Source organism: Zingiber officinale, chromosome 4A (genome assembly GCF_018446385.1).
Source record: "Zingiber officinale cultivar Zhangliang chromosome 4A, Zo_v1.1, whole genome shotgun sequence".
NCBI lineage: Eukaryota > Viridiplantae > Streptophyta > Magnoliopsida > Zingiberales > Zingiberaceae > Zingiber > Zingiber officinale.
Window position 1 is genome coordinate 15,193,417 of NC_055992.1, and position 72,089 is coordinate 15,265,505.

The following is a 72,089-nucleotide window of genomic DNA, read 5'->3' on the forward strand; positions in this document are numbered from 1 at the left end:
TATTGCAGTTTCTTGTGGTACTTCATCTTGTACTGTTGGTATTAAAGTAGACGTGTCCTCTCTTATTTCTTCTAGAACAATTTCACTCATGGGCTTATGGTTCATTACATAATCTTCCTCTAAAACTCGAGTATTGGTGCTAACAATGATCTTCTGATTTTTAGAATTATAAAACAAACCACCTTTTGTTCCCTTAGGATATCCCACAAACAGACAAACTTCTGTACGTGATTCCAATTTGTCAGTATCTCCCTTCAGCACATGTGCTGGACTACCCCATATCTTGATATGATTCAGACTAGACTTACACTCATTCCATAATTCCATGGGAGTAGAAGGAATTATTTTAGAAGGTACCATATTTAGAATGTACGCTGTTGTTTCCAGAGCATATCCCTAAAACGAATTTGGTAATTCTGAATAACTCATCATCGATCTAACCATTTCTATAAGAGTCTTATTCCTTCGTTCTGCCACACCATTCTGTTAAAGTGTACCAGGTGCAGACAATTGGGATTAAATCCTGACTTCTGATAAGTAATTCCTAAACTCTCCAAAGAGGTATTCACCACCACGGTTAGACCGTAGTGTCTTGATACTTTTACCAAGACGTTTCTCCACATCAGCCCTATATTCTTTGAACTTATCAAAGCATTCAGACTTGCAGCGCATCAAGTAAATGTATTCATATCTTGAATAATCGTCTATAAAGGAGACGAAATATTCATAACCACCTCTTGCCTAGATAGACATAGGACCACACAAATCAGAATGAACCAGTTCTAACGCATCTTTGGCTCTATACCCCTTGGCCTTAAAAGGTCTCTTAGTCATTTTACCTTCCAAGCATGATTCATATGTTGGAAAGTTTTCAAACTCTAATGAACCCAAGAGTCCACCGGCTATAAGCCTTTGAGTCCTACTTAAGTTAATATGACCAAGCCTTAGATGTCAAAGATACGTTTGGTTCATTTCCGAAGGTTCTTTTCTCTTATTAGAGTTAGAAGATGTGTTATTAATTTCCATATTTTGCTTTGTGAGAGAAATTGGATTTAAAGTATATAAATTGCCAACCAATGCACCAGAACAGATAATCACTTTATTTCTCTTTATAACAACATTGTTATTAAAGGAAACAGAATATCTATCCAAATACAGTTTAAAAACTAAAATTAAATTCTTTCTAAAACTGGGTACATAAAGACAATTTCTTAAAATCAAATTTCTATTCCTATCAAAAGATAAGTAGACGTCTCCCACTGCAACAGCCGCCACCTTAGTAGCATTTCCCATGTAGACGGTTATCTCTCCTTCAAATAGTCGTCGGGTTTCCTGGAACCCCTGCAAAGAATTACAGACATGATCAGTGGCTCCCGTATCTACACACCAGGTGCTAGTAGATAACACCGCTAAACATGTTTCAACTACTAGAGATGAGATATACCTTTATTGTTCTGATTCCTACAAAGACAGTCCGCCTTCCAATGTCCTGACTGCTTGCAGATGAAGAACTTGCCCTTCGGCTTCTTCATTCCAGCTTTTTGTCCTATACCCTGAGGTTTATTCACTCTCTTTGCTAAAAAGACCTGTTTCTTCTTCTTCTTGCCTTTCAACCTAGAAGTAGAACCATTTTCAGCATAGTAAATTTGAGAACTGTGACGAAATATACCTTCTGCTGCCTGTAGTTCTGTCAAAAGTTCCGCCAACATATACTCTCTTTTGTTTATGTTATAGTTCAAGCGGAACTGCTCAAAACTTCTGGGTAGCGTTTGGAGAATTATATCGACCTGGGTTTCCTCATCGATTTCTCCTCCAAGGACTTGTATTTCGTTTAGATAGGCCATCATTTTGAGGATATGATCCCTTACGTGTGTCCCCTCAGACATGGTGACTGTCATTAACTTTCTCATTGCCTCTTACCTAGCAGTCCGACTCTGGTGCCCAAAGAGTTCTTTGAGATTGTTCATTATATCATAAGTCGTTGGAAAATCTTGATGCAGATGTTGCAATACATTTGACATTGAAGCCAAAATGTAACACTGCGTCATCTCATCTGCTTTTACCCATTTCTTATGATACTCAATCTCCTCTGGGGTAGAGTCACCATTAGGTGTATCTAGGCATACCTCTGACAGTACAAACTTATAACTTTCAGCAGTTAAGACAATATCCAGGTTTCTTTTCCAATATATATAGTTGGGACCAGTAAGTCTATTCTCTTTCAGAATAATGGCCAGTGGGTTGAAAGTCGTCCTAAGAATCACAAAATAAATTTTGGTCAAGACTCTAAATTTAGAATAATATTGATTCTTCAAATAATACTATTTAAATTTACCAACACCTCAAAATACCGTGAATATTGTATGCCACGTTAGTGTGGACGTATACAAATTCAACATTTGTAAGAGGAGGGTGTAACCCATTAATTTTATTATCTTGTCATCCTAACTTTATGACAAATAAAATTAATAGTTGGTTTTCTTTTGGTCACACAAAACAATAACAGTGACTCATTTGGGGAGGATACTATTGAATCCGTCTAAGTGTATATCATTACTTGATAGTTAGTCCATTAAATAGGATTGTGCCCCTTCAGTTGGAAAAGATCACACGCTCCTAAATAATTTCCTATAACCATCCATAAAGGAAATTTGATCTAGTGATCCGGAACAAACCCATCCGTTGTGGAGGGAGACACTCAGAGCTAACACGCAAGCTTGTTGCATCACTTACAAACCAGTAATGAAGACCGTGGAATTTATTAAAATCCCTCTCCCACTTAGTTATTTAAAATTAAGGATTTTAACCTATGCTAGCATACATCACATGCACATAAACATCACAGTAAATAAAAGCAATAAATTTGGAAATTAATTTTCTAACTATTATGACCTATTCCATCATTGTCTTCAGTATGCTCCAACCCTAGCTAATGCCATCTTTAGCCACCACCATCGGGTCGAGTTGTCGCATCTATCTTGCTTCTTATTCCGTTGCATCACTGGTCATCCAAAAGCACCACGCCTCACAAAGATACGATCTGCGACAAATATAGAATTTTACATATATCGATCCTATATTTCATAAAGGAATGTACATGTATTCTAGATCGAACAAAAATAAAATTCTAAAAATAATACATCTCCTGCTGTATTTGATACATAAAATCATGCAAACAAAATAATGCCCTTGACATGTCCAAGGGTCCAATCACACACAATATTTAAATGTCATAATTGTTGGAGCCTGCAACCATAAAATTAGCACATCCTACTATTATCCTGCCTAAATTATGTATGACATGTGCATAATTAATTTAAAAATCAAAACACACAGAGGTAAACCCTAGCTCTGATACCAATTGTTGGTTAGTCCTAGGAAGATCATACCGGTTCCACTGTACAAAAATTTTGTATAAGTGTCGAACCTTTCCTAAATAACCTATTGTGTTCTTTAGAAGTTAAATTAGGAATCACAAACAGAACTTAACATCATTGATTCCAAATTTAACTTATCTGTTCTTAATGGTTTAGATTTGAATCGCAAGCGGAACTTAACACTATTGATTCAAATCCACCTACGTTATAAATTCCATTAAATATTAATTTTCAAAAATTGGTTTCCAGGTTAAACATGGCGAGGCACAAGGCCTTCTTGGATATGGGAGCAACCACCACTTCCTAGACAAAGCCTTTTAAGGAAAGCTAATATTTAATTTCCTTATATAGCTCTAGGTTTAACCAAAAAGAACAATCGAATCACAAATTTGAAAAAAAAAAAAACAAAAACACAAATTCGAATAGTAAATCCAAAAAACTAGAATCTAATGCCTCTTGTGTTTGGAATTCTAATAAAGAAAAATAACTAGCATGATGCGGAAGAAAATTACTAGTTATACCTTTTCTTTGCAAGCTAATGACCTCAAGATCTTTTGCTGTATTCCTCGCCTCGCCTTGGACGTCGTATGGGCGACAATCCTCCAAGATGAACACCATCCAAAGACTTCTTCCTCCTCCTCTAGAATTCGGCCACCAACACCACCAAGGAGCAAAAGAGAGAAAAGGAAAAAGAGAGGGAGAGAGGGGTCGGCCACTTGAGGATCACCAAGCAAGAGATTAAGAGTTAATGTCTCATGAAGCCTCTCCATCCCTTCTTTTATATTACTTGCCCAAGGCAAATAAGGAAAGATTTTTTATAAAAATTTAAAATATTAATTTTCCTTTTCTTTCCTCTTGATTGAATCAATCATCAAATATTAATTGGATGATGATTTATTTTTATTTATTTTGGTTGGCCCCTTGCTTGGACACCAAGCAAGGGTGGCCGGCTGCATCATCAAGGGGAAGAAAAAATTTTTATAAAATTTTATAAAAAAAGAAATCCTCTTATAAAATTTTACATGCTCTCTTTCTTAAAGTGGATGTTAAAAAAGGAAAGTTTTAAAAATTAAAACCATATTTTAAAATTTAAAACTTCTCTTCTAAAAATTTTCTTTTTTAACATGGTTACAAAAATTGAAAATTTAAATTTTAAAACTTCTCTTCCTTTTTCTTAAAATCATGAGGATGGTTAAAAAGGAAAGTTTTAAAACTTTTAAACTTTCTTTTAAACCATGTGGCCTAATTCAAATAAGGAAAGTTTTATAAATTTAAAACCTCTCTTTTACAACTTGTAGATTTCTACAAAGAGAAAATTTTAAAAATTCAAAACACCCCTCCTTGTTTGAATTATTGTGGTCGGCCCCCTCTTGCTTGGGCACCAAGCAAGAGGTCGACCCCTTAAGAGGAGATGGTGGTCGGCCCTTGCTTGGTCACCAAGCATTGGGCCGGCCCCCTTCTTGGACACCAAGATAGGCTTTTATTTGGATGGACTTGAGGTTTTAATGAGGCTACGACAGGGACCTAGAGGAGAAATTGGTTTTGGCCTTCCGATGAGCTTGAGTATCCCGTGTTCGCCCCGAACACACAACTCAAGTTCATCGATAATAACTCATTCCACTAGAGAGTTATTATCGCACTACCGCATCAATCCCAAATTACATTATGGGCTCCTTCTTATCATGAGTGTGTTAGTCTCCCTGTGTTTAAGATAACGAATGTCCACTAATTAAGTAAGTTACTGACAACTCACTTAATTAATATCTAGCTCCAAGAGTAGTACCACACAACTTCATTGTCATGTCGGACTAAGTCCACCTACAGAGTTTAACATGGCAATCCTTATGAGCTTTTCTTGGGGGCATTCTCAACCTAGATAACTAGGACACAGTTTCCTTCTATAATCAACAATACACACTATAAGTAATATCATTTCCCAACTTATCGGGCCTATTGATTTATCAAGCTAAATCTCACCCTTTGATAAGTTAAAGAAATAGATACTAAATATATATGCTTGTTACTATATTAGGATTAAGAGTACATACTTCCATAATAACTAAGGTCTAGTTCTTTTATTAAGTCGGTATAAAAAGAACTTACCTAAAATGGTCATACTCAATACACTTAGAGTGTACTAGTGTAATTTATTAGTCAAGATAAACTAATACCTAATTACACTACGACTATACCAAGGGAGTGTTCCTTTCCATCTTAGTCGTGAGCAACTGTTTATAATTTATAAAGAGTTGATAACATGATCTTCTGTGTGTGACACCACACACCATGTTATCTACTTTATAAATTAATTGAACAAATATATTCAACAAATAAATATAGACATTTGACCAATGTGATTCTTTTATTTCAAAAATAAATATTTACAAAAGCTAGGCTTTTAGTATATACTCTAACAGTAGCCTCCTTCGATATACTTCAGGAAAAGGCTTGTGATACGGTGATAAAGATATCCCCCCAAAAGTGGGTCAAAGCAGTAAAGATCAGCTGAGGTGGCGGCTAAAGTCGTAGGGTCGTGTGGACTATGAGACCGTGGACTGTGGATAGCTAAGCAGGCTTCTAGAGCTGGTCGAACGTGAAAGGTCGACCAGACCATCTGAGCAGTCTCCCTCTACAACTTGTAACCAAGGCTAAGAGCCAAATACTAAGTTACTCGGTCCATCGCCCTAGCCGATTGAACCTTAGGTCCGATCGGGCATAATATGCCTCTCTGCCGACAATAAAGCTGAGTGAAGAACAGGTCGACTGCTTCACTCTGTATGGCCGAGCTGGTGACAGCTCATCCAGTGCTCTTTTGGAAGTTTGTGCCACCGACAACAGAGAATGTCGAGCAGGCAAATAGTACTTTAGAAGCTTTTAGCTTGTCACATCATAGAAATTTATGTATTTGCTTTAGGAAAGGTGTCATTTTTTGACTTATCTTTTCTTAGGAAGTTTTAGAAATTATGTATATGCTTTGAGATGCATACACATACACTATAGTGACACTATAAAAGGGCGTCTCTATTTACAGGCGAAGGTATGTGATACTTCATATATGAACACGCTCATTGATATAGTCTTTTTACTGCTCTTCTCCTCCTCATACACGGATCATTGACTTAAACATAGGAAGCCCAATGTCGAGGACCCCTTCCCTGATCTAGCACTAATGCTCTTAGTTTTACAGGACAGTGTGAGGTCTTTATCCAATCAACAACAGATCCATATTCCTAGCTAACCATCTTCTCAATTTTCGGACAGGATCATTAAAAATATTGATAATGTGATATGCATGTAAAATCATATTTCATTTGTTTACTTTTTTTTCTTTCATTTTGTTTAACACAATGTGTACCCTTTTTTCCCATCCCGTGCATATAATATTTATACATAGTACACCAATATCCTTTGTAGAGCCATGAAGGGGTTGATTGTGGTAGTTGTGCTAAAGTAAATTTTTTCCCATAATTTAGTCTTTTTTTAGAGAGCGCGGTTGTATTAAAGGGGTTGTTAAAGTGATGGTTTCATCTTTTGCTCTAATGAAAGGGTTTACTTAGGCTCCCAAAGCAATGATGCAGCGACATGACGCCTTTTAAGCTTCTCAGACATTTAAGGATTGAGTCATTGCTTTGATGAATTAATAAATAAATTTTCTTTAATGGGGAAATTGACCTAGAGCGTTGGGTTAATGGGTTGCTCGCTGCGAGCGCTTCTCGATTTACCCTAATGGCTGATGGAAATTTCCGTAGGCTGGTCATCTCCAGGATTAATCGATGTAAGTTGAATGTCTAATATCAACTAAAAAAATAAAAGGATTTACGTAGGCTCCCAAGGCAATGGTGCAGTTACAGGGTGCCTTCTCAGTTTATTAGACATCTAAGAATCGAGGCACAACTTTGACAAATGAACGGATAAATTTCTCTTAATGGATAGTTGACCTAAAGACACTGGACCGATGGGTTGTCCACTATGAAAACTTCCCGATTTACTCTAGTGGCATGTTGAAAACTTTTATGGGTCCAGGCCGGTCACCTCAAGATTAGTCAGCGTAAGTTAGATATCCAGTACCAACTAAAAATAAAAAAAATGAAGGGGTTTACTTAGCCCTGAGACAATGGTGCAACGACAAGATGTTTGACAGATTAACCAACTATTTATAGTTAGATTCCTAGCTATGGAGGACTGTAGGACATTTTCTCCTAGTGGGATGAAAATTATAGGGCGTTGACTACTAGGCGAGGAGTTGCACGTGTTTTCAAATTTATCCTTGTGGCCAATGAGAACTTTTCATGAGAATGGACCGATCACCTCAAGGACTTAGTCGGTTTGAATAACTAGATATCTAGATTCTAAAAAAACAATGAATGAGTTTACTTATACCTTCCGAGTATGGTGCGGCGACAAAGGCATTCAACATACTCCAAGCATCCACGATTCAAATCCCAACTACAATGTACTATAAGACATTTTTTTCTTTGAGATAAAAAATCTAAAAAATTGACCGCTAGGCATGGATCCATATGCTTCAAAATTTATTCAGTGGGTGAACTGGGAGGACGAACAACCGCCCACATCCTAAATTAATTGTCCAATCTCTTTGTTTTTATGTAACAAAGAATTAAAAAAATGAACAATGAGAAAAGTATAAAATTTAGCATTAATATGAGAGGTAATCAGAGAGTGTCGCGTGATTAAGGAGAAGTCAATAGTTGAACTCAGGTGGTGGTCAAAGTCAATGAAGGTCCAGGCCACCCCCAACATGCTCCACACCACTCCCAGCTTCACAACCGTCCTCGACTCCACACCACTCCTGACTTCGGGTCATTCCCGACTCCACGTCATTCCCGATTCTAGGCCACTCCCAACTCTAAATAGTCATCAACTCCGGATGATAAGTTGTGTCTTGCTGAAGATACGAACATCATAGCCGTTATCTCCCAAAAAATGTGGGAAACGTGACCGTTTAGTCCGGAAGAAGTGGGCAATGTAGCTATTTATTTCAGGAAACATAGGTAATGCTGGCGATAATCTCATAATTCATGGAGAACATGAGAACATAGCAACCACTCTATAAAAGGTCGCTCGCTCCTACGAGTGCATGTATGCGCACACACATCCAAAAAAATCCTAAACTATTGTTCATATTTTCCTTCATTCTCCCCTGTCGGAGACTTACTTGAACATCAGACTAGCTAAGTCAGGGAACTCCTCGACCGTCATCCTAACCCTCTCATCCTGGTATTCTCTCCTCAGGCCCTGGCTAGTCTTTTACAAATTTTGCTATGTCAAGGCGAACAACGGCAAACTCAACATTCACGTTAACTCACCTGTGGCTCATTCATCGGCAATATCAGGCAGGATCAAATTGCTTTCATCTATAGAAGCACTGAATTAAAACATGAATTGAGATGTTAAGATGAATGACACCAAAAGACCTAACGTCATCACTATGGCAACGGAGGATTTCAATAAGTGGGTTGCTGCAACGATACAGGTAGTGTTGCAAGGATAGCCCAATTATCAACACTACCTGTGCCCAAATGTCTAACTAAGATACCGTCCCGATCAATTGGAGTGTCACAGGTTCCTCATTAAAGGTCGATCCGGCCCGCAAGAATGGCTTAAGTTGTGTTCCCCACTCAGATCGGTACATCAACTGTGAGAGAGTCTGTTGTGCAAAAGGATGTCCACATATCTCCATAATGGCACAATATTGTCCACTTTGGGCTTAGGCCTTCATGACTTTGTTCTTGGATTCTCCCCAAAAGGTCTCATTCCAATGGAGATATCATATATCCTTTTAAATCCATGATCTTTATCAAATCTTTCCAATGTGGGGCTTTAATTGAACCCAAACAAGCCTCCCCTCAAACGAAGGACCACAATTACTCTTATGGTCTGGGCCTCCCCGCGAGCATCTTGTTACCCTGACCTGCTCTGGGCCTCCCCGCAAGCATCTGCATTGGGTTATCTTGACCTACTCTGGGCCTCCCAGCGAGCATTCGGTCATCTTGACCTGCTTCGGGCCTCCCTACGAGCATCAGGTCACCCTGACCTACTCGCCTTCCCGCGGGCATCTGGTCACCCTAACCTGCTCCAGGCCTCTCCACAAGCATCCAGTCATCCTGACCTACTCTGGGCCTCCTAGTGAGCATACAGTCATCTTGACCTACTTCAGGGCCTTTCCCACAAGCATCTGGCCATCCTGACCTGTTGGCCTCTCCGTAAGCAGCTGAATCCGGTCAATCTTGACATGCTTCAGGACTATTCCTGAGCATCTGATCACCCTGACTTGCTTCGGGCCTCCCTATGAACATCTGGTCACCCTGACTTACTTGTCTCCCTGCAAGTATCCAATCACTCTGACTTGCTCCAGGCCTCCCCGCAAGCATCTGGTCACCTTGACCTACTCCGGACTCCCTGCGAACATCCGATCACCTTGACCTACTTCGAGCATCACCGTGAGCATTAGGGGTGTAAACGAATCGAATCGAGCCGAATATGCAGAAAAATTTAAGGCTCAAATTTGGCTCGAAATAAGTACATTTGAGTTCGAGCTCAATTCCAAGCTCAAAAAATTCAAAATGTTTGGTTCGAGTTAGATTCGAATTAGGGCTCAGGTTCGAGTTCGGCTCGAAATATTCTAATATGTTCACTGTAAGATACCATAAAAATTAAATAATAAATATTATTGGACGAAAAATCTTATTGGAATTTTCCAGAATTTTTAGAAATTTTCTGGGAATTTTTCGGAGCTCATACGGAGGGTTTTGAGGGGATCGATCGGCAGGTGGGGATAAAGCCTAGTTGGGATACCCGTTTAAGTGAGAAAATGTTTTCCATTATAAATTCCTTTTCTTTTATTCCCCCCCCCCCCCCCCCCCCAAATCGCCGTTTTCCCCTTTCCTCACCCGAACCCACTTCTCGATCTCCCCGATCTCCTCCTCAAATCGCGCCCGAAACCCCCTTCCCTCTCCGGCGATTCCTCCTCCCCCGATCGTCGGCCACCGCGAGTTCACCGCCGGTGGTAGTCTTTCCCTCCGCGTATTTCACTGACGCCCTCTCCTTCCTCTCTCTCGTGTCTTTACCTAGATCGTCGACGGAGAGGTTCCTGCCATCGCGATCGCGGCCTCGCCGAGTTACTTGAAGAAGGGCCGCTGGAGCTCGAAGGGTACTGATCATCTCCTTTTGATCTGGCGTCTCGTGGGTTGTTTCTTGTGGACGGTCGATGGTGATCCGGTGGAGCTAGGGCAAGGCGGGGAGAGGTTGATTCGTGTCTTTTCCAGCCGATCGAGCTTCGTTTGCCTCTACTCTTCGATCTAGTCGTTGGGGGGTGAACTGGATTATCATCAGTAGAAGTGGATCACACGACGACAACTAGAGGCGATCGGTTAAGGTAAGGAACTGTCGGGAAATGCTTTAGATTCAAGAATTATTAAGGAATTGGTTCCTGATTATAATGTTCTTCTTGATCGGTTGAGAGGAAGCATCGGATCAATGTACTATGGACTCTTCTTGTTGCCAGTCACTGCCCTCTCCAATTCTTGAAGCTGCGGAGGTCACGGGTGAGGATGGAGGTTCTGTTGAGGTGAGTTTGTATTGTGTATTAGGTTTTCTACAACTCCTTTGCTGTATATTCCATTTTCTGGATTGATACTTAGAAGAGTTGGTGTATGGTTGACTGTTGTAGTTTCCGGACAGTGGAGTGTAGCACTGTTAGGTACTGGAATTGGCTACCCTATCTCAAGGTCAGTGTATTTCAGTGATGCACTTTTGATTCCTAGTAGCATGTTACACAATTAGGTTTTTTATGGGTTGTAGGGTTTTCTTCTTGCTTAGATATATTAGCAAGTATTGTTGAATCCATGTTGATATTAGATTAGGGGTTTGGGATTGGAAACTATGTATATGGATGAGAATTTAAAGGTGAATCATGTTGGAGTTTGTGATTGATCATGGTTGATATAGATTGTTATGTGATCATTCTTAGGATCATTGGATTGATTAATAGATTGCGGATTATGTTGGGATCTAGAAGGAGTGTGATTAAGGATTATTTAGAGGATTAATCAGAGATCATATTTGAGTGGAGTTATCCTGATTGAGTGGAGATTTTATTTAGCTATTTTAATTAATATGAATTTAGCTAAATAATATATATATATTGATTGATGCATGACCTTGATATGGGATGATTATCACGACGTGAGATTTATTTTGGACACGATCTACAAATAAAGGCGGGTATTTCTTCCTTGGCTCTATGTAGATTTTTATTGAGCTTAGTGCATGGTTTTATGTGATGGATTAGGCTGCTTTTCCTTATATCATATTTGTTGGTTGCCTTCCTGCTTGATCTTTGAGATGTCCTAATTATATCATATACAGTCTCTACTCTGCTGTGATTACGCGTGTAGAGTATGTATTGTAGGGATTGTCGAGTGGTTGGATTTACCATGCTGATTTATGCATATAATGTGGATTGTATATAGCTTGGTATGTGTTTTAGGAGTCATCATGTTGACCCTACATTTGCATGTTGTATGTACACACGTGTTTGGTTATGTACTTTTGGAGGAGTTGTGTTGATTGTATGTTTGTGGTTTATATACGTGTCTGATGTGTTTATTATTAGAGGATACATGTTGATTGTACTTATGTTCTGTGTATATATGTCCAGTGGAATTATTGGAGATTTTTTGTTGATCATACGTGTGTAGTTGTGTACATGTGTTTAGTGGGATGTGTGGATTTATCATGACGATTATATTCTTGTTGTGCAGTGCTTATGTGGTTTAGAGGTTGCATGGATGATGACGGTGTTAGTATCATGATTATATATATGATTATATATATATATATATATATCATGTTCATCATTGATTGCATCTGACGACTAGTCTTCCTTGTGGTTGAGAGGGTCGTCAGTCTTTTATAATTGTCCACTCTACCACTGATGGAGAGTGGTAGTTGGGAGTGGAGCTATGTCCTGTCACGCTTACTCAGCTGCTCAGTGTTTTTACTCTGTCAGCCTCGACCACTCTGAAGTAGTGGATCTTGAGGGTATAGTAGTCAGGGGGCTTGAGTTGTGAGTGGTCAGGGACCCTTAGCTATGTAGTTAGATAACTACATAGTATACTGTCGCCTCAGTCGCTTTATAGCGGTTACGTGCGTGAGGCTTGTATGGTTTGTCACGGACCCAAGCCTCTCGGCCATACCAGGGTCGTGGTGTCTGGAGAGGTGGCGGGGTGACCATGGAGCATGCATACACATTTACATATGATGCGCGGTGCATCGGTGGATATATATTTGCATACATGCCTAGTAGATACTAGTTGCATGTGATTGTGGTTGTTGCACTTGTTTGAGATATGCTTGTTGCATATGGTTGTCATGCTGCATATATGTCATTTATTTTACATGTATATGCAGTCGTATTTATATTGCACAGGTGTCACGGGTATGTCTGTTGCAGATCCAGTGAGTTTACTGACCTTTGTACCTTGTGTCGATTTCAGATTGGGTATGTATTTATCATTATGTCAGTAGTGGTTTGTGCAGTTTGTATGTCAGTTATGATTATGTCTGGTTATTACGTCAGGTATGTTCAGATGCATTGATTATGATAGTATGATCATATTCTTTATTTCCCTACTGAGACTGTATACTTTTGATCTCCATGTTTTATTTGTAGACCGTGCACTGTCTTTTCTATTACCCGCTGAGTTACCTATACTCACCACCACATGTATACATTTATGTTTTCAGGTAGCTTGTAGATGGTTGGTGTGTCGCTTGGAGTATCATGTCTGCCAGGTCCTACGTCACATCCGAAGACGGTTTCATCTCGTGTTTGCTTTCTTTTTGTATATTCTTTTATTATTTTTGGTATTGTATTTGTGTGTAGCCATGCGGCTATCTTATGATTTTGGGTGTTGTATTTGTGTTTAAGCCGTGCCGGCATGCATGGTATTTATTTGGTTTGTGTGGGCTTTCCTTTGTTTTTCCGTTGTGTTTTTAGTACAGCCGTGTGGGCTGTTTTATATATAACTGCATGGTTGTGATTGTTTCATTCCAGCCGAGTGGGCTGTGATTATAACTGTGTGGTTGTGTATATAAATATTCCAGCCGCATGTGGCTGATGTTTTTTGTTTGTATTGATGCTTCAAATTGTCACTGGTACAGGGGAGATGCTGCTGGATTTTTGTCTGGCAGAGACTCCTTTGGGGGCATGACAATTTAGTGGTATCAGAGCAGGTACGATGCCTGTTATTCGTGTTTTGGATTTCGTGATTCAATTTTCTTGATGTGACTTTTCAGGTTTTGGGACCAAGTAGCAACAAGACTTCTCTAGGCTATAGGAGGTATGCTTGCATATTGTTATCATACATTTCTGTTGGTGTATGTATTGTTGCCCATGATAGTTAGTTATGACATGTGTTAGTACTCTCTGGTTAGTACCTACCTATTTGTTTGTAGCATGCATTGTATGTGTTGGGTCAATCACTGATCACAGTTGACATAATGGAGATCAAAGATTACAGTCTCAAGGGATTTGTTATATCATACTACCAGTAGTTTTAGTGTATGTTACTACTAGTTGGTTGAGAGTTAGAGGCACATACTAGTCCCTGTTATTATTAGCTGGGTAGTGGACGATATCTGTATACTCATGTTGACTCAGTTAGTAGAGTACCGATTTACTCCCGTTGAGGATTGATTTTCCTGGTTGACTGGTGTAGTTATGGTTTGACTTATTACCCTTGTTGACTTGGATAGTTGAGGATTGACTTATTTTAGTTGGTTCTGTATTCCTGTTAGTTCGATCAATAGAACACTAATTTGGATTCTTTTGGTTTTGTTAGTAGAGGACCAGCTTACTCTATTTTAGAGACTCCATTTTGGGTTATACGTGCTTAGTTAGATATCCTTAGCACATTTGGGTGCATGGCTTGTACCGACTTAAAAAATACTGAATTAGTCGTATACCATTGTCATCTTGATCAGTTTATAGAGGATTGACGTATCCTAATCCATGGGGATTTTGACCATGGGTTGTCTGTACCTGGTTGGAGGACTTAGAAGGTACATTCAGATAGGATACCGCACAGTGTGGAAAAGTGTAAAGCTATTTGCTTAACACTTTGAGATACAGCCGTTACTAGGGTATATGAGTTGGAGAGTACATTTGGATATATGATTTATACTGACATGAGAGAGTTGAAGTTAGCTGCTTAACCTTTACGTGACCCGGTACCACGTGAAGGAAGAAGCAGAGAATGTTTTTGGAGATCAGGTCATCACTTAGTGATTTCCTCCTTGAGGTGTTTGGAGAGAGAGTAGTTCTTTACTCCTTCGTTAGCATGATGGATTATAAGGCGATGATCAGTCGACTCACCTAACGTTGTTCCATGGGAGATCCTGACTCATGGAACTATTGGATATGATTATATATCCATGATGTACTTAGTGATATATGCCCCGCAATGGTGCGGAGGAAGTGGTATTAATTGAGTAATACCTAGGAGGTCCGACCGTAACTAGGTATAATTTCAGATAATGATCTTCAAGGGGTAGAGCATCGATTGACAGATATTTTGATCAGCTATTTAGTAGTAGTGTTCCTCTATCTTTGTGTTCATTACTCGATACTGAAGGTTGCTGAACCTCAGGGTGGAGCAATCACAGTATGATGGGGTACAAGACAATAGTTAGACGACTACATTGTCTCTATCAAGTAACTCAAGACCTTGACCCCATGATCATGTTACCAGGTCTTGTAGTCTATATCTCATATTAGAGGGTTTGACCTTTTATCGATATTTGTCGAGGGACATATATAAGATGATTATGAGGGTGGTGGAGATACCCTCTTGATGGGCAGACTCTTAGTAAGAAGGTTGTGTGAATCTTTGGACTTGAGATTGATATTCTTTTACTGTGGATATTTGAGTATCTAAGAGGATGAGATGATGAGATTTGACAGACTTTTTGGGATACATTTAGTTTGTTGGCAGTAGGTGTTGAGGGTTGGATGCTTTCATTTTTATCTATCATTGTTTAGGAGACTATTTAGTATGATTGATTGATATTGAGGATGATTTTGATTTGTGAATATTGGGAGATCAGGTGTGGCGATATGTTGGCTTTTGATGATCTATTAGCGGATATTTGACTTGATGATCTATGATTTGGTGTTGATGTTGATAGGGACATGAGGAGTAATACTTATGTGGTATTTATGGATTTGGTGATTTGTAGTTGGTGATCCGATCATAGATTTGTTGTTGGGGATCTTATGATTAAGAATGCCTGTTGTACGGATATTATGACTCTATGGTTTTATCGTTTAGGCTTACAGTACCCTAGACGTTATGTTTTCATGGTTTCGATGTATTTGGTATTATTAGGGTGTTTAGATCAGTTTTCATTGTCTTCATTAACGATGTTGTGATCTATTCACTATCTAAAGTGGATCATGTACACTAGCTTCGCATAGTTCTAGAAATGTTTCGACGGGAACATCTATATGTGAGGTTCAGTAGTACGTATTGTAATTATCTTCTGCGAGATTTTTGGGACGCGTTGTTTTTAGTAGGGGAATATTAGTGGATCCACGGGAGATAGAGGTGGTTACCAGTTGGGAGTAGTCGTAGTCTATATCGTAGACTCGCTGTTCCTTGGTTTGGCTGGATATTATTGGAGATTGGTTGAGGATTTCTCCAGCATTATATAGTTTACTGATTGTCTAGGAAGGGTATGGAATTTTCCTGGATATGTGTTTGTGAGATCAGTTTAGATAGCTGCACCTGTCTTAGTAGTACTTTCTAGTGTAAACGGATTTGCACTCTACACAGAGGTATCATACCTGGGGTTTGGTGCAGTTCCGATATAGCATGAGCAGAGTAGGCTCGTGCTAGTTGTTAGAATTCTCGTATGATGAGAATGAGGTTTTTATTTCCATAAGGATGTGTATTCCTGAGTCACTTCATATCCGGGAGGAGTTACTGCAGGATATGAATTGCTATGGATTTATGATACATTCGGTTGACACATGATGTTTGGAGATTGGAAGCATTCTTATTGGTGGAATAATAGGAAGAAAGACATCGTGGATTTAGTAGCTTAAGGTCTAGTATGTCAGCAAGAGAAGGTTGAACATCAGATGTTAGTAGGATTGTCTCCGTTGGTTTGGATACTAGAGTAGAGTTGGGAGCATGTTTTGACGGATTTTGTCGTGGGATTATCCAGGACATTGAGATGATATGATGCTTTGGATAATCATTGTTGAGTTGATGGATTTACTCTTTAGCTATCGATTTGTAGGACAGATTCTTTAGAGTGAGTAGCAGAGTTATACGGTAGAGAGATTAACCGGTCTTCATGGTATATCTCTGAGTGTTATATTGGATGGCGATCAGTGATTTCACATCATGATTTTGTCTGTGGATACAGCAGACATTGGATTAGGAGCTTCACTTTAGTATAGATTTTTTTTTACCTCGGACTGATGGATAGTTTGAGCGCCTTATACAGATGTGGGAGGATCTGATGATAGTGGATTTTGGTTTTCAGAGGTAGTTGATTTATCCCGCAGTTGGCTAGATTGCAAAGTGGGAGTAGCGGGAGTAGGGTGAGTTCATAGCTCACAGAGTCGTCGCTATTCATTTGGAGGTGGATTGTCATGTTTGGAGATATGTTTATGATGCTACGGTGGAGTAGTAGATGAGGATGTTGTTCGGTTATTATACTTGGAGTGAGTGGTGTATGAGTATGCGGTTTGGATGTTACCCTTAGATGAAGATCCCTAAGTTGACCAGTAAATTTGGAGACCAAATTTTTATTAGTGGGGGAGAATGTAAGATACCATAAAAATTAAATAATAAATATTATTGGACAAAAAATCTTATTGGATTTTTCCAAAATTTTTAAAAAATTTCTGAGAATTTTTCGGAGCTCATACGGAGGGTTTTGAAAGGATTGATCGGCGGGTGCAGATAAAGCCTGTTTGGGATACCCGTTTAAGTGAGAAAATGTTTTCAATTATAAATTCATTTTCTTTTATTCTTTTTTTCCCCCCAAATCGTCGTTTTCCCCTTTCCTCACCCGAACCCACTTCCTTCTTCCCTCTCTCGATCTCCCCGATCTCCTCCTCAAATCGCGCTCGAAACCCCCTTCCCTCTCCGGCGATTCCTCCTCGCCCGATCCTCGGCCACCGCGAGTTCACCGCCGGTGGTAGCCTTTCCCTCTGCGTACTTCACGAACGCCCTCTCCTTCCTTCCTCTCTCTCGTGTCTTTACCTAGATCGTCGACGGAGAGGTTCCTTCCATCGCGATCGCGGCCTCGCCGAGTTACTTGAAGAAGGGTCGCTGGAGCTCGAAGGGTACTGATCATCTCCTTTTGATCTGGCGTCTCAAGGGTTGTTTCTTGCGGACGATCAATGGTGATCCGGTGGAGCTAGGGCACGGCTGGGAGAGGTTGATTCGTGTCTTTTCTAGCCGATCGAGCTTCGTTGGCCTCTACTCTTCGATCTACTCGCTGGGGGGTGAACTGGATTATCATCAGTGGAAGTGGATCACACGACGACAACTAGAGGCGATTGGTTAAGGTAAGGAAGTGTCGGGAAATGCTTTAGATTCAAGAATTATTAAGGAATTGGTTCCTGATTATAGTGTTCTTCTTGATCGGTTGAGAGGAAGCATCGGATCAATGTACTGTGGACTCTCCTTGTTGCCAGTCACTGCCCTCTCCAATTCTTGAAGTTGCGGAGGTCACGGGTGAGGATGGAGGTTCTGTTGAGGTGAGTTTGTATTGTGGATTAGGTTTTCTGCAACTCCTTTGCTGTATATTCCATTTTCTGGATTGATACTTAGAAGAGTTGGTGTATGGTTGACTGTTGTAGTTTCTGAACAGTGGAGTGTAGCACTGTTAGGTACTGGAATTGGCTACCCTATCTCAAGGTGAGTGTATTTCAGTGATGCACTTTTGATTCCTAGTAGCATGTTACACAATTAGGTTTTTATGGGTTGTAGGGTTTTCTTCTTGCTTAGATATATTAGCAAGTATTGTTGAATCCATGTTGATATTAGATTAGGGATTTGGGATTGGAAACTATGGATATGGATGAGAATTTAAAGGTGAATCATGTTGGAGTTTGTGATTGATCATGGTTGATATAGATTGTTATGTGATCATTCTTAGGATCATTGGATTGATTAATAGATTGTGGATTATATTGGGATCTAGAAGGAGTGTGATTAAGGATTATTTAGAGGATTAATCAGAGATCAGATTTGAGTGGAGTTATCCTGATTGAGTGGGGATTTTATTTAGCTATTTTAATTCATATGAATTTAGCTAAATAAAATATATATATTGATTGATGCTGGACCTTGATATGGGACGATTATCACGACGTGAGATTTATTTTGGACACGATCTACAAATAAAGGCGGGTATTTCTTCCTTGGCTCTATGTAGATTTTTATTGAGCTTAGTGCATGATTTTATGTGATGGATTAGGCTGCTTTTCCTTATATCGTATTTGTTGGTTGCCTTCCTGCTTGATACTTATGCTTGATCTTTGAGATGTCCTAGTTATATCATATACAGTCTCTACTCTTGATTTCTACTCTGGTGTAATTACGCGTGTAGCGTATGTATTATAGGGATTGTCGAGTGGTTGGATTTACCATGCTGATTTATGCATATAATGTGGATTGTATATAGCTTGGTATGTATTTTAGGAGTCATCATGTTGACCTTATATTTGCATGTTGTATATACACACGTGTTTGGTTATGTACTTTTGGAGGAGTTATGTTGATTGTATGTTTGTGGTTTATATACGTGTCTGATGTGTTTATTATTAGAGGATACATGTTGATTGTACTTATGTTCTGTGTATATATGTCCAGTGGAATTATTGGAGATTTTTTGTTGATCATACGTGTGTAGTTGTGTACATGTGTTTGGTGGGATGTGTGGATTTATCATGAAGATTATATTCTTGTTGTGCAGTGCTTATGTGGTTTAGAGGTTGCATGGATGATGACGGTGTTGGTATCATGATTATATATATATATATATATATATATATATATATATATATATATATATATATATATATATATATATATATATATATCATGTTCATCATTGATTGCATCTGACGACTAGTCTTCCTTGTGGTTGAGAGGGTCGTCAGTCTTTTATAGTTGTCCACTCTACCACTGATGGAGAGTGGTAGCTGGGAGTGGAGCTATATCCTATCGCGCTTACTCAGCTGCTCAGTGTTTTTACTCTGTCAGCCTCGACCACTCTGAAGTAGTGGATCTTGAGGGTATAGTAGTCAGGGGGCTTGAGTTGTGAGTGGTCAGGGACCCTTAGCTATGTAGTTAGATAACTACATAGTATACTGTCGCCTCAGTCGCTTTATAGCGGTTACGTGCGTGAGGCTTGTATGGTTTGTCACGGACCCAAGCCTCTCGGCCATACCAGGGTCGTGGTGTCTGGAGAGGTGGCGGGGTGACCATGGAGCATGCATACACATTTACATATGATGCGCGGTGCATCGGTGGATATATATTTGCATACATGCCTAGTAGATACTAGTTGCATGTGATTGTGGTTGTTGCACTTGTTTGAGATATGCTTGTTGCATATGGTTGTCATGCTGCATATATGTCATTTATTTTACATGTATATGCAGTCGTATTTATATTGCACAGGTGTCACGGGTATGTCTGTTGCAGATCCAGTGAGTTTACTGACCTTTGTACCTTGTGTCGATTTCAGATTGGGTATGTATTTATCATTATGTCAGTAGTGGTTTGTGCAGTTTGTATGTCAGTTATGATTATGTCTGGTTATTACGTCAGGTATGTTCAGATGCATTGATTATGATAGTATGATCATATTCTTTATTTCCCTACTGAGACTGTATACTTTTGATCTCCATGTTTTATTTGTAGACCGTGCACTGTCTTTTCTATTACCCGCTGAGTTACCTATACTCACCACCACATGTATACATTTATGTTTTCAGGTAGCTTGTAGATGGTTGGTGTGTCGCTTGGAGTATCCTGTCTGCCGGGTCCTACGTCACATCCGAAGACGGTTTCATCTCGTGTTTGCTTTCTTTTTGTATATTCTTTTATTATTTTTGGCATTGTATTTGTGTGTAGCCATGTGGCTATCTTATGGTTTTGGGTGTTGTATTTGTGTTTAAGTCGTGCCGGCATGCGTTGTATTTATTTGGTTTGTGTGGGCTTTCCTTTGTTTTTCCGCTGTGTTTTTAGTACAGCCGTGTGGGCTGTTTTATATATAACTGCATGGTTGTGATTGTTTCATTCCAGCCGAGTGAGCTGTGATTATAACTGTGTGGTTGTGTATATAAACATTCCAGCCGCATGTGGCTGATGTATTTTGTTTGTATTGATACTTCATATTGTCACCGGTACAGGGGAGATGCTGCCGGATTTTTGTCTGGCAGTGACTCCTTTGGGGGCGTGACATTCACGAACTATTCGAATTATTGCTTGAAAATAGGTTCGAAAGGCTCGAAATTTATTTATTTAATATATATTTAACTTATATTAATAAATATTAAGGCTCGCGAGTGACTCAAACAATATAATTTAGGCTCGAGTTCAGCTTGAAAAAAAGTTCGAACATGTTCGAATGCGGCTCGAATTCAATAAATTCAAATACGAATCGAATATTTTTTGAGCCAGCTCGAAAAGCTCGCGAGCCGGCTCGATTCGTTTGTAGCCCTAGCGAGCATTCAGTCACTCTGACCTGCTCTGGGCCTCCTCACAAGTATCTGATCACCTTGACCTATTCCGGGCCCAACCTCAACTTCGTTCATAGTCACCCGACATGGCATCTAGTCTAGACTATGACTGATACCATTTGTTGTGCAAAAGGATGTCTACATATCTCCACAATGACATAATACTGTCCACTTTGGGCCTAGTCCCTCATGGCTTTGCTCTTGGGCTCTCCCAAAAGGTCTCATTCCAATAGAGATATCATACATCGTTTTAATCTCATGATCTTTATCAAATTTTTCTAATGTGAGATTTTGATTGAACCCCAACAAAGTCTTCCTTGGATCTTAGAAAGATACCCCACATCAGTACCCTCTAAAGCAAAAAAAAACTCTCATTTAGGGGAGCAAAAGTCCCCCGAGGCCCTCCATTCTCAAGAAGTATCCTCCAAGATGAGCATGTCATTTTTGAGCATTGCAAATCAGGGAATATAATGGATCAATATGTTGGATCGAGACGCACATGAGAGGGGGGGGGGGGTGAATCACGTGGTTTGTAAAATTTTTCTTTTACTTTTAAAAGATAAAGTAAACGTAGCAGAAATAAGAATAGAAAACAAAAAAGTAAAAGACACAGTTCAGTTTTACTTGGTTCAAAGCCTTCGGTGACTCCTACTCCAAGACCTAGGTCCCGCGGATCTATTGACAGGTAATCTACTAAAAACCTCTTCCGGAACCGTTAGAAGAGGTGATCAAATACAAAAAGAGTTGAAATAGTGTAACAAGCTATCCTTTCTATTTGAAGTAATTAAGAATAGAAATTAACACTTCATTACCAAACGCTTTTTGTAGACAGTTGGCTCGAGCTTAATGTTTGGACCACTTCTTGGCGACAGCCGGATGTATTAGAGTCATAGTAGGGCAGCAATAGGAAGTTGGAGTAGTCAAAAAGTCAATCGAACGCGTAGAAGCTCGTATAGAAGTTGATGATGAATGCTTGGTTGAGACACCCTTATAAAGAGTATGGAAGATGCCTTCCATAGGCAAAATTCTATCCTGAAATTGCTGCTCCTTATCTGCAATGAGATTTAAATTTTATCCATTGGAATGTGTCTTCCATGAACAGTACTGAAAGCGCTTTCCAACGCTTGAAGGTGCCTCAAGTATTATTCACCCGAGGCCTTTTTTCTCCTTTCACCCTACAAGTTAGGTTAGTTTAACACGATAATATCTAACTTACAAAACAAAGTTAGTACAGTAATAATATAATTAATTTAAGACTTATACTCTGTCCTCTAGACCAGGATTTAGTCAGAGGCTCAATTTAGATTTTTGAAATAGACCTAAATTGGACCGACGCTAACTGTCCCTTCAATCGGGACGCGTCCTCACTTAGTCACTCTCCTCTAGTAACTTACTTTACTTACCGTGTGTCAAGTTGCCTCCTTGACGTCAATCTGACCCACCAGGTCTTTCTGTCGGAATCACACATCCGAATTTCACCACTCGGGAATCACTCATCTCGATCTCCTGCCGAAATCACATATCCAGACTACATCTCGATTGGACTTCTTATCTAGTATCAGGTCCTCTTAACCCGTCAAGTTAGTCAACTTTGCATACTCAATAACAATGTTAGATCACGATAACACCTAACTTAACTCACTTGTCATTAATCAAAACCTGAGTTAAATTGTTAGTGCAAATTTCACAAACAATCTCTCCCTTTTTGATACAATGACAACCTGGGTTAGATTTAGGAAAAGATATGCAATAATGAAATAGTAATGATATGATTCAAAAGAACTTAAAATTTTAAATTTCTATTTTATTCTTTTGATCATTTTAGGGTTACGATTTTTATCTTTTTCTTACTTAACCCTTACTCTCCCCCTTTGACATTCATCAAAAACAATGTATATAAACATAGCAAATTTAAAAATTATACTGAAACTCTAGTAAGTATAAAATTTATAAATAATTTACAGATTTTATGGAAGGGAGGAGTTAATATAGTTCTACAAAAATTTTCACACTTAAACGAGTTTCAAAAAGATAAAAATATTAATTTGCTAAAGCAAATCATTTTGCAAGATATAAAACACTTAAAATGTTGAAATTTCTTAAACTTGTCAAAATGTTTGAAAAATATTTTGATAGAAATTTTCTAATTTTTCAAAAAGTTTTCAATATTTTGAGAATTGACTTTGTAAAACAAATAATTTTGTAAAAATAAATCTTGCAAAAGAAGATTTCAAAATATTCGTTAAAAAGATAGTTTATTTGAAATTTTAATTATTCAAAATTCTCTTTAAAAAAAATTTGCAAACAATTTGTATAGGTAAAATAGTTTTGGAAGTATTTTCGATAGATTTTCAAAGTAGAAACACATATATTTGAAAAAAGCTTTTTGCAAATTTGAATGGTATTTTTGAAACCAATTTTGAAGGTGATTTTTGTAACAAATATTAGGAAATGAAGTAAATTATTTTAAAAATAATATATTCTCCCCTTGAACCTTATATATATTTTTAAAAAATACTTCATCTAAAAAATTTAACCTTAAATGTCTAACTGTTAGTTACTAACTAACTATCAGAGGATAGCAATGTTCACTTGGCTAATCAAGTTAAGTACATGTATCTAGTTAGTATTTAACTAAAATGGATTACTTAACCTAGTCACTATAATTTTGATATTTTCGCCCAAATTTGTGTTGATGCATTTATATAAGCATTTGAAGTTTAGGCAATAGGTCTATGCATCTCACGTCGTTCTAAGTTTTTAAATACACAATCAAGGTAGACCTATTGCGTTTGTGAGATGCTCGATATCTAGAAATATAGGAACATGATTTTTATGGATTTGATTTAGTCTAAGGCCAAAATTAATTATGAAATACTAAGGAAATATAAATTTTTAGAAAATATAAGTAAAGATTTTTTTTCCTAAAATTTACAAATTATTTTAAAATTAGCAGTCTTAGTCTATCGTACACATTCCTAATTTTCGTCGTAATTGCTAAATTTGAGTTCTGTTAATGGTTTAGTAAATATGATTTTATTAATGGTTTAGTAAATATAATTTCGTCGTAATTACTAATTTCCTAATTTTCTGTTAATGGTTTAGTACACTAGCAGAGATTTTGGAACCCAATAAGGGTTCCTTCCTACAGGGTTAGTCAAAAACTTAGGGGGTACATGATTTTTGGGTACTTTTCTAAGTTGACCCTGGTGTTTTCTAATGTACCAATTTAATTTTCCATAAATTTTTAATTTTGAGTTTGGAAATTTATTTAGACATGCATCATATTTCAATTTTTCAATTTCTAATTTTAAACTTTCATTTTCTGATTTAAATTTATCTAAGATATTATTTAATTCAGCATTTTCTTTTTCTAATTGATCTAATTCTTTGGACAGAGACTTGATAAATTTAAAAGACTGAGTTGGGGTTAGATTACGTACCTTACTTACCTAATCTGGTGATGCTCCCCCTTCACTGCTGCTTTCTTCTTCTGATGTTCCTCCCCCTTTATCGATGCTCATCTCTGAGCTAGACGTTTCTTCTAGCTGATGGTTGGCTATCAGTGCTATTCCCGAGAATTCTTCTTCTGATTCGGAGGATGAGTCTGACCAAGTGGCTTTCAGGTTCTTGTGCTTGGAGGATTCTGGTTTCTTGTATTTTGACTTTTCCCTTTCTTTCTCCTTTCTCTTTAGCTTTGGGCAGTCATCTTTGATGTGCCCCTCTTCGTTGCAGTTGTCACGCCCCGGAGGAGTCCCTGTCCGAAGAAATTTCGGTAGCATCTCCCATGTACGACGGACAATCTGAAACTTTCTACATCCTCATATACCTCAGCCACATGCGGCTGGAATAATAAAAATAAATAAATACAACACACAGACATTCCATGCAGTTTAATAAGCAATAAACAAAACAGTAATATCATGACTCGAAAATAACCCTACTCCACTACACTCATAAAGCTCAAATCCGATTTTTCCTACTCCACTACACTCATAAAACACAAATCCGACGAACTCACCTCTTCTGCCGTCAAGGCAGGCATGTAGTAGAACAAATCCAAACCATACGAAAATTCATTAATCATAAGAATCCATACAATATCCAAGTATCAAACAAACCAAGTCTAAACATAGTCAAATGAAAAGAAAAACTAAAAAGGTCAATAAATCCTCGAGGTCTGCAGGGAACTAGCACTACGTGCAGTGAGGACTAGCGACTGGAACTGCTCCAGACAGCCTCAACCTGAAAATATCAACAATGAAGACGGGGTGAGTCCAACACTCAGCAGGTACAACTGATATGCATAATAAAGTAAATAACAGACAACACTAATCATGCGTACAGTCTCCTGAATACGAGGAGGATAAATGCAACTGAAACAAAAACAGGAGAAAACTGTACTAACCAGGACCAAGGTATAAAGATAACTTGGTCGTCAGACCGAGAGTGTCATAATCCTGTATGTATGTCAATCATATGCATCCATATAAATGCAGCAAGTAAATGCAGCAAACACAAGCAATAAATGCATCATGCGTATGATGCCAATGACATGGTCACCCCTGACGCCAGTCAACCATCTCACACATAATGGTGAGTCCGAGTGGGTAGGACTGTGACAACCGTGCACTCTGACATCACTGCCCCTGATGAGTAACCGAGTGGACGAGATGCTGTCGGAGTACACACATACTCCTACCCCGAAATAATAAATGGGGGAGCGTAATGCTCTCATCTCCCGGTACATAATGACGAGGAGGACTCTCTGCCAGCTACCACGCTGAGTCACACTACCCATGAGCGCACCAATGGAGCCAAACAAAGTCCAACTGCCTGCCGGCTACAACGCTGCTACACTAAACCAACGGAGCCAAACAGAGCGGAACTATCTGCCGGCTACCACGCTGAGTCACCAGACCAACAGAGCCAAACAGCAGAACTGCCACACACCTGTCTGATATACCACTAACCCATGAGTGGTGGTGTGTACAGATACATGTAACTGGCAATGTGCTCAATAATAATAGAGCAGACAATCGCACAGCATGCAATCATGCAAGATGATGCATGACACTAAACATGGCAATATCACGAATAACATAGCATGATCCATACATACATAAAAGGTGTACCACAAGTCAATGTATCAGATGGAAGGTACACAAACAGATAGGGTATCAAATAATCCCTAGGTCCTGAACATAATGTATCATATGGTTGTGTCACTACCTATAAAGCAGATATGATCAGGTATATAATAACATGTAGTGCATAACGAGTAAACAAGCAAACATGTAATAGATCATGTAGTGACCAACCGAAACAAATGGAAAACACAATCATGTTATATGTTGAACACATTATTATGCATATCAAAAGACATAAGTCAAAGTACCCGCCTCCAATAGAAAGGTCCAATCCAAAATAGATCCCTCGTCGAGACACCGTCTCGAATCAAAGTCCTGAAGATAACGTGATATACAATTTAGCTAATTTTATAAACAACAACTAGCTAAATCCAACCTAACTTAATTATGAAAAACCTTAATCGATCCATCATTAATTAATCCTAATTAATGATTAACTTGAATTAATCTCCTTAATCAATAATCCTCAATCAGCACAATCATTTCCTTTCGCTAATCAACTTACGATTAGCAATATGATCATATCTAATAAATCCAAGGATTAAATCTAATCCAACATAAATCAACGGTACTTAATTCATCACAACTAAAATAGATTAAGCCTTCCATAATAACATTAGGTTAAGTTAAACATGAATCCATCATAACTTACCTAAATCTACAACTAACCAAGCAACTGCAGATTACAACATCTCCAACATAATCCAATACAAATGCATATCCTCCAAATACTCATAGAAATACAACCGAAACTCCAAACATAGCTTACCTTAATCAACGGTTGTGATTGTTGATCCACAGCAGGGAGTGTTGATACTGACAACAAGATGCCTACAGATGGAATAACTGCCGAAACCAAGACCCTCCACCGAACCCAACCTCCTTGCTGGATATTTCACTGTTCGGATCAGATGAAATCAAGATTGACACTCAATCAAGCAATAATCCTAAACAACAAACGAAGCTTACCTCAATCCACAACTGCTGTGGCTACTGGAACAACAAAACAGAACCACAGTAAAGAGCAAAACTAGGGCACAGTGGCTGGAGGCTAGGAGAGGGGTCGGCAGTGATGAACTAGGGCACAGGGACGGCGTCACTGGAGTCGGGGCAGAGGCTAGAGTCGGGTCCTCGGCTGCGTTGGCTCGAGTGTCGCCGGCGCTGTCCCGTACAGCGGCGGCGCTGTCGGGTGGAGAAGGTGTTGGAGTGTATACTGAAAGCCTAAGCTTTTGTAAACATTTGTTTTGAATAAAGAATCACATTTGGTCAAATTATCTACATTTGTTTGTAGTTGTTCAATTAATTTATATTGTAGATGACATAGTATGTGGTGTCACATGCAGAAAATGATGTTATCAGTACCTTATAAATTATAAACAGTAGCTCACGACTAAAATGGAAAGGAACAAACCATTAGAAGGTCATAGTGTAATTAGGTATTAGTTTATCTTGACTATATAATTACACTAGTACACTCAGAGTGTATTGAGTAGGACCATTTGAGGTCGTTTCTTTTATACTGACTTTATAAAGGAACAAAGACCTCAGTTAATATGGAAGTGTGTGCTCTTAATCCTAATATAATAACAAACACATATATTTGATATTTATTTCTTTAATTTATCAATGGGTGAGATTTAGTTCAATGAATCAATAAGCCCGATAAGTTGGGAAATGATATCACTTATAGTGTGTGTTGTTGATTATAGAAGGAAACTGTGTCCTAGAGATACTAGGTTGATAATGTCCTCAAGAGGAGCTCATAAGGATTGTCATGTTAAACCCTGCAGGTGGACTTAGTCCGACATGATGATAAGGTTGAGTGGTACTACTCTTAGACTAAGATATTAATTAAATGAGTTGTCAGTAACTCACTTAATTAGTGGACATTTGATATCTTAAACACAGGGAGACTAACACACTCATAATAAAAAGGAGCCCAAAAATGTAATTTGGGATTGGTGCGGTAGTTCAATAATAGTTCTCTAGTGGAATGAATTATTATTGATAAAATTAAGTCGTGTGTTCGGGGCGAACACGAGATGCTTAATTTTGTCGGGAGACCAAAACTAATTCCTCCTCTCGGTCCCTATCGTAGCCTCTTATTTATAGAGTACTATACCCACCTATACCCACCTTCTATACCCACCTAAAGGGGGTCGGCCAAGCTAGCTTGGAATCAAGCTAGGGCCGGCCTAAGCTTGGTTTATGGGTGGCCGGCCCTAGCTTGAACCCAAGCTAGAGGGGGCCGGCCATAATTAAATTAAAAAGAATTTTAATTTTAATTTTAATTTTAATTATGTGGAAGATTAAATTTATTAAAGAGAATTAAAATTAAAATATCTTTTTTAAAAAGGATCTACAAAAGATTAAAGAAAGAGATTAGATCTCTTTCCTTATTTGTAGATTGGAGAGATATTTTATTTTCTCTTTGAAAATTATTCACATGTTGAAAAATTAAAATTATAGAAATTTTTTTTTATCAACCATGAAGGGATTTTTGAAGAGAAATTTTATTTTTAAAAATTTTCGGAAAAAAATTAGGAAGTTTTAATTTGTTGATTGAAACTTGTCTAATTTGCCTCTCTATGATGTGGCCGGTCATTAAGAGTTTAATTGGGAAATTTTATTTTATTTTTCTCAATTAAATCATGTCAAGGAAATTAAGGAAATTTTATTGTAATTAAATTTCCCAATTTACCAAGGCTAAGGAATATAAAAGAAGGGGTGGGGGTGCCTTCATGGGGTACAACCTCTATTATTATTCTCCCTCTCCTATTTCTTGGTGTGGCCGGCCAACATCCTCTCCCTCTCTTCCTCTTTGTGGTGGCCGAAACATCCCTCTTGCTTGGAGCTCTTGTGGTGGCCGGATACTACTTGGAGAAGAAGAAGAAGGAGAGAAAGCTTGCATCCCTTGGAGCTTGGTTGGTGTTTTTCTTCTTCCTTGGTGAAGCTCTCTTGTTTTGGCCGAACCTAGCTAGGAGGAGAAGAAGGTGTTTGGTGGTTTCTCATCTCGGAAGATCGTTGCCCACACAACGTCCGAGGTTAGAAGAGGAATACGGTAGAAGATCAAGAGGTCTTTCTAAAAGGTATAACTAGTAATTTTTTCTTTCCGCATCATACTAGTTATTTTTGGAAATAATACCAAATACAAGAGGCTTACGATTCTAGTATTTCGAATATGTTTTTCGATGTTGTGTTCTTTTGTTTTATTTTTCCTTGTGATTTGATTGTTCCTTTCGGTTAACCTAAAGTTATTTTAGGAAATTAAATATTAGCTTTCCATAAAAGGTTTTGTCTAGTCGGTGGTGGTTGCTCCCATATCCAAGAAGGCCATGTGCCTCGCCACGTCAGTACTGGGAACTAATTATGGAAATTAATATTTAATGGAATTAATAACTTAAGGTGGTTTGGATCGAACGTGTTAAGTTCCACAGGAGATCCAAGTCTAAACCTAAAAGAACAAATAGATTAAGTTTTGGATCAAACGTGTTAAGTTCCGCAGGCGATCCAAAATTTAATTTAAAAGAACACATGGTAGCTAGGAAAAGGTTCAGACCTTTGTACAAAATTTTTGTACAGTGGAACCTCTAGGTTTTCCGAGTAGCAACCAACAGAAGGCGCGGCCAAGAATTAGGGCACGGCGGTTGGAGGTCGGCGTCGACACACAGAGGAGAAGAGAAGAAAGGGAGTCCCTCAGCGGTGTGCGGAGGTGGAGAGTCTAGGGCAGAGAGGGACGACGGTCAGCGCTAGGGCTCAGGAGTGGCTCGGCCGACATTGGCTAGCGCATCGACGGTGCTAGGGCAGAAGGATGGCGGCGCCGCTCGGCCGGAAGAGAGGAAGAGACAGGGAAGAAGAAGCTTGGTCGGCGTTCGATCGGAGAGGAAGAGGTAACCGTCGGCGCTAGGAGGTTAGGGCACGGGTGAGTTCGACGGAGGAGAAGAGGAATGGCACGCGGGGAATAAAAATGAGGGAGAAAAGAAATAAGAAAGGAAAAGAAAATAAATAAAAATCAACTTTTCCTCACTTAAATGGGTAGCCTAAACAAGCTTTCCCGGGTCCCGTTTTTATCCCCGTAAACTCGTCCATACGAGCTCGGAAAATTTCCCAGAAAATTTCCAAAAATTTTGAAAAATTCCCTTATCATTATTTGCCATATTTCGGTATTTTACAACAATTGTAGAAACGAACTGTCCTCTTCTTTCGATAATGCCTCTGCGATTTAAATTTATTAGTACTGAAAAACTTATTGAAGCGTCTTACCAGTAGTGCCGCTTCGAATTCGTCGACCGAGGCTTCAGAGTCATAACCATTTACTTTTGCCTTTAGGGCAATGTTCTGACTAATTTTCTCTACTCCAGTGGGCTCTGCAACTTGAGATTCGTGAAGTTCAAAAGTTGAAAATAATTGTTCTAAAGTACTTACCTCGAAATCCTTAGAGATGTAGTACACATCTACTAAGGAAGCCCAATCGGTAGTTCTCGGGAAGGCGTTGAGCGCGTACCGGATAGAGTCTCGATTCGTTACCTCTTCTCCAAGATTGGTTAGTTGCGTGATTAGCTCTTTGATCCTTGCTTGGAGCTGCGCTACCTTCTCGCCTTGGTTCATCCGGAGGTTCGTCAACTGGTTCTGGAGGATGTCACGCCTCGCTAGCTTCATTTCGGAGGTACCTTCGTGAAGCTCTAGGAATTTTTCCCAGAGATCTTTCGCGGAGTCGTAGCTTCCGATCCGATTTACCTCCTGAGGCAACAGAACGCTGAGTAGGTGGAACTCAGCCTTTCCGTTGGCGACGAAATCTGCTTGCTCCTTTTTCATCCAGGTGTTTTCCTCCTTATCTTTCGAAACTGCATAGTCATATTTTATTATTAAAAGAATGTCAAATTTAGTTTTAAAAAATATCTCCATTTTGCGCTTCCATGTGGCGAAGTCTCCGTCGAACTTCGGGGGATGGATGTTCGCTCTGGCCATCGTCTTGATCGTAGTGCTTTAGTTGGCGGTTAGTCCTTCTGAGGTGATCAGGCTCTGATACCAATTGTAGGTGCAGCGGAGGCCGGTAAAAGGGGGGTGAATTGCTGAAAACAAAAATAAACTATACCCTCCTCGGATTTCAACTCAAAAAAGCAATAGTAAAATAATAATAACAAATAAAGAAATAGAAGTTAAACAGAAGGCAGGAATTTAACCAGGTTACAACCAAGGAGGTTGTTAATCTAGGGCAATGAGAAGCGCACTAAAAAGAATCTCCTTTACTGAAGGCGGAGAAGCATTTTACACTTTGGAAGCTTAGAACTATTGCTAGGAATGGTTGCACGATTGATTGCTTGAGTTGTTGTGAATTCCTAGCTCCAGGGGCTTTTAAATAGCCTCTAGAAATATGATCTCAAAGGTCCAAGGCGCCTCCAATAGGGGTCCAAGGCGCCTCCAAGGGTTCAGCGGATAAAACTTTATCCGCTGCACAAACGGTCTGTTTGACCAGGCTTAAGGCGCCTTCATCAGCCTTGAAGGCGCCTTCAAGCTGAAGGCACCTTCAAGGCAGCTTGAAGGCGCCTTGAGCTATTTTATCCAGCTCAGCTTCTTTTCCAACTCTTTTGCGTTGGCTTTCTTCAGCTTCCGACGCTCCGTTCTTTTGGGTGATTTCGGCCAACCGAAATAGGGCTCACCCAAACCCAATTTCCGGCCTTCTCCTCGAGCAGCCTTCCGTCCCGGCTTAACGTCCATCGAACGCCGCGCACGCTCTTCATGCCCACCGGAGTACTCTTTCGCAGCTCTCTTGTCCTTCGGACGCACCGAGCCTGTCAACTCCCTTCCCGTGTCGTCCTTCTCGCTAGCTGCGTCTTCCGCTCGACTTCCTGCGCTCCTAAGCTCCTGCACACTCAGACACAGCCGTCCTTCTCGCTAGCTGCGTCTTCCGCTCGACTTCCTGCGCTCCTAAGCTCCTACACACTCAGACACAGGGATTAAACACAAAGCATAACCTAACCAACTTGGTTGATCACATCAAAACTACCACGGGGTCTAACGTCAAGATGTTGATCTAGTGCGTCTTGTTGAGTTTTAGGTTCATCAAAACACATAGTTATGTGTCTTCCAATCATTGGGAAAGCTAATGTACAAGTCATGTGCATTGAGCCCAAAGAACGTGGTTGGATATTGATTTTGAAAATGATTTCAAAATACTTTTGAAAAACCTTGGTGAAAATTATCTTTTGATAGTAATCATCATTGGAAAGTTAGACACAAACTAGGAGAAAACATTGAAGTTTTCAAGAGTTTTTAAATTTGTGTCAATCTTTGAAAATAGGAAGTATTTTCATAGAAAACTATTTTTCCTTGATAGAGTATACCCTAAAGAGTATCTATATGAATTTTCATGATTTTTGTAATTTTGTAAAATTTTTGAAAGCAAGTATGGATTGGTTAAGGTAGACTTAGGTGAAGTTTACGTTGGGGTTTAGTTTCATTATTGAATTTTGAACCTCAAAACTTCAAGTTTTGATTTTCCTAACTGTTTAGGAACTCCAAGTCATTGTTGATGCAATGACAGAAGTTAAACTATGTTTTTAGGGGGAGTTACTCCTTGAATGCATGAAAATTTACTTTCAAGGACCTTGGAAGGGGGTTAAACCTTCGTGATGGATAATACTCAGGGTTGAGTATTTGGGAAAAATGAAAGATTGGTTATCTTCATTGCTAGGGTGAAAAATGCTCTTGGATGAGCATTGAGAAAAAGATTACTACTCAAGGGGGAGCATTGAATACAATGAATGAGAGTTTCATTGGGAAGTTAATGCATGCTCTAGGATGAGCATTGTGAAGTGAAGTAGAGCTCAAGGGAGAGCTCAAAGAGTCTTTGGGCCATATGGTAAATGATCTCAAGTGAACCAAGATGTGCCAAAGGGATTAGAGATGAATTTGAGTCTCTATTGTAGTTGGTTTGCACAATTGGGTTAACTTTCATGCATAAAAATATGACATTGGGGTCATATTGCATGAAAATTAGTTTTTGATGTATAGATGTCATATAAATCAATGCTAGGGATGCATTATGGTTTAGTATGGGCAGATACATCAAGAGGGAGCCAAAACTAGGACTTTAGGTCAAGGTTCAATTGAAAGATTTAGCTAGTTTTGAATTTTGTGTCAATCTTAGGATCTGTGATAAATATATTTTTATATATATTTTTCCCAAATAGACATGGATAAAATAGACCTCTCCAAAAAATTTGGGATTTTTTGGAGGTCTGTGGAATTTTTGGCGTATTTCTGAAAGTAAGTAAAAAAAGGTTAATTTTTGGCCAAAAAGAGTACCAGTCGACTGGTAACAATATTTTTGAGCACAGAATGTCTCTATAAGCTCATTTTGATGAGGCCGGTCGACTGGTTCCAATACCAGTCGACTGATAACAGTGTATTTCGAACACAGAAGGTTCTGTGAGTGGAAATCGAAGGGGGCAGTCGACTGGTACCTAGTTCAGTCGACTGATACCAGCCTAAAAGTATTTTTTTAACATTATTCTTGACTGTGTCAACTCGTTTAAATGTATGAGATCCATGGGGGATAAATACATGAGTTTAGGGTCAATTTGGATGACATGTTTTCAACAATTGGGATATTGTTGGAGCTCTTTTTGATGTATTGCAAAGGGGGGGAAGTTTAGGTTTAAATGGGAAATCTATACACGTTTGCAAGAAATCCTAACTCGAGGGAGAGCTTAGGTGAAGGGGGAGCGATTGTTTAGGTAAAGGGGGAGAAGTTTACCTTTGTAGGAAACCCTAACTCAAGGGAGAGCTTAGGTGAAGGGGGAGCCTAGGGATTTAGGTTCCATTATTTATGCATGAGTTGATTTGTATATTTATTTGCATATGTATTGAATTTATGTTTCCCTAACTTAAACAGGTTGCCAAACATCAAAAAGGGGGAGATTGTTGGAGCAATCTAGGTGCTCTAGGTTTTGATGTTTGGGCAAAGGTTTAAGTCAGGTTTATTGTTGTATTTAATATGCATTGTGAGTGTGCAAGATACAGGTACAACAAGGGAAGTCCAAGAATGAGTCTTGGTGGTGTAAGTCCAATCATGTAGTCTTGGCAACGTAAGTCCAAGTGTGACTTGGCAATGGATGAAGTCCCGGAGGTGAGGAGCCTCTTGGCAAAGGAAGACCCGACAATATGGACAAGGCCGAAGGAAGCTCCAGAAGGCAAGACGTGAAGGATGGGGAGACATCCAAGGGACGCGAGGCTGATGGAGGAGGCTAGAAGGCTAGGTCTAGGTTGGTCGGGCGAGGACGAGTGTTGAGTGATTGTACTCAGGGCAAAATTCTATGTGTTTTAGGATTTACTGTAGCGACATTGTAGCGACACTGTAGTAGTACTAGTGTGACACTATAGTAGTACTGTAACAGTCGACTGGTACACTGTAGCAGTCGACTGGTACACTGTAGTAGTCGACTAGTAGTCGAACGTTGGGTAACGGTCGGCTTCAAGGACCAGTCGACTGGTGCATACACCAGTCGACTGGTAGCGGGAAAACAGCTTAGTGTTTTCCTCTCGAGCTCTATTTAATAGAGCACGAGGTGCTTGGGCATGGTTGACGAAATAGACTTGGTTAAAGCCTATTAGAGTCTCCCAAGCCCTCGTGTGATCGGTGTGCTTGTATTCAAGTGTTTGTGGCGAGGTTTCTCCACCGACAAGGAGCTTGAGCTAGCCGGAGGTTTTCCGGGGAGTCATCCACTGACGGATCGGGATCGTCCACCTTACGGACAGCCGTGGAGTAGGAGCTTTATCTCCGAAGCACGTTTAATCAACGTGTTAGGTTTGCTTTCTCTTGTTATTATTTGTTTTTGTGTTTCCGCTGTGAACTAACATTATAGGAAGCGATTGATTTGGGTGAGACGCTATTCACCCCCCCCCCCCTCTAGCGGACGTCAAGGTCCCAACATAATGGACCTGAATTGTTACCAACACAGGTATTTACATATTATATAATATCAAATTAATAAGTTGGTTACTTGTTCAAATCTATGATTTTGATTTTGATTTATTTTTACAGATGACAATTGTAATGACAAACATCATTGAGAAACACATGCATGTCACATCAAATCCAAAAGAAAATGATACCTCCCCAGGAGATTCATCTGATAATTAGATATTGAAGGAAAAATATATTTTAGTTTGTGCCTTCATTTGTAATCATAAATCATTAGTATGCTTTTGTTATTAGAGTTTCATGTTTCTTGAAACTTAAATACTCATTTATGGATTATTGGATTTTGTTTGGTTTATATCCCAGTAAATGACAATTCATTTTTGTTATATTTTTGTTATTTTTCAGTTATTTCTCTTAGATGTACCATGTTTTTTTCCATTGTGGAGTTACTTATGCAGTAGGAACGGAATAGAAAAATCTAAAAATGTTTTTTTTAAATGGCTTCTGAAGCGGTTAACAACCACTGTTAGAAGGGAAAATATATTACAGGGCCCATGGCTATACAATCGGTTTAAAACAGCTTCAGAAGTTTGTACAAGCGTCCTGAATAACCGCTCCTATATATTAATTTGAAGCGTTAGTTAACCGCCTCAAGAACGAAGCAACCACAGCGCTAGAAAATCGAATGTGATGCATGTTTATGTTGGATCCCCAAGGTTGTTTTGGTGTTATCAACAAGTTAAGTTAGGTCCTGTGTTGTTTTAACCTTGTGTCTAAGTGTGCAGGAGCTTAGGAGCACAGGTACTCGAGCGGAAGACGCAGCTAGCGAGAAGCACGGCACGCGATGCATCCGAGGGACGAGGTGCTGCAGAAGAGTACCCCGAGGGATGAGAAGGAAGCGTGCGGTGGTTCCGAGGGACGAAAGCCAGAGCGGAAGATTGCTCGGGGAGCAAGAGACGCAGCTAGCAAGAAGGTCGGCACGGGGTGCGACCAAGGGACGAAGACTGCGGATGAGTATACTGGTGGACGAGAAGGAAACACGCGGTGATTCCGAGGGATGAGAAGCCGGAGCGAAAGGCTGCTCGAGAAGACCGGAAGTTGGGTTCGGGTGAGCCCTTTTCCAGATGGCAGAGATCACCCAAGCGAGTGGATCCGGAGCGGAAAAATTGGACCAAGGCGGGACTGAACTAGAGAAGAGGTCCCGGACGAAAAAGTCAACACTATTGACTTTGGGCTCCGGGGCGCCCGGAGCAGTCCGGGGCACCCGGAGCCCTCCGGGGCGCCCGGAACCCTTCCGGGCGCCCGGACCCTGATTTTGACCAAGATAGCGATTTACGCAATCTGAATGTTGGGGGATAAAGTTTTATCCCCCCAGGACGCCCGGAACCCTTCCAGGCGCCCCGACCAAGGCTATAAATATAGCCTTGGTCCAGAAGTTTTTCATCAATTCAGAACTCAAGCATTTCTTTCAAACACTTGTATGCTCTCTGTAGTTAGCTTCTGTTTCCTGAGCTTCAACGTTGTAAGAGGCTTCTCCTCTTGAAGGAGATTGATAGTGCGATCATCTTTCTTGGATTAATAACCATCCTGGTTGTAACCAAATCAAATCCGATGCCTCTTCCTTTTCTTGCTTTTTCTTGTTTAAGTTAATTTTATGCAAGTGTTAGTTTAAGAGGTCGAGAAGGGTTGTTTTGTTTTTTATTTTACAGGGCTATTCAACCCCCCCTTCTAGCCGGCCTAACGGTCCTACAAGTGGTATCAGAGCCGAGACGCTTCAAGAGGACTAACCGCCGAACGAAGCAACGAGATGACCGGACCAAGCATCCACCCGTCGAAATACGAAGGGGACTTCGCTACCTGGAAAAAACTGATGCAGGTATTTCTTACAACAGATATTGAATTATTTTTAACGATGAAACTTGGCTTTGAAGCTCCATAGGACAAGGAAATAGATAAATGGACAAAAAAGGAGCAGGCCGACTTCGTGGCGAACGGCAAAGCAGAGTACCATCTGCTAAGCGTTCTTCCGCCTCAAGAAGTCAACAGGATCGGTAAATACAAATCCGTAAAGGAACTTTGGGAGAAGTTCCTCGAGCTGCACTAAGGGACGTCCGAAGCCAAGCTCGCCAAAATAGATCTACTTCGCAATCAGCTCACCAGCCTGCAACTTGGGGAAGACGAGTTAGTCGCGCATCTGCACTCAAGAATAAAAGAAATTATCACCGGACTTTCGAATCTCGGAGAAAAGGTAAGTAACCGAGATTCGCTCAAGTACGCTTTAAATTCCTTTCCTAGAAATACCAAATGGGCATCATTAGTAGATGCATTTTACATTTCTAAAGATTTAGAAAAGATTTCATTAGAAGAATTCTTTTCAACATTTGAAGTCCATGAGTCAAGATGTGCAGGAATGAAGGAGCCCAAGAACAACGTCGCCCTCAAAGCTTCGAGAGACGAACCTGAGTCGGAATCCTCTCTCGAGGATGAGGAAATGGTAATGATGGTAAGAAGATTCAAGAAACTTTGTAAATCTAGATCTACTAACCATCCGCAGGGGAAGAAGAAAAGGACGATCCGCTGTTACCACTGTGACGAAGAAGGGCACGTCAAGGACAACTGCCCCAAGCTGAAGAACAAAGACAAGGAGAAGGGTAAGAAGCCTATCCAGAAACGAAAGGCCCTGAAGGCGACGTGGGACGATACGTTGTCCGAATCGGAAGTCGAAGCATTCTCCGGACTCGCACTGATGGCGAGTCATCAAGACGACGACTGCGATTCAAGCTCTTCCTAAATGAGCATCGAGAGCATCGATAAAGGGAGAGGCACGTCAGAAGAAAACAGTAGCTCAGGGGGAGAAACAGACAACGAGATCGACAAGGTAAGTCAGGTACGATCTCTTCCTCCCGATAAAATGTTTAAGTTCGTTAAACTTTAACAAAAGACTGCTGCAAATTAGAAAGTGAAAATAAAAATTTTAAAGTAATTCTAGCTAAGTCTTGTCCCTTAGAAGAATTAGATAAATTAAAACTAGCAAATGAAAAATTGAAACTTGAAAATGATGATTTGAAAATTCAAATAGATAACTTGAAAAACTATGCATGTTCATCTAAAACCAATTTTAGAAGATTTAATAATTTAAATTGGTACTTTAAATATCACCCGGGACAAATTAAGAACATTTCAAGAAAACATGTCTCTAAAAATTTTTTGGTTAATCCAGTAGGCTGGAACCTATATTGGGTTCCGAAGTCATGCTTAAATTAATTTTGAAATTAAAATTAACACTTTAAGTGAGAAAATTAAACAAAGAATTTCTTTATGAAGCTTTGTCTAAGGAAGTGGTTGTTGCTCCAATAACCAAGAAGGCCTAGTGCCTCGCCACGACCTGGAAGCCAAAATATTGAAATAAATATTTAATTAACTTACTAATGAAGCATTAATACAAGAATTAATTAGTGCTTGAAAAAGTTATTCAAAACATTTTATTTCAAATTAGAAATTTACTTACTTAGAAATCCTTTTTGCCTAAGTCATTTAAAAAAAATACTTAAAAATGTGAGTTAGGATTTTTTAAATTCAAATTTTTTTTACTTAGGATTTTTTTATATACTTAGAAATATTCTCAAAAAATCATTTTTCCTAAGTTAAGATCTTTTTCTTGAAACTAGAAATCTCAGCTTAAATTACTTAGAAAAATTTTCTAAATTTCTTAAAAACTTAGAAATTTTTTAGAAATACTTTTTCTAAGTCTTTAACCCTTAGATTTTTTTTCTTGGAACCCCATTTTTTTGTGATCAAAGGGGGAGAAGGGAAAGTATAAGTCTAGGGAGAGGTAGGTAGATAGATTTAATTTTTTCTATCTTTTTGTACTGAGGTAGATAGATTTAATTTTTTCTATCTTTTTATACTTAAATTGCAAATTAAGTTAATTTACTTAATTTTATTTAATGTCTATTTTAACCCTAGCTTAACTTGGGTTGACCACACCAAAAAGGGGGAGATTGTTGGAACCCCAAGGTTGTTTTGGTGTGATCAACAAGTTAAGTTAGGTCATGTGTTGTTTCAACCTTGTGTCTAAGTGTGCAGGAGCTTAGGAGCACAGGTACTCGAGCGGAAGACGCAGCTAGCGAGAAGCACGGCACGCGGTGCGTCCGAGGGACGAGGTGCTGCGAAAGAGTACCCTGGTGGACAAGAAGGAAGCGTGCGGTGGTTCCGAGGGACGAAAGCCGGAGCGGAAGATTGCTCGGGGAGCAAGAGATATAGCTAGCGAGAAGGTCGGCACGGGGTGCGACCGAGGGACGAAGACTGCGGATGAGTACGCTGGTGGACGAGAAGGAAACACACGGCGATTCCGAGGGACGAGAAGCCAGAGCGGAAGGCTGCTCGAGAAGACCGGAAGTTGGGTTCGGGTGAGCCCTTTTTCAGATGGCAGAGATCACCCAAGCGAGCGGATCCAGAGCGGAAAAACCGGACCGAGGCGGGACTAAACCAGAGAAGAGGTCCCGGACGAAAAAGTCAACACTGTTGACTTTGGGCTCCGGGGCGCCCGGAACCCTTCCGGGCGCCCGGACCCTGATTTTGACCAGGATCGTGATTTACGCGATCTGAACGTTGGGGGATAAAGTTTTATCCCCCCAGGGTGCCCGAAATCCTTCCAGGTGCCCTGACCAAGGCTATAAATATAGCCTTGGTCCAGAAACTTTTCATCAATTCAGAACTCAAGCATTTCTTTCAAACACTTGTACGCTCTCTGTAGTTAGCTTCTGTTTTCTGAGCTTCAACGTTGTAAGATGCTTCTCTGCCTGAAGGAGATTGATAGTGCGATCATCTTTCTTGGATTAACAACCACCCCGGTTGTAACCAAGTCAAATCCGGTGCCTCTTCCTTTTCTTGCTTTTTCTTGTTTAAGTTAATTTTATGCAAGTGTTAGTTTAAGAGGTTGAGAAAGGTTGTTTTGTTTTTTATTTTACAGGGCTATTCAACCCCCCTTCTAGCCGGCCCAATGGTCCTACAGTTTATAGGTTCGGTTATCAACCACTTCCAAAGACTAGAAACACCAACGGTTAAACAACCGTTTCTGTGACTACCTGTTGGAGTTATTTATAACCGCTTCGAATAATGCTTTTAGGAGCGGTTATTCTTGTTTCACCACCGACTGTTGTTTTGTGGTACAATAGATGCTAGGAGCGGATGAAATTGAGTCAGTAATGGAACCGCTTCAAATTTATTTGAAGCGGTTAGAATACGCTTTGGAAGGTCCCAAAAATCGGTTCTAAAGCTGTTGTTTTTTTGTAGTTGACTACACAAGGTGGTAAGCATTCATTAGATAGCAAAACCTGTGCAACCAAAAAGTCTTACCGAATGAAGCTGTGAGAGAAGTAGAGACGGGACTCAATCTGAATTTGTAAAATAACCCTTTATCTAGTAGCAAGTTGCTACGAACTTCATACGATGCAACTTCTGAGATGCAGCAAAATAACCCCGCCCCAAGTGATAATTTTTCAAGGTAGGAGCTACAAGTAACTCGAGTTGCCACCGAATAGGCCAAGACACAAGCTTCAGGGGGCTTCACAAAGAAAAAGTGGGGCTTTCACCTCTTGTGTGATGATGGGAAGTTTTTCAAAAGATTGAGCCCAACTCTGGAGAAAAAGAAGAATACCCCATCTTTCATTTTCTTCAAGTAAAATAAAAAAATGAAAGACTAGATATGAGAATTTAGTATAGTGAATTTGGACCAAGTTGGGACAAGGGAATGTGGAAAGTCATTTCGGAGAAGAAAGTAGGAATGAGAAAGTGTAGCCCACTCAAAAAATGACTCAAGAAACTAAGAAGGTCACAAATTAAATCGGGAGGAGAATGATTAGGACTGTCGTTACCGTTTGGAACCACTATACGATGGTCGACAGGAATCTTATACCGTTATACGTCCTCCTTATTCGATCCAATTCACCAATGGTGAAGTTGAACTCGGTGGATCTATACGAAGGAGCAGAAGTGACTCTGTGGCCATCAATAGATTTGACATGGAGAAATGAAAATGGATATTGGACAGACAAAGGAGACTAGAAGGTCACTAAGATCAACAACTGATTAAAATAGAAGGCATGCAGAATAAAAAGAACAGGCACTTACAGAGGAGTTGGAACACATGGGAGGATTTTAATCAATAGACTGTATCAAACATAAATCCTTACACCGAGTCCAAACAGAAATATGTATAGATGATTAAGTGTTACGCAATTTCATCAATAGGTAATTGGGCATTTCACATTAACCTGCCCTCTCTTCTGCCGCCCCATGTCTTCGCGTGCGGAGGATCCTGCGTCATCCGCACCGGCAACTCCCCAAACACGCCGTAGAAGCTGCTCGCCTCGTCTCCCTCATCGACCACCCTCTTCTGATCCCTCGCTCCACGCTCTGAAACAAAGAAGCCGTCCTCCAACTCCTCCTCACTTTGATCATCCATGGCCATCAGGTCATCGTTGTACCGAATGCTCTCCAACCTCGCCACCTCTCTCTTTACTCGCCCCTCATGTTTCCCCCGCAGAATCTCCACCACCTCCTTCATGTCAGGCCTTCTCTCCGCTTCCCCCTGCACTCCAAATTAACAATATTATTATTACACACACATCTGAAAACAATATCTGATAATTTAATATTGATAACGATAATAACGAACCTGCACACACCGCACAGCGGCCTCCACCACCCGCCGTAGCTCTGCCTCGTCGAACGCGCCCTGCAGGCGCGGGTCCACCAGGTCACCCACCCGCCCCCGGGCTATCAGCGGCTCGGCCCACTCGGTGATGGTGCGTTTGGCGCCGCCAGGGAGCTTCTCGATGGGTTTCCGAGCCGACACCACCTCCAGCATGAGGATGCCGAAGGAGTAGACGTCGCAGCTGTCGGAGACGCGCCCCCACATCGCGTACTCCGGCGCCAGGTACCCCAGCGTCCCCTTCACCCTCGTCGTCATGTGGCTGACCCCCTCCGGGATGAGCTTCGCGAACCCAAAGTCCGCCACCAGCGGCTCGAAGTCGGAGTCGAGCAGCACGTTGCTGGCCTTGATGTCCCGGTGGATTATGTGCGGCGTCACCTCGTGGTGCAAGTACCTGATCATGAAAATTAATTAATTATATTCGCTCTAATATCTACTAATTAATTAAGCAATTCAATTCTGAATAATATTAATTGAATTCATCACTCACACCAAAGCTTCCGCAGATCCACGGATTACGTTCATCCTCCTCCTCCAATCCAACTTCGCCCCGCCGGATCCGGATAAATGGCCGTGGAGGTGCGAGTGCAAGCTGAGGTTGGGCATGTAATCGTACACGATCAACCTCTGATCCATGGCGGCGCAGTAACCCCGCAACCCGAGAAGGTTCCGGTGCCGGACCCTCGCCAGCACCTCTACCTCCACCGCGAACTCCATCTCCGCCTTCGAGTTCATCGACTTGAGCTTCTTCACCGCGATCTGAAGACCATCACTGGTTTTGCCCAAGTAGACGCTCCCGAATCCGCCTTCGCCCAGCAAATGATCCTCGCTGAATCCGTTGGTCGCAGAGTAGAGCTCCTTGTAGGTGAAGATCCTCCAGGTGCTACTCAATCCGCCACTACTCACAACAATCCTGATTTCAATTGACGATTATATTAGAAAATCACACATCGAATTTGATTTCACGCAAGCACGCACGCACGCATACCCTTGATCCACCTTCTCGGATCGGCCACAACAAGACATGGACGATCCCATTTCTGGTTCTTCTCCTTCCTAGCTCCGACGCCTCGATCGGCTTGCTATGATTTGTTGTGCATGCGAAGGCTAAGTCGAGGACAAATTAAATGATGCGGTGCCTTAAATCGGCCGGGTTTTGGCCGGCTTGGGCGTATGCTGCAGCGACGGCATCCAAGTGATGCAGCGATGTCGAGTGTCAACGCCAACTCAAGGTGTCCGTCCAAGTAGCAGCAAATTCAACGGACGCGAACCGTGCCATTTGGAGATTAGTGAAGCTGACGATTGTTTATATGCACAATCCGAGGTCCAAAGCTTCGGTTTGATCGAAACAGGGCAGTTTCATGATTTCGACATTTTGTTCTTTTTAAAATTTTATTATTATTATTATTATTATTTTAAAAGCAATTTGTTTTTCAAAGCAAAAAAAAAAATCTCAATTTATCTTTGCCTCCCCTCTTTAAAATAATACACATTGGGCTTTCAGGTATGCCGTGTTTATTGGGCCCGTCGGCCCACTTAATGGGAACCCACTTAAGAAGCTACCGAGATCGAGCTGAGCGTCCCAATTCCGGAACTATCAGATCTAGGGTTTTACCAACAAGAAACCATGGCCGGCGCGGGGATGCACCCCTACCAGCAGCAGTGGGTACCTGCGATGGTCCCTCTCATCGCCGGAGAGCCTTCCGTCCGCCCTGCCGCCGACGAGGTATGCCCTAAATCTTGATTCCCTTGTGAAATAGAGCGAACTCGATATGTTTGTTTTAAATCCTCTGGTTTCGTAGGTTCGGACGATATTTATCACGGGGTTACCTGGGGACGTCAAGGAGAGGGAGCTCCATAACCTTCTCAGGTGGTTGCCGGGCTTTGAGGCCTCTCAGATCAACTACAAGGCGGAGTTGCCCATGGGTTTCGCTCTTTTCTCCACGGCTCAGCACGCCTTGGCCGCCAAAGACGCCATTCAGGTGACTAACGCAACCCTCGTCGTTGTCAGTGTGTTTTTGTTTATTTGGTCGCGTGCTGTGGTTCTTTGTTGATGTGAGGATATGGAATCCTTCAGGACTTGGTGTTTGACTCGGACATGGATTCCGTATTGCACACAGAGATGGCGAAGAAGAACCTTTTTGTAAAAAGAGGTCCGCCTTGTTAATATAGCTTGGATCGCTGATCTTTATAATAACTTACGTTGTCAACTAGTTTAGCTTCCATTTTTTTTTACTTATGCATGTGGAGTATTACGACGTACATAGTCTTGTATAATGCTCAATGAAGGATAACATGGCTTTAAAGCAATGAATTTTGGTTGGTATAGACTTCAATAAAGTTGGATAAACATAAATCAAATGCTTCTCTTGAATTTCAAGGGTAAATACAGAAGTAAATTTATTACATACTTTTTTAAAAGTTAATTTAGAAAACAAGCATTGTTCCTTCCAGCTATTTATGGTGATGGCTTATCCCCACAATGATCTCTATCCAAGGTTATGTTACTAGTAATTGTTTAGAGAGTTAATCATTTGAAAAATATAGTTTCTGTGTCACCATTAATTTGGAAGCTGAGGGTTCTTTTGGTTGCTGATTAAGGTTATCCGCATGTCTCTCTATTTTCTAGTTTCCTGATCCTTATTGGCATCATTATATCAATTTCTTTGCTCTCCGCGCTTTGTCTATCTCAACTTACTATTTGTTGATTACTGATCATGTTTTTCACTTTTTGTTCTGCATAAAATGGACATAGTGTTGACAGAAACGATTCAGGGAATGTTTAGCCATGACATTCTGAGTTCAATATTGTGGTAACTTTCAGATCTGGTTGGGAATAAATAATGTTTAAGCAAAAGTCAGCTCTTTGTTTTCTTCGCTTCATTTTCTGATGGTTTTAAAAAAGAATGATACTTTCCTTTGTTAGATATTTAAATTTGCCTGAAAAATAAGTGCAAATATATAAGCTATGCGGGTTCTTTCTACGTGCATTGAAGCTACTCTGTGACTAACTTTGCAGGACTTGTTAAGTTTGTATTCAGAGCAAAATCTACTTGTCATACATGTATCTATATTCAATCTATAGAAATTGGGTTCCATCTGGAAATTGATTATCGAAGTGTTCTCCTTGAGTTGTGATTTGAATGTATAAATTTTTAACATACCTAGTTTGTTTAATTTATTTTTCATTCTTTTGATTAGCTGTGGGATCTGAGTCGAGCTCTCTTGACCAAAGTAAACGTCTACGTACAGCTGGAGATTATACTACTCATGCAGGTTATGCAACACCACCTTTCCATCCCCCACCTCCCCCACCCCCACCACCTCCTCCTGTTTGGGCAACCCCAAGGTAAATTTACAGTGAGCTAATATGGACTGAGATAATTCTATTTTTTTCCTTTTATTTTTGATCTTATTTCTTTGTTGCAAACAATTTTGTTTAGCTATATTGCTTCACATCCACCTGCCACATATGATCCATATGGAGGCTACCCAATACCTCAAGTAGCTATGCCCACTCCAGCTCCTATGCCAGCACCTAATCGCTATGCACCTGTACAGGTAATTCATGTTGCCATTTACCAATAATTATTTACTTTATGAGCTAATAGCTTCATTTTTTTTATTTTTATCCTATCTCTCATAAATTTTATTGGTTTGTTTCTTGATTAAAAAGATCAATTAAAAAAAATCAAAATAAGATAAAGATGTTCCCAACTTTCTATTGACGTTTAATTTTATTAAAGAAGATATCACGACTACATTAAGTTGTGGAAACAAGTTCAAAGAAAGTCTAGAATTTCTCTCTAGATTATTGATAAATTTTGTTGCACTCTCATTTTAACAACTAAAAATTATTCTCTTTTATTTTATATTATTCAAATTTCTTACCAAGTAATAATCTACATCAATGATATGTTGACCGAGATTATTGTTCATGGCAACAAGCATGACTTATTCACATGAATTGCATACAATGATCGTATAGAAAAGTGACTTTTTCCCACCTATCTGCAAAGAAAATAAAGTAGATAAGTGAAATCATTGAATACAGTAATGAAGGCCAAAAATGGAAAAAAAAAAGTTAAATGAATAAATATGTTTAATTATACTTTGCGTCAGTCAAAGGTCTTATCATAGAAGACCTTGTACTATCTGTGTGGTAGTTGTTTGGCTAAATCAAGTCTTGCCATATCATCAGGTGGATACATTGTCAAGATGAAAATTTTCCTACTAAGGGTAAACATCAATAATTCCGAGTGTAATGAGAGTTGTGACATTTTTGAAATAAAAATTAAACAAATGTATGGAAACATTTATGATAGAAGATTAAATTTCAAATTATCTTGTTAAAATTTGGTCACAATCTGCATAATACAAATAAAGTTTTCCTTTTACATGAGTTACGTATGAATTTTATCATGGGGATTGGATGGGTTCCAATTGGAGGAAGTGGGTGTAACCAAAAAGGCACAGGATGGCACCTGCCATTTGATTCAAAACTTGAATTTGCAACAAAGTAGCAACCAAGTAATGGAAGAATGTCTAGGATTTCTTTCATTCAATTTTGTTAATTTTTACTAGAAATTTGTACAATCAGTGGACAGTTTATATGTGTTAGTTTGTTATATTTATCTAATATTCTTCTCAGTTCTTATTTTTTCTAGTACACTTTTCATGCATTCTTACAGAATACGAAAGATAATCCTCCATGCAATACTCTTTTCATTGGCAATCTTGGTGAAAATGTAAATGAGGAAGAAGTTAAAGCTCTTTTCAGCGTGTATGAATCTCAGCTTGATGCATAATTTTGCAAATGCTGTAATATGTATTCATTTTAGATTTTGTTGAATCTTCTACCTCACTTTGTCAAGTAATCATTTATTTGCTATACCCTTTATCGTTTTGTCATTCACAGCCAATCAGGTTTCAAACAAATGAAGATTTTGCGACAGGAGAGAAATACAGTTTGCTTCATTGAGTTTGAAGTAATTTATAAATTCCTCTTAGTCTGGGAAATATAACTTTATATGTGCAACTTACAGGATAGTTTTGACTCTTTTCTCTAATTATATCCTTTGTTTTCTCTAATTCAGGATGTTGTCAGTGCTAAAAATGTTCACCAAAATCTTCAGGGTGCACTTCTTGCTAGTTCTGGTCGCGGAGGCATGAGAATTCAATATCCTTTCTATAGCAGATTTTTTAATGGCAAATTTGTAATTGTTTATTGTCAAAATATGTTCAATTATTTTCATAATTTTCAATTATTGAACTCTGATTGGTTCCTTCCAATTTGTTGTCAATTATATGCTAATAAGTTAATAAGGATGACGCATGATACTTTTGCTGAACTAACAAATAGATCTTTGCCATTGCTATGATGCATAGAAAATCATTTATGCTTGGTTTTCTTTTCATTGCTAATGTTTGCTGGCTAACCATGCTATGTTTAAGTTTTCGCAGTGTTACATCTTCTGTTTATCTGTCATCTTTGGAATTAAGCATTATAGGAGGTCAAACCAAGTTTAATTTGGTTTTATGCCATCATTAAGAGAACTTTCTTATTTTTAATTTACTTATGACAGTTATATTGGAAGTAAACATTGTATCTGATCAAGCCAAGTATAACATGGTTTTATCTGAACATCAAGAGTGCTTTCTAACTTATGGTCTAGTACTTCGCTAAATTCGACTCGTGCAACCTAAAGAACTATTTTGTAGATGTTTGACCTTAACCAAATATGGCAACTGAGCTACACCTCCACAGGCGTATATTTGACTCAGTTTCTTGAGTTTCTAACAGTTGTTTAATGGTTATTTTTAACTGTTTGTTATTTTGACCAGTTTTTGTTGATATTTATGTGGTTTAGTTGTGAGTAGCAGTCTAGTTGCTAATTAATTTGATAGCCATGCCAGAATAGTGTTCTCTTGATATAAATTATCTATACATGTGATAACACTAACAATGCCAGTATAATGCTATGCTAATACTGTAACAATGCAATAACCATATGTTTAATCATACACGATAGATAAGAATACAAGATCAATCTAGCTTAACCACAAAAATGGCCTAGCTTGTTGCATATAGACCATAAATTATTCAGACATGCTTGATATTTCCTATTTTGCTGAGGTTTAATGAAAAGAATATAAGATCTATCTTGCCTACTCAAAGTACTTGGCTCACGTCTTGTAAACCAGAAAAAAAATGCATACAGACTTAGTGCTGCATATTTTGCTGTGCATAACTTTGACACTGACCCTGGTTGGTTGAGATTCTTTAGTTTTAAATTCTGTCAAGTTAAAGAGTTAACTTGTCTTCACAATTATAATTTTTATGTGCAATTGCAAGCAATGCCTTTGTTGTACTTAATGAATGATCCATCTCCAACGAGAACTTTATGTAATTATTTTATATACATTAACATGGATATGCATCCACTTATCTTCTGTGATGATTACGTTTCCTTGATTTTTTCAAACATTTTCAAAGAACCCTTTTGGACGACGGAAGGACTCAGCTAATGGCGCTTCAGCTGAACCTAATTGAACTCCTCCAATCAACATCTGAGACATATCTTTGCTCAGTTGCAGAAAAAAGATTACAGAACTGGAATGGATAGTATTGGTGTTTGCACTGTTTTATTAAATTTTTATAGCATCTTTGTTTGAATGAACCTGTTGGCATGACTCATGGGTGACATTATCATATATCATGATGCACAAATACTAAGGCATTTAGCTTGACTGGTAGTTGTGCATTGGCATCATTGACACGAATGACAAATTCCTCAATCTGCAGTTACATATTCATTAATATGATGTTTCGTTTACTTCGCATAAGCATTGTTGATTTTGTAGCTTATTATCTGCAGTTGAAGCACCATCTTTCTTAACTGAATGGTTGGCAACAACCATTCTTGCATAGTTTTTATTGCACTGGAGGAAACAAAGGTTCAAACTTCGTGCAATGGCATGACATGGCATTTCATAGCTACAGGCCATGGACCATCCCCATCATCCTTAGTCCAACTTCAGCCATTCATCATTCATGCTTTTCCTTAGCATGAAACTGACCAGTGTCTTTAGACCTCCAGGCTTCGGCTGTAAGGTCATTGTTTTTGCAGAATTTGGTGGTGTTCGGGAACACACTTCAGTTTCTATGATCTGGAATTCAGACATCAAGCTGTGAACTGTGAGCTAGCGAAAATTGCGTTTCTGGAAGCTGGTTTAGTACTATCCAACATTCATTGCCTTGATTCTATTAATGGAGAAGAATTGGTTGTACACAGGAAGGATTTTGGGGAAACCCTAAAAAGTGTGGTTGGATAAGTTTGACATTAGCTTTGTTAGTGCAAAAAGAGTTGAGTGTTTGCACTGAAAGCTAGATGAGATCAAGGTCCGTTTTTGATGCAGGTCATAATCGTTTGAGTGATAAGAAGATTGTAAATTTGCAGCTGTTCGTTGATATTTGTAAAAAGATGAGGAAACAAATTTAGGAATGTACAAGAAAGTGCACTCTGGTTTAGCCGTATATTTGTCTGGCGATTGTTTCTTCACAAATATGGTTTTTGCCAGTGATGATGATTTTGAAGAGAAAATAAGAGAGAAGCAAGGGGAGTGGATGCTTTTATCATATTGTGTTTCCTCAAGGTGTAACTCCAATGAAGGAATTTAAAATGTACGCAAATCTTTTGTAATGGATGATAAAGCGATATAATGCGAGATTGGATCATACGGTGAGGCATAAAAAAACAAGTAAACAAAATGACCATAAATGGCAATGTTAATTTTGATTGAATAAATACATTTACCAAAATTGCTACTTCAATTTTGCCCAATTTTATGAGCAAACTCGTTTTTCTTTTTTCGTTTCCTTTGTTTAGTTATGAGAAGGGTTTGTTTTGTTAATTGTCCACCTCAAGGGGCTTAGTATCACTCGCTTCATAATAAGATAGTAGATAAATCATAAAGTATATTTTATTCTAACATTTTATACCTTTCAAACTTAACCCCCGAAGACCCATGTTAAGTATTCGTCGACAAAGACACTGCGGCTCCAAGGGGACTGTTTATGTGATGTGATGGTTTCATATATATATATATATATATATATATATATATATATTTTACAAAGACACTGGATTGTTGCACCTGTATATTCATAGATCGGTCTTTATTTTAGAAAATCATTTCATGCGTGTTATTTTTTTAAAAATATCAATTTATTGGATTCAATCAAACCAATTGTTAATATAAAAAAAATCAATTAATTAGATAACCAATTGAGATTCAATTTATCTGAAAAAATATTCAATTAGTTGAATTTTGGTTCCTGCCTCGAACCAAAATCGCATATATTTTACTTAAAAAAAGGGCCACCAAGAACACAATGCCGCAGACAGCATCCATATTGAACAAGCAAGCAAATAACAAATTTTTATAGATTAGCTGCAACATTAGAACAAGACAAGGCACGCAAATGCTTTTGGGTATCAAATTATGCCTAAAACTCAAAGCCTGAGTCGTCACATAGTCATGGTTTTAAAATGTAGCAACTTTATTCAATGCATGCGGAAATATCCAACCATAACCATGTTACGGTGACATCACAAACGAAAACAATTAAGAAATTTACAGAGAACCGACAGCTTATGAGACCCACAAATGCTTCGTCTCTCATTCTGTAGCTGAATCAGATCGAATGGCTGTTGAGCAAACAAACACATCAGTAGATAGATAACTAACTAAATATCAAAGCATGTGGGTGTTAAAAAGAAAATGGAATTTTGAAAACCAGGAATTGCAGATATGAAACATTCAACAAAGATCGAGAAAATTAAAAAAAATAAAAATAAGAACAAGAATGTGATTTTATTCACAATGAGAATGGCTTTGTAAGAAAAATCTACTAGTGTTAACAATTATCAATGAAGTTAGTAAAAATCTACTTATGTGATTTTAACTTTGTCATTTACTAAATGCAATCCCAAATCAGATTCGACTTATAAATCCAGTTAGTCCAGCAGCAGTTGGACTTACAAAAGGGCATCCATCATTTGACAAATCGTGAGATGGGCGTCCCTTTTCCAATTAAAGACAAAGTAAACTATCTAAAATATCCCTGGATCAATTTTAAGATTTAAGCTGTAGCAGGCTGGAAGCTTCTACAACAATGTGATTAACTTATGTTAATTTTGATTATTTGAAAGTGATAATTTGGTTAAAATAATATTTCAACAAATAAAACAAATCAAATGGACTCCATCACACCCACTACAATTGAAATGAGCATTATTTGATCATGATCCACTATGTAGAAGCTGGTTGCTGGCTTCTATAACAGTGTAATTAACGTATGTTAATTTGCTTATTTGAGAGTGATAACATGGTTAAAATAATATTTGAATGAGTAAAACAAATCAAATGGACTCCATAATACCCACTACAATTGAAATGAGCATTATTTGATCACAATTCGCTATGTAGAAGCTAGCAGCTAGCTGCTACAACGTGTAGAAGTTGACTGCTAGCTTCAACAACGTATAGAAGCTGACTGCTAGCTTCAACAACGTACAGAAGCTTACTGCTAGCTTCTACAACGTGTGATTAACTTATGTTAATTTTGCTTATTTGAGAGTGATAACCTAGCTAAAATAATATTTCAATGAATAAAACAAATCAAATGAACTCCATCACACACTATAATTGAAATAAGCATTATTTGATCACGATTCACTGTGTAGAAGCTAGCAGTTAGCTACTACGTGTAGAAGTTGGTTGCTACCTTTTCTCGGTTAAAATAATATTTCAATAAATAAAACAAACTAAGGGGACTCCATAACATCCACTACATTTGAAATGAGTATTATCTGATCATGATCGACCGTGTAGAAGCTAGCGGCTACAATGTGTAGCAGTTGGTTGCTAGCTTCTATACGTTGTAATAGTTACCAGATAGCTTCTACACGTTGTAACAACTACCCGATAGCTTCTACACGTTGTAGCAGCTACGATAGCAGCTACAACAATGTTGGGTCAAGGGTATTTTCGAGATAAAATTATAAATAGGACACCCATTTGATGTTTTTTGAAAAAGGGACGCCCATTTCATGTTTCTCTTAATTTGGAGCGCCCTTTTGATTTTTGCCCCATTAAAATTAGAAAGGATTAAGCCTTATTTGGTTCAGAAAATTTACTTACAACTTATTTCATTTGCTAGAAACTAAAATTTAAAAGTGAAAGATAAACAAAATAAATAACTACAATTTCCTTTTGATTCAACACAATTAACTTTGTAAGTGGTAAATGATTTGATACATATTTATTTTTTCTTTTTAATTTTAGTGGCAATTTAAATTTTAAGACTCTGCAAACTCAAAATAGAAAGCCCAGTAAGTGCTACTCCACTGGTTCTGCCAACAACCTTATGATCTGAGAACCAGTTCCTAGAAGTTCCAACTTATGTTAAGTTTCATCTTTCTCAATCTATCTTAATACAATAACAAGCCTGAGGCTGTGATTTGGTATTGGTCAATGAAGCACAAATCTAAGAACCAACAAACACCATTTAAAATTTATTCATACTTTGAACACAAACTAATTTTACTTGCACATTTAAAATTTATTCCTCAATAACTTGCCAAGATTCTATGGCAACTATGGCTAAACTAGTGGCTCGTTATTGAAAGCATAATACGTGCTATTGTTTGCACTGATGATTCCATTGGGCATATGGAAGCAAGCAATTTGGCTGGCTTGAACAATTGAAATAACATCAGCTATCATAATTGCATCACATGCAGACCACTATTTATACCAACTAGATCTCTGTAATTACTGTGTAAACATTTTATCAATTACGATAACTAATTACCCAAAGATGTTAAGCTAACTTCAATGTCCAAACAAACAAAAAGAAATTTACTTGACAAATCACCACATAGATAAACATTGCTAATACACCATGCTGTGAAGAAAGACCTTCAGCTGTGCCTGGACCAAACAACTAAATCTTATTCATGCTTCAAGCTCATATTCTGGACCATAGGATTATTTGTTTATCAGACTAGTTTAATGCAGATCTTGGTTTATCAGAGTAATTTAACTTTTATGAGCATAATTACCGTCACAATTTCAGAAATTATAAAGGTTCATTAGCTTAAATCTATATTACTTGGGCTGTAAAACAAATTTTTCAGAAAAGTAAGGATCTAGGTGTCTGGTGCTTAACTTTTCTACAAACTTTTACACACTAATGGAATCTCAAGGATCTCAATGTCCAACATAGGATGTCAAGCATCCACTATGGTTACAAGGTAGTTTGATTAAAGGAACATCAGTTTCAACAACTTTATGGAATCAAAATGGCATGCAAGAAGACAAAACCAGACCACAACATTAACCACAGATGGAAATGCTGTGATCTAAAGACATGTGGCCCCTTGTATGGTATAAAGGGCAACCTGGTGCACAAAGCTCCCGCCAATGCGGGGTTTATTATCCTGCTTTGCAAAAGGCTATTTCCGAGACTTGAACCCGTGACCTCTAGGTCACATGATAATAACTTTACCGTTCCGAGATATCTAGTCCCTTGTATGATATAGACATTTTTTATTTTCATAGTATATAAAAGTTAAATTCACTCCATGCATGATGTTGGAATACAGTATATATTTGTCTTATCCTACTTTACTATAATGTTTGTGTATGTGTGTTTCTTCCATTTGCATTGGAAGAGATGGTTCCAGCTTTATGATAAGACTTGAATAAGTTTTACTAGAACAAAACAATTAAAATGAATGCCTCACTGTCCATATAAGTTTGATGGAGGATTCAATTCCTCTTTTTTAAAATAAAATAGGAGGAAGGACCCACCGACACAACACTCATTAATGGTCTTACATAGCAAACAGAAGAATTGTTAATAAACAAGAATAACAAATGGGTGATAAAGAAACAAACCAGTACCTGAGAGTTTGACTACAAGAAAGGCCAATGATATGCTGAGTAGTGAGGCTACAACTCATAGCTTATTTGAGAGATGGCAGAATTGTACATAAATAGTGATGACACTAACTAAATGCATCTCAGTAGTTGTTTGTGGAGGCTGCATGTGGAAAAACATCAACTAGTGGAAAGGTTGCCAAGAAAATTGGAATGATGACTGAGGGGTAAAATTTATCAATGTGTCGCTTGTGGAGCCTAATTTATATGTGTTTTTTGTAAATATACTATTTGTTAGCATGAGAAGAAAAGTGAACCTACAGGAGTTAACGAATGAAACAATTGTATATATTGGTTAAAGGCGAAGAGAAATTTTATTCCATATTGAGCAAATGTCCACTAATTACATTGAGCAAGAGCAATTAGGGGTAGTTACTAAATCGAGCTAAGTTGTATAAACTAAGATGGAAAGCAAGTTTATTGGAAGATGTCCAATTTTCTTGGAACAAAGGGTTGGTCATAACAAAAAAAGGATATAGTGAGAAAAGGGAAGATGCTAGAAGCAATATGCAAAGAACTGGGTCGAAAGACATTGGAACTCAATGGATATTAGTACAATGGAAGGCTGATTTGAGACATTAGCACCACTGTAACCAATAAATTGAATGATAAAGATGATTTGATGAAGATATCTGCAGATCCGAACAGAACGATGCAGCGTAGGGCATAGAAGTTCTACATCAAAAAAGATAGGGGAGACTCACTAGGACTTTCAGGCTTGCCGTTGGACCACTTGGAGATGGCGAAGTGGACCTTTTCCCGATTGGCCGCATTCGATCGGTGGGGCTCCTTGAGGCAGGACCTCACGAGGGAGGTGCAGATGTTGGAGTAGCTAATGTAAGTCATCCCTGCCGCTCTCCAGAACGGCACCGCCGCACCTGAGCTCGCCATCGCACGCCGCAACACAATTGTTCTCCTTCCTCTTTGGAAAGTGCGAGATCACCGACTTGGGGCTGGGGCGATTTTATAGGAGTTTTATGGACGGGCCGTAATAGAAAAAGCAACGAAAAAAAGAAGGGCCGAAGCAAAAAAAATTCCGTTGCCGGGACTCGAACCCGGGTCTTTCGGGTGAGAGCTGAATATCCTAACCAACTAGACTACAACGGAATCCTGATTCGTTATCATATATATATATTTATTAATATATAATTTTATCTGAGACATCAACCACTTTGTTCTCTACTCCAATTACTCACCAAAAGAAGGAAGTTAGAGGATATGTAAAATTTCTGGACTAGAAGAAATCTTATTTATTCATTGGGTAGATGAAGTGGATCCCACATATTAAACAAGTGAGATCCAATCTATCCAACTAATAAATAAGTAAGGGATCAAGACTGATTCAGAGATCCGGGACTAGAGGATCCGCCTTTTACGAGCAACTGTACTCCCTCACCTTCCAGAACGCTCTCTCCTATCGCACTGGCCTCAGCCGATGGCGTAGCCAGCCAGCCCAGCAATTTCATCCTTTTCATCATGGAAAATAAGGAATTCATTGGCAAACCGGCATTAAATCATAGTCCAATGTTGGGCTAAATTGTCCTCCCAATTCCTTTTTCGTCGACTGAGAAGCGCGGCATTCAATGGCGTCCATTGCCCTATGCTCTTTCTGGCATCAACGGTTCATGATTTAGCCTATGATAGTTGAAGATCCTGACTATATTACTGATAGTAAATCGAATTGACTATCATATAAGAAGAATATTTCTATTGATTTCGTTAGGAATCAATCCTGATCTATTTTTATAAATCTACCAAACTGAATTTAAATTTAATTAAAATTGTTGATGCTTACCGCTACTACTATTTTTTATTACATCTATTCAAACAATTTAAATTTATTTCCTATTACATCTATTTAAACAATTTAAATTTAATGTTTAATGCCCGAGGTCGAATCCTCTGGACAGTTTGTTACTGTGCAGAGAATGCTCTCTTAATATTCATTAATGGGGATAAATAGTCCTGAAGGTTATTCATTCCAACATTCAATGTTGAGTCCTCTATTAATGCCTCGGATTACACAATTGTAGGAGGCTCGTGCAGTGTCCACGTTGATGGTCATGAGAAACTTTTATAAAACCAGATTAATCATTCTCAAGATTAGTTAACCAAAACTAAATATCTCAAGCAACCTAAAAATTAATAATAATAAATAAATAAATTTAGTGTTTAATAAAATGAGTAAAATATATAAAAAAAAATATGGATATCTATCCGCTGCCATCTTCATCGACACCGTCAACCCAGATTAGAAAACATAGACACAACAGATGACAAAGATGCAGCTATGTGTAGTTCGACATAGAACACATTGAGGAGCGGCCGAGTGTAATCTTTTGTGCATGATAGACTTTAAACATAAGACAATTTGGTCCAATCTTTTGTTTTTCAAAAGCTTGACACGTTTCTGAATACAAAACATACAACTAAAATAGTCTCTGCCTTTATTAGCTACTCGTACTGGAGAAAACAAAAAAGTTATCCAACATGAATCTTTGTTTGATCTGACAACTGATTAGTCAGAGCATCAAATAAACATTTGATGTGAATCGATCTTGAGCAGATGAATGTTCATTTCAGCTACAACTGCATCAACGATTAATGGGAGTGTGCATCCGCTCAACAATGTGGCTTACGGCATCTCGAGTCATCACAAGTGTGTCATGCAATAAGATACTGTAGACATTCAAGCCCTGCATGATTTTGCATAATTTAAACAACTGAACCAGAAAGGAGAGCAAAATCTCGACACAGCTTGTGTGTCAGCCCCTTCATTCACAATACACTAGACGAAGGTAAAAAAAATATGGTTGGTTGCTACTTACAATGGAAGGTAATACATTGACATATTGCAGATTTCTCGTTGCCAACTTAAGTTTGTCATCTATGGGGCCACCATCAACCAATAAAACCTTCCTTGTGTTTTCCAGTTGGGCAAGATAGTTCACAATGTTCTTCGTCTTGTGGCTTGGGACTTCCAGATCCTCAAAAACAATAAGCTGTTGAAATCACCAAACATGCGCCGTGACTATTAATCGATTCACAAGAGAGTATGCAGACATTAAATTTAGTTTAGAACAAATAATGCACTTGACAGATGACCTTCACAAGCCCATGCAAAAGGTAAGGTAGTAAAGGAGGTGAAAAAGAAGGCCACAGACTAACCTTGCCTTCAGCTGTTCGAGCAGATAGAGCAATTTTTAATCCCAATCGCCGAACCTTCTTTTGCAGCTTGAAAGCATGACTCCGTGGTTTAGGTCCATGCATGGTGGCACCATGCCTAAACTGTTAAAAAGAACAAGTAGTTAGATCAAACACTCTTAGAATGAAGAACAAGAACTCCACAGAAGCATTTTAAAGAAATACGATATACACCTGAGGGGCACGCAAAGAACCATGCCTTGCCCTTCCAGTTCCTTTTTGCGGGTATGCTTTTCTACCAGTCCCACTTACATCACTAATAGTTTTTGTTGAATGTGTACCCTGAGAAGCACATGATGAGCAATGATGGGAAAAAGAAATGGCAGACTAGCTCTAGACAATGCGACATAACTAAATACCAATTTGATTGCGACGTCTCTGGTGATGATAGTCAAGAAATGAAAAAGTTTGTGGGCTTCAGGTGAACAAACAATTATACAACATGAAACACATTTAAAGTTGTGAAATATAGTAAGCATATGCAGCATATATTATAAATCAATAATTGTGTCTTCTCCCCACTTCACATAATCAATTTCAATAATAAATAGAAAACAAGTGTACCCTATAGAAATCAAATCACTGGAAAAGGAATACTAAGTTAACCACAAATAACATACTACAATGTTGAAGATACATAAAATAAAACATGCAACAAATTTCCAAGCTTGAGAATCATATGATACCTGCTGCCTCTTAGCAAGCTGCCATCTCACAACACGTTGGACAATATCCTTCCTAATAGGGGCATCAAACACATCACCAGCCAAGACCATCAAGCCTTTGTCCTCGCAATGGAAGTTTGTCACTCTTGTTACTAGATCAGCATATTTCCCTGCAAATTGAAATCATATTTAAAGTACAAAAAAGATAAAAAAAAAAATATATATATATATATAGAAAGCTTCTTTAAATGACTGAAGCATATTCAGATGAGAACACAATGCAATTTAATCCTAAAATATGTCATAGACACAAATGAGGATTCACAAGAAAATGTAAGATATTGTGTAAATGATTTCATAACGTAGTTGACAGAAATGATTGCTAATTGGAAGAATACTTTCTGTCTCTGAATAAGATATCCAAACTAGAATGACTTTTCTCTAAAGCAATGGTTGCCACTGTCACACAAGAAATTGTCATTGCATTAGATAAACAAACTGGGAATTCCACAATAACCTATTCTTTTAACTAACAAAAACTTAGACAGTAATGTAATTGAAAATAAATAAATAAATAACACACGTGAGAAGAAAATGCAGATGAAGATGATATAAGAAATAGTAAAGGCCTTGTTTTTATGCTGTTATACAGCAGCAAGCCATAAGTCTAAGATTACTTGAAGTTGGCTATACGAATTGTATCCTGCCATCAACTTTATTTAGAACTATATTGTTCATAATGAAGCATTATACTACGACTGATATTTATGGTCAACAATGGTTTTTGAGATTTTCTCTTACACTGACTATAGGGGCTAACATAACTCTGGACCTTTTCATTTGAGCATGATGGGCATTGACAGTTTCATGGCATTCCATAATACAATTACAAAAATTCTTTACTAAACAATTTGCTTGATCTGTGTAATATATATCGATGACACCAACAATATAAAACCACACAAGAAAACACTATATATGAACATCAACAATAAACCAGACTAGAAAATCATTAACATAACACCAATAGGCTAAAACTGAGTTGGAAATATTATAGAGGAACATCAACAATGTTAAATCAACAACAGATTGCACCAATAGCATGAAATAAATTCAACAGTACTCTGAAGCAACTACAACAGTAAAGAATCACATCATGAACATTAATAAAACACCAAGAGGATAAAACCACACTACAAACACGATGAAAGGACACCAAGAGTTTCTGAGCAACTCTACCCAATCAAATGAGAACTCCCTAGAAACCCAAACCTATGCCTGCAAATTTAGAGGTAAGAAAAAAGAGGGGCCATGCAGCCCAAACTAAATTTTGAGATCATGAACCATATCATCTTTCATATACATCATAAGGCATGACTTACCTCCATATTGAAGTTGTAGAATGAAAGTCAACAAAAATAACATTAGGAAAAACTCACAAGTATCCAAATCATTCCAACACTATGATCTACATAATCATCTTATGCTTAGCAACTAGATCATGCAATTGAATATAATGTAAGACAAAGACAAATGACATAAGATATAATTCACAAGGCAACCATTAGATTGAGTTACAATACCCCCCTGCTGACCACACAGACACAGCCAAAAAAAAACCAAAAAGAGAAAAATACCTATATCAGAATCTGACCTAAGAACAGTCTTGTTTCTTAACAGCTCAGGTGGAATTAAACCTCCACTCTCGTGGGAGTCAAGGGAGCAAAACCTTCGCTGTGCCAAAGAATGAATCCATAAATTATTCAAACCTTAATGAAAAACTTGAAACTAAACTCAAAAAAAAAAACTGTCAAAAAAACTCTCACAAACCATAAAGGAAGAGTCATTCTGCAGAGAGAAAATAGTCGAGGGAATTGCATAGGAAAGTCTCCTAGATTGCTGCAGATTGTTGAATGTTACTCGGGAAAGATTCCACATTTTTATTCTATCTATGAGCTCTTCAATTGTTGGTGAAACCTCAGCGTAAATGCTCGTGCAGTGACAGGAGTAAGTTGGTGGGGAGGTTGCAGTATGAAACCCACAGTGTTGCGTTTAGGAGTAACGTGGAGCAGCGATCTGCATCCCAAAACAAAATTTAGGGGATAAACAAGTGGTCGTCTAAAATTAATTTTTAAGCAAGTTTTGAAATAGAGACGAAATATCAATAATTATTTACTACCAAAAAGTATAAAGCCAAAGATCCATAACACTCTAGTTACATTCATTTCCTTGTTAACTTAGTTGGATACATCACCTGACTCATTCAGAGCATAGGTTGGCTGAAGGTCTCTCGTATGACTATCCATTATGTTTTGAAATAATTACTTACATAATTTAATTTACAATAGTTTCCACGATGGCTCCAATTCTTTAATGGGACTACCCTAGTTTTACATAATCTTCCTTTAATTTAAAGTTATATTTTGGTAATCTAAAAGTAAACGTCAACATGAAATAGGTAGACTAGCTAAACAACTTTAATTAATTATCAAAGATTTTTTTTTGTCAATCAGAATCAATCCATTATATCAATGTCTGAATGTAATGCAAATTAACAAAGTGTTCTTGCATTGTTATGGACGTTCACTAAGTAAGAGGTTTGGCGAATATTAATTCAAAGAACAAAGTCTTCAACGTGTCTCAACTGAATGACAATATCTAATATATGCTCTTCATTAAGCATAAATTCTACAAATTTATGAGAATATTTGATGGAAACCTATTATCCGCTATCCAGCATTGGTTACACAAATTTCAAGTTTCAAAAAATGAAACCATTGAATCATGGTTATGGTGCCATCTAATGACTCTATCCACATTTCAGAAATCAATCTCACTAATTATACCAAAACAAACACAATCGCTATTGCTTTGTTTACTTGGAGGTGTTGATTGAAAAGGGAAAGGAATCAAGAAAGAAAAGAATCCCTAAGAAAAAAGAAAGGAATCCTTTCTGTGCTTATTTATTTTAATTGAGGAAGGTGAGTTCGTCGGAACGGCAGTGGAAAGGCCGGAACGGACGTTCTAGCACGGGAACACCTCACGCCGTTCCAATTTTCTGGTGCATAACGTCAGTTGCTGTGGGACGGCGTTCTTGGACGTTATAACGGTAAAAACGGTTGGAACGGAACGGATCAGGGAACGGTGATGATTACCTCCGGAGGAATCGAACAACGACGTCGGAGACGCTCCCGTCGTGGGCTGATCCGACATCGCGAGCGCGAGGAGGCGGCGTCGGTGGTTGTTTAGGGTTCAGGTGTATGGGACAGTTGGGAACTTGCGATGGTTTTATAAACTTAGAATTTAGATTTTAATTAATAAACAAAGGGTGTTATGTTTAAATTCACATTAAAATATCAAAGCCTATATATCACACTAAAATATAATAAAAATTCATTTTAATTTTTTTTAAATCTAAAAAATTTATTATGATCATATAAATTTATTTTCTTATTAACTATTAATCATATTATTATTCTAAATAAACTAAATTAAATTAAATTACAATTAGTTTTAATTATTATGATCCCTTCTCTCTCTATCTATATAAGATTTATTATTTATTCTTTATATTATTTAGTATTTTAGACTTATTAGTACATCCTTAAATATTTAATATCTTATTATTTTCATAATTCTCAAACTACAAATAGTTTACACATAAAATATAAACTAAAAAAATTTAATTAAGTTAAATTTTTAAATATATATATATATATATATATATATATATATATATATATATATATAAAAGCCATCGTGACCATTCCTACCAATCATGTGAGATAATCCATTAAATTGTTTACTTAGAATAAAAAAAGGAAATTAAATTGTTTATAGTTCAAAATAGAGGTGCAAATGAATCGAGTCGCTCATGAGCAGCTCGATCAAAACTTGACTCGAGCACAAATTTGATTGAACTCGAGCCAACTCGTTTAATATTCGAGTCGATTTCGAATCCATTTAATACCGACTTGATGGTTCTTCCGTGCCTATTGAAGTCATGCTAATTCAATATTTTAATATTTAAAATAATTACTATTTTTAAATTAAATGATAATTCTAATATTTAAAATAATTACTATTTTAAAATTAAATAATAAATAGTTGTGAAGGTATTTATGACTAGTATTTTAAATCATAAATAGTTGTGAAGATATTTATGACTAGTGTGTCTCGTTGGGTTGTTAGAGACTTAAAGGGATAAAGATTTGAATCCCAACTTGCATATTAAAAAAAATACTAAAATTATTTATATATTTCAAATATCCAATATCTTTGTTTTATTTTTAAAAAAAATTTTTATATATTTATTCGTCAAAATTTTCTTAATTCATCACTAAATTGAAGGGTCTTCAAAATAATTTGTAGACTTCATTTGGATATTATTTTAATATTTTTCACGTCAGGAGGACCGTTTAAATCGGGAATGTTTGTTATTTATTACTTGGTGCTTCCCTGCAAGTTGCTAAACAACTTTTGCAGGAAGAATTGGAACCTACATAGTTTGTTGACATCGAAGTCACACTCATTTTATTATCCATGGTGATTCATAGTTCTGACGATAGAATCTGTGTTAATTCCTTTGTTCGCAACAGGTAAATCTGTTGTACAGGAAACAGATTCAACAAGGCAGAAAATTTTATCTTTACAAAGTCTAACACAATCAACCAAACATGCAAAATAAAACACCAGATTCTAAAAAATAACAACCTTCAAAATCAAGAACACTAGACCATGGAACAAAAAAAAGGAATTTTGTTGATGATACACGCAAAGTTAGCACTTACCCGACTGTGGAGCTCTGCCGACCTCGAAACGTCGGAACCCGTTGTTGTTGTCAGTTTGCCCGAAGAAGCTGAGGACTATACTCGATGGTTGAAACTGCTGTGTCTCGACATAACTCGACGGTCGGGTTGCTGCTATTGCTCGACCGAGGAACGCCGGTCTAAGTTGCCGCAGAAGATGTCGAGGACGGTTGGAGCGACGACGTGCAACAATCGCTGCGACTTTTCCAGGCAATGCAACATGATGGAGTTCAAGAGAATTCTGTCACATTGTTGGCACTGATTGGAACATGTATTGGTCTGACTTCTACTTTGTTAGGCCGAGCTGTTCCCAATTGATATTTATCTAAATCTCCTTAATACATTTATGTCCTCAAATATTAATTTGATACATTATATTGACAGCAATGTATTTTTTTTAACACGTTTCTGATCATGCTCCCAATTGATTTGAAATGGTTCTGTGGCTATGAATATATTCTACCAATCGATTGTTATATAGTAGCAATCTATTGATAACAATAACTCGATCGGAAATGTAAAAAATAACTACTCTCAATATAACATATCACATGTATGTTTGAGACCATAGATGTAATAAGAAGACTTGGACGAGCACATCGGTCTTTGTTTAAGTGATTCAGAGTTCTATACTGCAACCTCCCCACCAACTTACTCCTGTCACTGCACGAGCATTTACACTGAGGTTTCACCAACAATTGAAGAGCTCATAGATAGAATAAAAATGTGGAATCCGGCCCGAATAACATTCAACAATCTGCAGCAATCTAGGAGATTTTCCTATACAATTCCCTCGAACGTTCTCTCTGCAGAATGGCTCTTCCTTTATGGTTTGTGAGAGTTTTTTTGACAGTTTTCTTTTTTAGTTTTAGTTTCAGTTTTTCATTAAGGTTTGAATAATGTATGGATTCATTCTTTGGCACAGCGAAGGTTTTGCACCCTTGACTCCCACGAGAGTGGAGGTTTAATTCCACCTGAGCTGTTAAGAAACAAGACTGTTCTTAGGCCAGATTCTGATATAGGTATTTTTCTTTTTTTGGTTTTTTTTGGCGGTCAGCAGGGGGTATTGTAACTCAATCTAATGGTTGCCTTGTGAATTATATCTTATGTCATTTGTCATTGTCTTACATTATATTCAATTGCATGATCTAGTTGCTAAGCATAAGATGATTATGTAGATCATAGTGTTGGAATGATTTGGATACTTGTGAGTTTTTCCTAATGTTATTTTTGTTGACTTTCATTCTGCACCTTCAATATGGAGGTAAGTCATGCCTTATGATGTATATGAAAGATGATATGGTATGATCTCAAAATTTAGTTTAGGCTGCATGACCCCTCTTTTTTCTTACCTGGGTGTCAAAATGAACCTGACCCGACGACCCAACCCGAGTCGATCCGAAAAAAATCAGGTTCGGGTTGGCCATTTTCGGATTCGGGTCGAGTTCGGGTTGGAGGGTTGGAGAGTTAAAAATTTTCGAATTGGGTCGGATCGGGTTCGGGTTGACCCGGGTTAACTTAAATATAGGATTTTGTGGGGGTTTTTTATGATTAAATCAAATTTTATTTTAAAAATTTAGATGTTTTTATGTATATTAATATCAATATATCATGTTTGTATGATAATGATGGAGTAATGAGATAAAAGTGAAGAATTATAGGGAAAATAATCCAAAAAAATTATTTTGAATCAGATTTTCAGGTTATATGGGTCGGGTTCGGGTTGATCGGGTTGGTCAGGTTCAAGTTCGGGTTCGGGTTGGGTTAAAAAAAAAACTCAACCCGACCCAACCCGGGCTTGACCCACCCGAATTGACACCCCTAGCAGGCATAGGGTTGGGTTTCTAAGGAGTTCTCATTTGATTGGGTAGAGTTACTCAGAAACTCTTGGTGTCCTTTCATCATGTTTGTAGTGTGGTTTTATCCTCTTGGTTATGTTAACTCCTATAGTTAGAGTAAGAGAAAATCTCAAAAACCATTGTTAACCATAAATATCAGTCATAGTATAATGCTTCATTATGAACAATATAGTTCTAAATAAAGTTGATGGCAGGATACAATTCGTATAGCCAACTTCAAGTAATCTTAGACTTATGGAAGGCTGGTTTGAGACATTGGTACCACTATAACCAATAAATTGAATGATAAAGATGATTTGGTGAAGACATCTAAGGTGTCATATCAGTCGGACTCAACTTGCTTAGAGGAACAGAACACAATATATCTTTAGGAAACCAATCGCCTGATCTCTAACCTAACCATATCAATTCTGGAAGTCGTGTTACCATATTAATTAAACATAAAGTCACAGTTTCTCTTATGGATCAAAAACCCTAATTAAACATATTCAAGCTATAGCGAGACGTTAGCGACTTAGATTCAAGCAGATCCGATCAGAACGATGAAGCGTAGGGCATAGAAGTTCTTAGTTTATCAGACCATATTTATTTGTTTATCAGACTAGTTTAATGCAGATCATAGTTTATCAGAGTAATTTAACTTTTATGAGCATAATTACCATCACAATTTTAGAAATTATAAAGGTTCATTAGCTTAAATCTATATTACTTGGGCTGTAAAACAAATTTTTCAGAAAGTAAGGATCTAGGTGTCTGATGCTTAACTTTTCTACAAACTTTTACACACTAATGGAGAATCAAGGATCTCAATGTCCAACATAGGATGTCAGGCATCCACTATGGTTACAAGGTAGTTTGATTAAAGGAACATCAGTTTCAACTACTTTATGGAATCAAAATGGCATGCAAGAAGACAAAACCAGACCACAACATTAACCACAGATGGAAATGCTGCGATCTAAAGACATGTGGTCCCTTGTATGATATAAACGGCAGCCTAGTGTACAAAGCTCCCGCCAATGCAGAGTCTATTATCCTACTTTGCAAAAGGCTATTTCCGAGACTCGAATCCGTGACCTCTAACTCACATGACAATAACTTTACCGTTCCAAGGTATCTAGTCCCTTGTATGATATAGACATTTTTTATTTTCATAGCATATAAAAGTTAAATTCACTCCATGCATGATGTTGGAATACAGTATATATTTGTCTTATCCTATTTTACTATAATGTTTGTGTATGTGTGTTTCTTCCATTTGCATTGGAAGAGATGGTTCCAGGTTTTATGATAAGACTTGAACAAGTTTTACTAGAACAAAACAATTAAAATGAATGCGTCACTGTCCATATAAGTTTGATGGAGAATTCAATTGCTCTTTTTTAAAATAAAATAGAAGAGGAAGGACCCATCGACACAACACTCATTAATGCTCTTACATAACAAACAGAAGAATTGTTAATTAACAAGAATAACAAATGGGTGATAAAGAAACAAACCAGTACCTGAGAGTTTGACTACAAGAAAGGTCAATCATATGATGAGTAGTGAGGCTACAACTCATAGCTTAATTGAGAGATGGCAGAATTGTACATAAATCGTGATGAGACTAACTAAATGCATCTCAGTAGTTGTTTGTGGAGGCTGCATATGGAAAAACATCAACTAGTGGAATGGTTGCCAAGAAAATTGAAATGATGACTGAGGTGTAAAATTTATCAATGTGTCGCTTGTGGAGCCTAATTTATATGTGTTTTTTGTAAATATACTGTTTGTTAGCATGAGAAGAAAAGTGAACCTACAGGAGTTAACGAATGAAACAATTATATATATTGGTTAAAGGCGAAGAGAAATTTTATTCCATATTGAGCAAATGCCCACTAATTACATTGAGCAAGAGCAATTTGGGGCAGTTACTAAATCGAGCTAAGTTGTACAAACTAAGATTGAAGGTAAGTTTATTGGAAGACGTCCAATTTTTTTGGTACAATGCGTTGGTCATAACAAAAAAGGTTATAGTGAGAAAAAGGAAGAGGCTAGAAGCAATATGCAAAGAACTGGGTCGAAAGACATTGGAATTCAATGGATATTAGTACAATGGAAGGCAGGTTTGAAACATCGGTACCACTGTAACTAATAAATTGAATGATAAAGAACACAAAGTCACAGCTTCTCTTATGGATCAAAAAACCCTAATTAAAGACAAAGTCACAACTTCTCTTATGGATCAAAAACCCTAATTAAACATGTCCAAGCTATGGCGAGACGTTAGCGAATTAGATTTATGCAGATCCGAATAGAACGATGAAGCGTAGGGCATAGAAGTTCTACAGCGGAGATCAGAAGAGATAGGGGAGACTCACTAGGACTTTCAGGCTCCTTGAGGCAGGACCTCACGAGGGAGGCGCAGATGTTGGAGTAGCTAATGTAAGACATCCCTGCCGCTCTCCAGAACGGCACCGCCGCACCTGAGCTCGCCATCGCACGCCGCAACATTCTTCCTCTTTGGAGACTTAGGGCTGGGGCGATTTTATAGGCGTTTTATGGAGATGCCGTAATAGAAAAAGCAACAAAAAAAAGGAAGGGCCGGAGGAAAAAAAAAATCGATTGTCGGAACTCGAAATCAGGTCTTTGGATGACAGCCAAATATCCTAACCAACAACACTACAACGGATTGTTGATTTATTATCTCATATATATATATATATATATATATATATAAAAGTTTAATTGAGACTGGAGCAGCCGGTTTGTTCTCTACGCCAATTAAGTGTGAGCATTCGATTAATTCAATTAATTTGATATTAATTTTGTATAAATTTTTTTTATTGTTATTTTAAATAAATTTAATTAATTCGATGTTAACTGAAGTAACTAATTCGGTTAATTCAGTTTTAGTAAAACTTTGATTTGATTTGGTTAGCCAACACTAAATCGATTTTCGATTAATTCGGTTAATTTATGAACCGAATTAACCGAATACTCACCCCTAGCGCCAATTACTCTCCAAAATGCTCTTCTGCTCTACAAGCAACTGTACTCGCTTACCTTCCACAACGCGGTCTTCTATCGTGAGGATCTCTTCAAGATTTTTTTCAAATGTCATATACGTTGACCTGGATTCTCTAACCACGCACTAGCCTCATAGCCGATGGCGTAGCCAGCCATCCAGCCCAATTCAGCCCAGCAATTTCATCTTTTTCATCATGAAAATAAGGAATTCATTGACGAACCGACGCTAAGATCATCTCTAATCTATCATCGAAACACCAAATTTAATGTCAAATTAGCACCAAAAAAACTTCAATCCATATACTAAATTCCACACGAAATATGGTGTGGTGAAAAGTGCAACACCATGTTTGATGATGCACTATTCACATTATCATATCTAGTGTGGGAAAGATTTTTTATTTTTAAAATTTTATTATATAATTAATAAAATCAAATGTAATTAATTTTTAATTATTTTTTCTTTGTTTTTTACTTATAGGATATTTAAATATAATTATTATTTAATATAAATTTAAATTAAGTGTATTTAATAGCATACTTAAATTTTATTATGTATAATTGTAAATATTTAATTTATTAAAATTATTATTTAAATTTATTTAATATATTTTAATTATAATTACATTTACAAATTATCACTAATTTCATAAAAACAATATAATAAAATATTAAAAAAATTATATTCATAAATTTAAAATATATTATCCATTACATTGACATACACAAATAAAGATAGTAATGACATTAAATTAAAATATTATTAATACAAACTTAAAAATATGAATAACTAAGCTTAACAAATAAGTACATGATAAAAACGATACTAATAAAACACATATATGTTGGTGCAATATTCCCCAGGTCAAGGTTGACCAAATTGACTGAGCTTGAATTGAGTCAAGCTTGAGTCTTGATGTTTAGATTTCGATGTTTGACAATACATATAGACAACACATGAAGATCGCAGATGTAATTGTTCATGTGGGGAGATTGTGAAGGAGAGTCAAGTAGGTCAAGGTTGACTGGATACTTGACTGGAAAATCCTAGTGAGTGAAGCTATGTGAAAGTCCTGGTGAGTGAAGCCAGGCAGAATGGAAATCCTGGTGAGTGAAGCCAGGTGAAAGTCCTAGTGAGTGAAGCTAGGCAGAAGGGAAGTCCTAGTGAGTGAAGCTAGGCAGAAGAAAAATCATGGTGAGTGAAGCCAGGTGAAAGTCCTAGTGAGTGAAACTAGGCAGAAGAAAAATCCTGGTGAGTGAAGTCAGGTGAAAGTCCTAGTGAGTGAAACTAGGCAGAAAAGGAAATCCTGGTGAGTGAAGCCAGGTGAAAGTCCTAGTGAGTGAAGCTAGGCAGAAGGGAAGTCCTGGTGAGTGAAGTCAGGCAAGGAAAATCCAGATGGATCAAGGATGATCGGACATCTGGTGTTGGGAAGTCCAAGTAGGTCAAAGGGATTGACTAGATACTTGGCACGGGAAATCCAGGTGGATCAAGGTTGATCGGACACCTGGTGAAGATAAGTCCAAGTGAGTCAAGGTTGACCGGACACTTGGTGAGCGAGTTCTAGCAGGTCAAGAATGACCGGATGCTAGGCATGATGGACCAATAGGTCATGGTTGACCGGATGTTGGTTTAGGAGGCTTTAAACTTGATTTTGGGAGAAATCATGAGCTGGATCGATCAGCCGATCAATTGGCTGATCGATTGGGCGAGTCTTCGCGACAAGTAGGGCTGTAAACAAGCCGAGCCGAGCTTTGGGGTGTTCAAGCTTGTTTGATAAGATAACCGAGCCGAGCTGAGCCAAGCTGAGCCGAGCTTAAAATGAACCAAGCTTTTGAAATGAGTGTTCAAGCTTGGCTTGGTTTATTTTTTATGAGCTTGAGCTTGTTTGAAGCTTGGCTTGAGCTTGGTTCGTTTAGATGTTATCAAGCTCTCAATTCAAGCTTGGCTTGAGCTTGGTTCGAGCTTGGTTTGAGCTTGGTTTGTTTAGATGTTATCAAGCTCTCAATTCAAGCTTGGGTTGAGCTTGGTTCGATCTTGGCTTGAGCTTGGTTTGAGCTTTGTTCGTTTAGATGTTATCAAGCTCTCAATTCAAGCTTGTTTGATTGTTTGAAACTTTAATTGTTTGATTAGTTATTAAGATTGATAATTTAAATTTATTTATTTATTTTATTGTTTATTTAGCATATTGAAAATAATTTTATTAATAAATATTGTTCGTGAACGCTGTTCACGAACGTTGTTTACGAACGCTGTTCACGAACGTTGTTTACGAACGTTGATGAGCTGAACATATATGTGTTCAAGCTTGTTTGTTTAGCTTAACGAGATGTTCAAGCTTGTTTGTTTAATTAATATAATGCATATTGAACGAACATAAATAAGCTCTTACCAAGACGAACACCAAGCTTGTTCACGAACGCTTGGTTCATTTACAGCCCTAGCGACAAGCCTCCTCCCAATCGATCAGTGGATCGATTGGGAGAAGTGCGTGATCGCACAGAACAGCTCTGGATCGATCAGTCGATCGATCCAGAGCCCCCAATCGATCAGTGGATCGATTGAGAGTCGCGATTCTGCGCGATAAGCCCTGGATCGATCAGCCGATCGATTCAGGCATTTCCCGAGAGCACAGAGGCGCTTTGGATCGATCAACCAATCGATCCAAAGCCTCCCCAATCGATTGGGAGCAATCCAATCGATTGGGATCCGACCGTTGGCGTCGATTAAAGCCGCTAGCGAACTGTTCTCTCGGTAGAGCTCACACTGTTCACTCCCGATCTTCACAGCAGCTTCTCCACAGCGTTTTCCACTCTCACCATCAGTTCTTGAAGGATCTTGGAGAGACATCCAAGTCAAGAGGCGTGACTACAACAAGAGGAAGAAGCTAGGGTTAATGTTTTTTTTGCATATCGTGTAAGAGATTTATTGTATTTGTCTTCCCTTGCTTTCTTGTTGTATTGAGAGTATTGTAGGGCTTCTCAGCCTTTGATAGTTATCATAAAGGAGTGTTTTTACTAGTGGAGGGTGCGTGAGTGTGTGGATCCTTGGACTAGTCACCTCTTGTGAGGTGAATACCAAGTAAATCCTTGAGTTAGCATTGTGTGTGTTGTTTCTTTGTATTTCCGTTGCATATCATTGAAGAAACAAGCAACGAAGAGAACGAGGATCACGCTGAGCTATTCACCCCCCCTTTAGCTACATAATCGGTCCCAACAAGTGGTATCAGAGCAAGGTTGCTCTTCATCAGAATCATCACCAGAAGGGGTAAAGAGCTAGAGGGTGAAGAAGTTGGAGCAAAATTCTTCAAGTCAAAGATTTTATCAAGCTCAACTTCAATGAAATTCCAAGACGGACTTGGATTCGATACAAGGGCGTCTCCATCATTTATTTCAACAAGCTTCGATCTTTGAAAATCAAAGATAAAAAATTTCTTGATGATAGAGATAGAACAATGGTTTGCTGTCATGGAAGGATTTGAAGCTCCAACAAACTCCAAGGGCAAGCCTCTCAAGAAAAGCAAATGGAGTCAAGAGCAAGTTCAAAGGAGTAACGCAAATAATAAAGTGACCAAGCTTTTGGACAATTTATTGCCAAGCAATATTTTGGCTCAAGTTGGGGAATTCAAGGATGCCAAAGAGCTATGGAGCAAATTGGCTAAGATTCATGAGATCCCCTCCACTGTACCAAATCACGAAGAATCCAAAGCAGGTGACTCGATGGATCAAAATCAAGAGGACTCCGAAGTTGAGAGATGCTCAACTTCCAAAGAACAAGAAGTCCAAGAAGCCTCATCTTCAAAGGAATGCAATGAAGAGGACAAGGAGAGGGCATACTCGTTGTTCCATGTACAAGACGAAGATGAAGAAGCCTCCACCTCTAGGATTGAGGGGGAGTGTAGATCATTGACACCGGAGCAAGAAAAAGACTCCACATCCGGGTCAAGAGAAGAAGAGGATGAAGAAGCCTATGTTGGGACCGAAATGTAGTTAGAGGGGGGGTGAATAGCTCGTCGCGCGCTTCGTGTTCTTTGTTGCTTGTTTCTTTGGTGGTGTGCAGCGGAAATACAAGAAACAAAAATATACAACGCTAACACTTAAGGATTTACTTGGTATCCACCTCACAAGAAGTGACTAATCCAAGGATCCACACACGCGCGCACCCTCCACTAATAAAACACTCCTTTACGGTAACTACTGAAGGCGGAGAATTCCTACAAGACTCTCAATACAAGAAGAAAGAAAAAGGCAGTAAAGAACAAGCAAAAGCTTACAAGAAGTGCAATAAAAGTCCTAACTATAACTTCTCTTCTTCTCCTCTTGACTTGGACAAAACTGTTGGGACCGAAAAGTAGCTAGAGGGGGGTGAATAGCTCGTCGCGTGCTCGTGTGTTTCGTTGCTTGTTTCTTCAAGGATGTGCAGCGGAAATACAAAGAAACAAATGCATACAACGCTAACAAATGGATTTTACTTGGTATCCACCTCACAAGAGGTGACTAGTCCAAGGATCCACGCACACACACATACCTCCACTAAGAAACTCCTTTTCGGTAACTACCGAAGGCGGAGAAG

General features: G+C 38.4%; 3 protein-coding genes and 1 non-coding gene across 9 annotated transcripts; 1 reads left to right on the plus strand and 3 right to left on the minus strand.

The window, feature by feature from the left end:
• Positions 1 to 41,468: 41,468 nt before the first annotated feature.
• Positions 41,469 to 43,051, minus strand: LOC121972259 (putative serine/threonine-protein kinase). The gene is made up of 4 exons (XM_042523948.1): positions 42,951 to 43,051; positions 42,453 to 42,875; positions 41,927 to 42,356; positions 41,469 to 41,839 (listed from the first exon to the last, which is right to left on the minus strand). Exons 1-4 carry the CDS (start codon positions 42,998 to 43,000, stop codon positions 41,513 to 41,515), a joined length of 1,230 nt encoding a protein of 409 aa, XP_042379882.1. The 5' UTR covers positions 43,001 to 43,051; the 3' UTR covers positions 41,469 to 41,512.
• Positions 43,052 to 43,530: 479 nt separating this feature from the next.
• LOC121969609 (RNA-binding protein with multiple splicing-like) lies at positions 43,531 to 49,499 on the plus strand. The gene is made up of 9 exons (XM_042519797.1): positions 43,531 to 43,688; positions 43,765 to 43,944; positions 44,040 to 44,115; positions 45,164 to 45,311; positions 45,406 to 45,523; positions 46,654 to 46,745; positions 46,881 to 46,950; positions 47,059 to 47,141; positions 48,449 to 49,499. The coding sequence occupies exons 1-9, from the start codon at positions 43,590 to 43,592 to the stop codon at positions 48,513 to 48,515; spliced, it is 933 nt and encodes a 310-aa protein (XP_042375731.1). The 5' UTR covers positions 43,531 to 43,589; the 3' UTR covers positions 48,516 to 49,499.
• A 5,506-nt stretch (positions 49,500 to 55,005) lies between these two features.
• TRNAE-CUC lies at positions 55,006 to 55,078 on the minus strand. Its single transcript has one exon. It is a non-coding gene; the product is annotated as a tRNA-Glu (tRNA).
• Positions 55,079 to 56,303: 1,225 nt separating this feature from the next.
• Positions 56,304 to 67,157, minus strand: LOC121969610 (50S ribosomal protein L4-like). Of its 6 annotated transcripts, none has more exons than XM_042519801.1 (9): positions 66,871 to 67,157; positions 62,631 to 62,849; positions 59,671 to 59,916; positions 59,478 to 59,580; positions 57,862 to 58,010; positions 57,350 to 57,457; positions 57,140 to 57,259; positions 56,800 to 56,973; positions 56,304 to 56,667 (listed from the first exon to the last, which is right to left on the minus strand). In XM_042519801.1, exons 3-9 carry the CDS (start codon positions 59,776 to 59,778, stop codon positions 56,566 to 56,568), a joined length of 864 nt encoding a protein of 287 aa, XP_042375735.1. In that variant the 5' UTR covers positions 59,779 to 59,916; positions 62,631 to 62,849; positions 66,871 to 67,157; the 3' UTR covers positions 56,304 to 56,565. The 6 variants fall into 6 exon arrangements, with proteins under 6 accessions (XP_042375735.1, XP_042375734.1, XP_042375732.1 ...); XM_042519800.1 differs by having other exon boundaries at positions 62,631 to 62,889; XM_042519798.1 differs by having other exon boundaries at positions 62,631 to 63,311.
• Between the last annotated feature and the right edge of the window lie 4,932 nt (positions 67,158 to 72,089).

Bases quoted from the DNA above. Each gene is read 5' to 3' on its own strand.
- LOC121972259 (XM_042523948.1), bottom strand. From the start codon at position 43,000: ATGGGATCGTCCATGTCTTGTTGTGGCCGATCCGAGAAGGTGGATCAA. The intron at 42,357-42,452 runs GTGAGTGATGAA...TTTCATGATCAG, and splicing joins GGATCTGCGGAAGCTTTGGT to GTACTTGCACCACGAGGTGA. The intron at 41,840-41,926 runs GTTCGTTATTAT...TTTGGAGTGCAG, and splicing joins CCGCTGTGCGGTGTGTGCAG to GGGGAAGCGGAGAGAAGGCC.
- LOC121969609 (XM_042519797.1), top strand. From the start codon at position 43,590: ATGGCCGGCGCGGGGATGCACCCCTACCAGCAGCAGTGGGTACCTGCG. The intron at 46,951-47,058 runs GTAATTTATAAA...TCTCTAATTCAG, and splicing joins TTTGCTTCATTGAGTTTGAA to GATGTTGTCAGTGCTAAAAA. The intron at 47,142-48,448 runs ATATCCTTTCTA...ATTTTTTCAAAC, and splicing joins CGCGGAGGCATGAGAATTCA to ATTTTCAAAGAACCCTTTTG.
- LOC121969610 (XM_042519801.1), bottom strand. From the start codon at position 59,778: ATGTGGAATCTTTCCCGAGTAACATTCAACAATCTGCAGCAATCTAGG. The intron at 59,581-59,670 runs GTTTGTGAGAGT...ATTCATTCTTTG, and splicing joins AGAATGACTCTTCCTTTATG to GCACAGCGAAGGTTTTGCTC. The intron at 57,260-57,349 runs GTGTATATCGTA...TCTTTTTAACAG, and splicing joins GTTCTTTGCGTGCCCCTCAG to TTTAGGCATGGTGCCACCAT.